This window comes from Lactuca saligna, chromosome 2 (genome assembly GCF_052625555.1).
Source record: "Lactuca saligna cultivar CGN05327 chromosome 2, ASM5262555v1, whole genome shotgun sequence".
Classification (NCBI taxonomy): domain Eukaryota; kingdom Viridiplantae; phylum Streptophyta; class Magnoliopsida; order Asterales; family Asteraceae; genus Lactuca; species Lactuca saligna.
The window spans coordinates 152,610,689-152,671,636 of NC_136418.1; the positions used below are offsets into that span (position 1 = coordinate 152,610,689).

The following is a 60,948-nucleotide window of genomic DNA, read 5'->3' on the forward strand; positions in this document are numbered from 1 at the left end:
GCTGTCAAGAATATCTTTCGTTATCTCAAAGCAACTTCTTCATTAGGATTATCGTATCCTTCGAATACAGGGTTCTTCATTCAATCATATTCGGATGCAGATTTGGGAGGTTGTAATCTTGATAGGAAAAGCACAAGTGGAGGATGTCAATTACTCAATGGTAAGTTGGTGGGCTGGCAATCTAAAAAGCAGACATGTGTTTCAATCTCCACGGATGAAGCTGAATATGTTGCTGTTGCAGCATGCACTTCAAAGATAATATGGATTCAAAGTCAATTACGTGATTATGCAATTAACATGAAAAAGATTCCTTTATATTGTGATTCACAAATTGCAATAAGAATTTGTCCTAATCTTGTGCAGTATTCAAAGACAAAACATATAGCTCTCTGTTATCACTTCATTAAAAATCATGTGGAGGAAGGAAATATTGAAGTACATTTTGTGAAAACAACGAATCAGTTGGCTGATATTTTCACAAAAGCTTTGGATGAAAAATCGTTTGTACGAATTTTGGAAGCGATGGTAATGATTGATGGAAATTCAATTCCATGCGAAAAAGACAATCAGTGATTACAAGAAAACGACAAAGAAAAATCATTAAGTGTTCAACAGTTACTATTCACAGTCAACTCTTCGCATGCTTCGAATTCGTACGATTGATATTTTTAAAACTTTGAATGTTTGCAATGAGTACTTTTTATGGTTTTGTTTTTAACTTTTGAAAAATCAAAAACATCAAAAAGATTTTCTTATTATTTTGTTCTTAATTTTTGAAAAATTAAAAACATCAAAAAGATTTTCTTATTATTTTGTTCTTAATTTTTGAAAAATCAAAAACAACAAAAAGATTTTGTTTTGTCTTTTTTTTCAAGTATGATGTTGCAGATTTTCATGAAGATACCAAGTAGACAAGGCTTACAGTTCTAGGGAGAGGTAAATTTTTCATTTTATTCTTTGAATTTCAAAATTTTTAACTAGTTAGGATGTTCCTAGAAGCATGCTGTTGCATTTTGTCTGAAGCCTCAAAATGACTCAATGTTTGAAAGCCATAATGAAATTTTCATACGAAGATTTCTTCCCAATTAGGCTTACATTCGCATTAGTCCAAATAGCTACCTTACTTTGCTCACATGAGTTAAGAGTTTTCTGTTTGGTCCAATATAACAGAGGTACATGTTTCTTCGCATACCAATCTTTTTCATCTCAAAGTTCTTACACCATCACACACATAGACATATGTCCAAGAGGTTTCTGATCAAACCAATCCAAACTTAGATATATCACAAATTTGTGTTTATGATCAGACATCATGAGACCGTCATGGAAGTGAAACCCAAAGTAATCAACCTTTAAGGAATTGATGGGGAACTATGCTCCAGGATTTAACGAAACATTTGTTTCTGTACCTTCGTTCGAAACTCCAAATCATATTCATTTCTTAAGAGTGGTCTTGATCAAACATTCGAAACCCACGATGTTTGTTACCCAACAAGATCCAACAAATAATTGTTCTTCTTGAATATGATTTCAGTGTGAGTTTTATCCGAAATTCCATGTTACTTAAAAGTTTTCAAAGCAAACTTGTCACTGACTACACTGGTCAAACAAGTAATTTCTGTTACAATTACTCACCTTATGTTTAGGTTAATATGTAACGAAATTCATTAAACCACCTCAAAAGCCTTTTAAAAGAATCCCTTCGATACTTCTCTACAAGTATTCGATTTTAATTTACGGGAACATACACAAGCTGTTGATTATCTCTCTTGATAATTAACGAAGCAATTTTTTCCTGGGGTTTAACTGCCTTCGTGTCAAATTGAATTTTTGACATCACTGAATATCCAAATTTTTTTTAATTGCTTCTTATCTTTATTCTTTGACACACTTTACACACACGAAATCCTTGAGGTTCTGAGTAATACCAACTCAGGCTGATGATTTCAAAAATCTAGCAAATGACTTTGCTTTGAAACCATAAAGTAAAAGAGACTTGGCTCCATCCGAAGGGTTCTGACGGTTACTATTCTATTGGGGCAAACAATCCAGGCTGTTGGAAGAGACTGTTTGAATTCCGTGCAGGTTTTGAGGAGATGTGACAGTTACTTTATCATGCATGGTTACTTTTCATCATCATGATACGGGTTTCACGGTGACACGTCACAGATCATTAAATGCTTATCTCGCTTTGATTTTAAAATTCAGCGTTACATATAAAAGGGGATTCAAGGGTTCATTATCAGTTTACGCTTTCATATTCCCAAATTTTCTCTAATAAACATCCAACTCTCAAACCCTAACAATGGCTAATGCTAATCCTGATGCAACTTTGTCTCATACCACTGATGATGTAACTGTTGGATTAGTGTCTAAGTCCATAACTATTTTGGTATGTACTTGACCCAATGGTGCATGGTCCTTTTGGGTTGCCTTCACCAAAGCAACTTGATTGGAGAAATAAATAAAGAGAGAGAGATTATTATGATTTATTAATATGTTATAAGAATAATATATTAAAGGAGAAATCATATTTTCTTAATTAATATTGGTCAATAATTAATTAGGAGTTAATTTTGTGATCAAGTGTAATTAGTTAAACTAGAGGGGCTGAATTGTAATTATGTGATAGTTAGCAAATATGGTAATGGTTATCCTAAATATGGGTTGAACGAATTCAAGGAGATAAGGATCCTTGAAATCGTCCAAAGGATAAAGGATAACGGTTTTCAAGGCTTATCTTATGGTTGCTTTGTGGATAAGCAACTACATAAGGATAATGATTGAAACCCTATCTCTACACCTATATAAAGACCCTAAGGCCTTAGAATTCGTGTACTTGTTCCCAAGGATTCCTAAGGAAGAATTCTAACCTCTCTCCTCTCTCTTTATACCTTCTCCATTTGCTCTTGGTGTTTGTAAGCCATTAGAGGAGTGACACTTGTGACTCTAAGCATTCCAAAGTCAAATCAAGGAGATTTGGGATTGTTATTGCTACATAACAATCAAGGTAACATTATAAAATCATTCTTATGTTAATATGATTATTTATATGCTAGAATTAGGGTTTACAGTCTTGGATTCAAAGCATGTACAATAGAGAAACCTAGATCCAAGCATTAGGGTTTGTATGAGCACATAGGATGTCTTATGACCAAAACCCATCAGTGGTATCAGAGCCATTGGTTTGGTTTCAATTGTATGAACTTGATATATTAGGGTTTATTGCCAATAAACCCTAGGAGGCTAGGGTTTTTTGAGATCAGGGTATGCAAACCCTAATTTGCAAGAGTTTGAATAAGATCTTCAAATCCTTTCCTTAAACCCTTAAATTTCGAAATCTAGGGTTTGTTATAATCCCTTGTTTTTCGAAATTTGCCTCCTCCCCAAGATAAGGTCCTAATTTTTAGGGATTTGGATTATCCCATATCTTGTAATTATCCTCTAATTGTTATATATGGTAATTCAAGATCTTGCATTATCCATCCATATTTTCGAAATCTATATAGATATTTAAGGGATTAGGATAACTTAAATGTCTAAATGGTAATTATCCTCATTATTTAGATAATCCCTTATGATTTAATAATTAAATTAATAGTCTAATTCAAGATAATTATTAAATCAAGAATTTTAATATTTAAAATAATAATTTAAATATCATATATTCGAAATTTTAAGATAGATTAAAACTAAATTGTTTTGAAATGTTTCAAAACTTGCCCTCAAGTTTTGGAATTTAAAAGTTGATTAAAAAGGTTTAATTAGGAGTGTTAAATTCTAAAACCCTAGTATTGTTTTGAAAAGTTTAAATACACCCTTATGGTTTTATTAATTAATTAAGGAGTATAATTAAAAGAGATTTAATAAATCCATAAAAGTTTAGGTTAACAATTTAATTGAATTAATAGTATAATTGTTAAATTTGATCACCTAATATTTTAAAAGTGTAAAATGCACCCTATACTATATATAACATTAAAAGTCTAACATTATATATATATGTATGAGTAAAAGTCAGTCTTACCGTTAGTAGGCCTCATTCACGAAGCTGGTCTATAATGGGTGTTTAAGGAAATTGCCTATAATATGGCGATTGAATGGGTATCCACTCTTACCCACCGCACTCTTGACTAGTGGAGGGTCGTTAGCCGAACGGGTAGGATAGGATGAAACCTTCCATTATAAGTATAATGAAATACAAAGTAACTAAATTTTTTTCTAATTCCCAATCTTAGTTACATAGGCAAAAGTGAATTGATGCAATTCCATGAAATTACACTTTGTGCCCTTGCGAAGACGTTAGTGGAGCGTGTGTGGTTTACCGGCACACTAAATGGTTCTAAGCAAAGGTAGCAAAGGGTGACTCAATGTTTGTCATAGTTTGGTGGAGCGTGTGTGGTTTACCGGCACATCGAATAGGTGATTGTAACATGTGAGGGCACCGTGTAAGTTTGCATGGTTATTCACACCCGCTTTGTGATCCTCGGCATCCCAGTCACAAACAAGAGGGGCATATCGAGATTTAAATATGCCATTGAAAGTTCAATGAATCTCAAAGGATCTAGGAATTTTCATAGATTTAAAACTTAAATTTCTTTTTCGTTTTTCGTGGTGGAAATTAGTGAATCGTCATTCACTTACCTTCAAATATTCTGCAATTAGGGTTACGATATCCCTCTCCTGAGTTGTAGACTAGTGTGTTGGGTCCTAGCCTTAGTATTTCATTTGGGTGATTTACTAAGGACCCAATCTATCAACTAACTTGAATTTGTTTTTCTCCCGTTCTGTAGATATCAAAGTTCGACAACTATGGTCTTCTCAAATCCCGTGGAACAAGCATTCCACATGAAGATGATATTCCACGATTCGATCGAGGAACAAGAAATCATGCTTCACTTCCTCCTCCTCCTCCAATTATTCTCCCTAACCCACAAGATTGTAAAATTGAAAGGTTCAATATTACTCAAGCCCTGTTGGCAAGTAAACATAAAGAAGGAAAGTCGGTGTGTGCACACGTCTTAGGGATGAAGCCACACATTGATAGGTTAAGGATGATAGGATCCGTTGTTGGTGAAGAGATGGCTGTTGATTGGGTTCTTCAGTCACTTCCTAACTCGTATAGTGAGTTCGTAAGAGAGTACTATATGATGAACCACGACGTAACCCTTATTGATCTCACCTATATGCTTATTGCTGCTGAATCAGCAATGGTTTGGCGCAATAGAAAAGCAAAGTTGATTAGTGAATCTGCCTTAAGGACCTCTATGAATATAGACAGTGGCAATGAAAGACATGCAATGATCGAAAAGTTTGATCATAAGAGAAAGGCGATGTCTGAAGTAGTTTCATGTGTTGTTCCAAAAGAGTCAATTTGCTTTTATTGCCAAGAGAAGGGGAATTGGAGACGAAGTTGCCCTATTTACCTAAGAGATCTAAGAGATGGGAGAGTCAAAAGTATGACTACGCTTCAGGTAAAATCCACTATCTAACTCCGTTAAGTTCCTGTTCATTGATTCTTAATACATGATGTGATAAGATTGCATTTGAATGTTTTGCAGGATCGATGAAAAGAAAGGAAGCTTGATAAGAGAGCAAGATGAATCTAATCACAAGAGATGGATCTCGATCGCATGGACTTGAAGATTGGATGTTGAGCCTAGATAGTTATGATAGAGTTGTTAGAAATTTTCCTTTTACATAGTTTTCAATAGATTTTGCATTGTAAAGACAAATGTTTTTCCGCTGCTTTTAATAAATAAAATAAATTTTGTTTGACTTATTTATTTATTTGTTTACTTCCTTGCAATGAAATCGTTATGAAAATTGATGTTTGTATATTTCTACAACGAATGGATATGATTCTTAGTTATGTTATTTATGGAAATGTCAAGAATTTACCAAATAGGGAGAGTTTCTCATCGCCCAAAATTCAATTGGACTGAAATTTGGAATCACGCAACTTGGTTGCATGTTGAATGAGAAATTTCATATTTGGAAATTAGACAAATTTGTTGACAAAGTGTCAAGTGAAGGACTAGGAGATCGAGTACACAAAGTTGTGTGTTGATCAAGTTCACCATAAGAGTAACAAAGATATTCGTCATGATTTACTAAAGGCTTAATAAATATGATTACACTTACAAGATTAAGTGTAATTCTGAATTGATTAAAGGGTTTAGATCAATAGTAGAACAAATAAGAAGAATCAAGTAGGCAGAAAGATAAAAGTTTCTCCATTCTAAGAAGAAGGGAGAGTACCTTTTATGCTTTATGATAGGTCTTTATGATTAAGAACCATATCTCAATTGATCCTCTAAGTGAGTCTTAGTACAATTGTATGTTTAAGAAGAGGAATCAAGAATTGAAGAAATGGTTAAATCAAAAGGTCAATCATACTTCGTTCCAATAACAAGTCTTAAAGTTAAGATTGTGAAAATGAGTAAAAAAGTATTAAAGGTTTATAACATTCATCAAATGTGGAGAGTTGTGATGTCTTGGATAAGACAAAGACCAACTAGGACCAATTTATGAAGTGTTTTGATAAAAGCTACACCAACTCTTGAATATTTGGTTCTCAACAAATGTTTATTGACAAGAGAATCTTATATGTCAAGGAGTCAGTGGGAGTCTTAATGGTCTTGAAAGGTTTCAAGAACAAATCAAATAAACCTTATTGATCATCACTAGCACACGAGTTGAGGTTTACAACCTATCGTGTTAACATTATTTTGTTTCTGTGCTGTTTCCAATTGAGTTAATTATGCATGCGAGTTCTTTGAGTTCTCATTTTGAACGCGTAAAAGGCAAGACAGCTTGATCAATGAAAGGTACATTGATAGGAAAATGTGAGTTGCTTAACTACTTGGAAGATGTGGTGCGCAGCTGTGCTACCATAAGGCAAGAAATCAAGATTAAGAAAGTTCGGTCCATATGAGTTTGAATTTGTCGTAAACTTTGGTTTTAACAAATTCACATGGATAGGAACAAATACATCATTTAAATCTAAGTGTCATAAGATTTCCTCCTTCATGAAAATGATTGTGAGGAAATGCTTTCACTAAGAAAGATTTTAAGAAGATAGTGATTGTAAAATTGCATTCTCGAATTCGATCATGGTTACGGTATCCTTTTCCATAATTTGAATTGTGAGGTTTGGCAATTAGTCTTAATTGTTAAGACACACATATGAACTATCTAAGGCAAAGGTGTATAAGTTCAAGAAGCCTTGATAAAAGATTATCAAAGCATTAAGTATTAGAAACATGGACTTAAGAAATTCAATAGGTATTGTCTTTCTGAAAGTTAAGATGTTTATGAATACATGTCGAAGCTAGTGGGAGCATAAGTGTTATGTTTTATAGTAATCATCATGATAGTGGGAGCATAAAAGTTATGATTGTATGATTATTATGGAAAGTTTTGCAAGTTGGCAATATTAATTATAGAAAACAAGAGTTATACCTTGCAAAGTCGTAAGGGTTGTATAATTGTTTTGCTATAATTAAGGGAGAGAATATTATGCTTCATTTCAAATCTAAAGGATTAGGTTGTGAAACATTAATAGATTTAGTCAAAGGTACATAGTGTGTTCTTAAAATTTTGATTATGATTACGGCATTCCTCTTCACAATTCGAATTTTGAGAACATAGCAAATAAAACATTATGCGTCGTGTCCCTTACGCTTCGGGTATAGGATCGATTGCAAATGCTTTAATGTTTGACCATTCTTAAATTTTCCAAATGTCTAGTTCATTTAGAGGGAAAAGGGACTAGAATCGGTTTTGACTAAAATAATTAAACAACTATCAAAGGACAATCCAAAGTTCGACGATGATTGGTCGCTTGTGAGTAGTTGGAAGTATAGTATTGGAAAATATGGAAATGTTTCCATATTGGATGGACCATATCGACATCATTACAAATAGAAAAGATTCTATTAAGAATGAGTTGTCATATGGAAAATATGGAAGCGTGTCCATATTAGGAATTGAATATTGTAAATCTATGTCTAGATTAGAAACTTTTATGCAAAAGGATGTTCAAAGAATGTACTTTGAGTGAGAGACATCATATCTAAGGAATTGTATTGTAACAATCTCCGGTAAAAGACTTTGTAATTTCATTGGCAATAGTCTTTGTGACTTTGGTTAGTGATATTACGAAAGAATCATTGCATAGAATGTTAGAATCTAGCATATTCTCTAAGTAGCAAGAATTTGATATTCTTACACTTATGAAAAAGGATTTGGAGTTGTAAAATGAGAATGATTGGAAATGTGTTCAATTTGTCTATTTCACAAAAGTAAGAACCATAGGTAAACATTGTGTTCATGCTAGGAGCATGGGACAAGTGTTGGAATTCAAGTAAGAAGTTGATTACCCGAAACGACAAATAATGAGTAATCGATATGGTGATAAATAAAAGGTGTTTTATTTATGCTCAAAGGGTTGAAGACATATGGGATTAGTATTATTCTTGTGTTTCACCTTGCATGTTTTGACTTCCAGAATAATTGAATTTATTAAGAATAATAGAATTATTCGAACGGGCCATAGTCGTTCATATGTTGGAAGTAGATATGAATGAAGACTGTCGTGAATTGGTGTGTGGATTGTCTAAGAAGAGTATTAGACATTAGCAAATGTTTGCTGCAACGTTCATGAGTGCTTATGAATATGATTTGAGCATTGGATTAAACCCACGCTCACTTGGATCACTCCATGAATTGTATCACTAGTGATTGGTGAGACGATAACATCTTATATTCTTGAAACCGAGATGCGTGAGTAGTATCTTGCTAATCGGTTACACATTGATAATATGAAAACGCACAAGTAACTTGGTGTTATAAAACATATTGTTGTGTGTGATTTGGTTAGTGAGTGCAAGCAAGCATTGTATCAAAGTTTATCCGTTCCTTTTATCCAAAGAAGGATAAAAGCGATATCTTTTGGGCCCCTCGATGGTTTAGTGATGACAAACGTAAATGCTCGGTCGGGCTAGGGCTAATTTGATTTGTTCAATTAGTCTATCGTCATAAATCGGAAATCGAGAAGTAGTACAAAGAGAATGATTTGAAATCATATCTCATACGATATCTAGAATGGAGGAATATATGATCTCTTATCTAAGGACACGCGTATCTGATAGGATCAGAGTTGACAGCGGCTTTGGAAAGCTACGATTGCAGATCAGGATCTGAAGTCATACGCATAATAGTTATTAGACTTATCCAAGTGGGAGACTGTTGGATTAGTGTCTAAGTCCATAACTATTTTGGTATGTACTTGACCCAATGGTGCATGGTCCTTTTGGGTTGCCTTCACCAAAGCAACTTGATTGGAGAAATAAATAAAGAGAGAGAGGTTATTATGATTTATTAATATGTTATAAGAATAATATATTAAAGGAGAAATCATATTTTCTTAATTAATATTGGTCAATAATTAATTAGGAGTTAATTTTGTGATCAAGTGTAATTAGTTAAACTAGAGGGGCTGAATTGTAGTTATGTGATAGTTACAAAATATGGTAATGGTTATCCTAAATATGGGTTGAACGAATTCAAGGAGATAAGGATCCTTGAAATCGTCCAAAGGATAAAGGATAAGGGTTTTCAAGGCTTATCTTATGGTTGCTTTGTGGATAAGCAACTACATAAGGATAATGATTGAAACCCTATCTCTACACCTATATAAAGACCCTAAGGCCTTAGAATTCGTGTACTTGTTCCCAAGGATTCCTAAGGAAGAATTCTAACCTCTCTCTCTCTCTCTTTATACCTTCTCCATTTGCTCTTGGTGTTTGTAAGCCATTAGAGGAGTGACACTTGTGACTCTAAGCATTCCAAAGTCAAATCAAGGAGATTTGGGATTGTTATTGCTACATAACAATCAAGGTAACATTATAAACTCATTCTTATGTTAATATGATTATTTATATGCTAGAATTAGGGTTTACAATCTTGGATTCAAAGCATGTACAATATAGAAACCTAGATCCAAGCATTAGGGTTTGTATGAGCACATAGGATGTCTTATGACCAAAACCCATCAGTAACTTCATTGCCGATCATAAAGATTCAAGGAACAAATTATCAAGTTGAAGCTAATGTGTCTCACTATCCCGAAGAATTGAAAATGCTTATCGTTGCCCTGAAAAGTTCCGTGTTATCAAAAGTTATGTTCAACTCATTCTCTGTTCCTCTCTCATGGTTGTCTCAAGCAGGATCGACTGCAACTTACTCAAAAGTCTTGGATTCAATGTTGTTTAATCTGGTAACTGACAAGAAGGTTAGACTTTCCAAGTAGCTTTTCTGCCAAATTCTTGAGATACCTAATTCTCCACCATATATCGCTTTTACATTCCCACAAATCGTCCATATGTTCAATGAAATGGGTCATCAACCCCAGTTGACGAAGATTAGTGATTTCAAGAAATCACGACTTCCAAGTGTATGGAATTTCTAGTTCGGAATTTTTCTAAGATGCTTGACCGGAAGAACTGTTGGGTTGGATAAAGGGCAAATGGAAGTTTATGCTATGGTTGCAGGTCTATACTATGATCTTCAGGTTGATTATTCTACTCAGTTGTGGAAGGAGTTCTTGAAAAGTATAGAGAACACGAATGCAATTCATGGCATTTCGTGTGCACGTTATTGGAGCTTGATTTTACTGTATTTTTATGAGAAGGTGGTGTTTCATATATATATATATATATATATATATATATATATATATATATATATATATATATATATATATATAATAATTGTCCGAAGGATGAAGCTGACGATACAGATGAATTTCCTTTTGTTGCTCGCATTCCGGATGCTATGCTGAAGAGAGTTGATCCCACCAATAACGTTCTTCTTACTTATTTGCAAAACATTGATACTTCTACTCAAACCGGGGTTCTATTGGCTAGAGAAGACGAGAAGAAGTCAAAACGTTCAAAGAAGGTTGTTGTTGAATCTTCTAAGAAATCTATCAAAGAGTCTACAACACAAAAGAGTCCGAAGAAAGTACCAATCCCAGAGCCTGAGCCAATTCAACAAGACGTTGTTATTGTTGATACCCCTTCGATTCAAAAAGAAATTATTCCTTCGAAGACGGGAGTTTTTCGAAGAATCAAGATGAATTCTAAGCACAAGATTCGCTCACCTTTGACCAATGTTGTTCGTAAACCGCAGGTTTCGCATCAAGGAGTCATTTTTCTTGAGATTCCTGCTCCTGCATCACCGTATTCTAAAAAGCGAAGGACAACAGACATGGCCAAACATATTTCGAAGAAGAAGAAGAAGGTAAGAGTGTTATTTCATCCGAACCTACAGCTGATGAAACAGAAACCATTCCAAAGAAACCAGAAGCTGGCCTTCAAAAAGATACTGCAATACCACCCGAAGTTTCAGTTGCCAAGACAATTTCTGTGGAGGCACAAACTTCCGACATTATTGTAAACATATCTAATATGGATACAAGTGTCACAATGGGTGAGGATGCTTCACATGTTGAACACAAAGGTAAATCTTCCGATGTTACCCCAGTCACAACTGTTTCTTTCTCTTTACAAGTTACACCTACAATTCCAACAACATCCACCACAGTTTCTCCTACTTTTGCAACTATTATTCGACAACCATTCACATCTTTGTAGTCTTCACAATCAACTGATCCACCTACCACTACTTCACCAATCAAATATTCTTCATTCATGGAAACTGCACACGAGTCCGACGGTTTTGGCAGAACCTTTGAAAATTTGGAGTTTGATGACGAAGAGACAGACTTTCCAGATCATATGCTAATGACAATGAAATAGTTCAAGATATTGAATACCAAAATCAATTCAAATCTTTAGTCTCAGGAAGATCTTGAGGGAGGTAATTCAGTAACAAGTCTGAAAGTAGATGGTATGATGAAGATGCTTGAAGGAAGGCTTTCTTCGAAGGTTTCTGGAATGATTAAGGATTCTGAGTCTCATCTTCTTGAGAAAATTAACCTTTGTGATCAGAATAATGAGATGAGGGTCAATGCTTAGAAATCTACGTTTAATGGTGATCTGAGGGACATAAAGTCAGTTGCGAAGGAGAGACACATTTTGTTCATTTAGGATGTGAAGAAGGTGCGAGAAGATGTCAATTACAAACTCCAAGAACTGCGCCAAGATATGGAGAAAGAGATTGCAAATGTTCATACTGAATTTTCATCTCTGAATCAAAAGGTGGATATCATCTGCGATGTTGTTACAAAATTCTCAATGTTGTACGAAAGTTTGTGTCCTCAAATTACTCAACTTTCTACAACTAAGAATAAAAATTTCATGGAGGTCTTTTTAATGCTAAAGGAGATTAAATCATTATCTTCTGCTCCTGCTTCATCTTCCTTACTATCTTCTGAAGATCTTATCCATAAATATTCCAAATTCAAATCCTTACATATTCAGCAGTTGGCTCCTGTTTCTTGTATATCAAGCCTTCTTCCTACTATGGATGCCCCACCTGCTAGCACAGGGGTGCAAGGGGGAGAAAAGAAAGGTGAAGGTATGAAGGCTAGTACTGAAGATGCGAAGGTTGTGGGTAAGGTGTTTCCTTCCAAAGTCCGTACATCAAAACCAGCGATAGCAACTACTAGTCCTATCACTTCGACAATTGTTACAACTGTGCCAATTACAAGATCCTATTACAAAAGGTATTGTCATTGGTAAATCTATTGATTCTGGTAGAAGAGAAGTGATAGAGGAATCAAGTTCGAAGGCAAGGGGAAAGTCAATTTTAATCGAAAAATCTAAAGAAGAGAAAGAGGCAGAGGCTGAGGCAGAAGTAGAGAAGATGGGGATGATTCAAAGCATTATGACTTAGAGGGCCAGTGATTCTCCTGACATGAACAAGGGTGATCCATCAAAGAACTACAACTATGAAACAATTGAAGTCAAGGTTGCATTCAATCACATGTATTCGTTTAAGAAGAAGCCTAAACAGAGTTATATTGTCACAATACGGATGCAAGCCAATTGGACTTTCCAATTAACAAAATGATGTTCATCATGCCTCAGTTCAAAGCAGAAAGTAAATTCAAGGAGAAGGATGAAGGAACACATATGAAGATAAGATGTCATGCGGTTCTTGCCAAGCCTGCAGAACAAGTGTGGTCCATAATCAAGATCAAAAAGGTCATCAGTATAAAGAAGGATGTGGTCTTTGAAAACACAATCCAAAACATGAAGTATATTGTGACCAGGGCAAATGGAGATGTGTGTGAGTTTACTATAGCAGACTTTCCTTTGATGAACTTGTATGATCTTATACAAGTTGCATTATTGTTGAAGGAAATATCATTTTCATATCTTCAAAACACTGAGCCTGGCGAATACAAGTTGGGAGTTACTCACATCAAAAAATTTATCGAGAATTATTATGAATGTCTGGCAATGACAGATGTGGAGTTGGCTACAGCAAAAGGGTTGGAAATTACATCACCAATGGCACCTTCGAAGACTCAAGCAGAATTGAAGAAATATGCAGATGGTGAAATATGCTTGAAGCCTTTTGGCTTAGTCTTCTCTGGGAAGGATAAGTCTGGGAAGTCGAAGAGATTTTGTTCCAGGCAAGTGAAGTTGAAAGCTATTCTACTTCGCAATATACGAACTTAAATGTTCGTATGAATCATTGCAAGAAGCATACTGAAGGTGACAAGAAGGAGCTGAAGAAGATAATCTCATCGTATATTGAAATACGAAGAGTAATGCTATACACTATTCAACTGCTTACAAAATGAAGTCTTCAACTTTGTTTATAAAGGGGGAGAATGTAAGGGTTATTAGGTTGTAAAGAGTCGAAGCCTTATTTGTACTCTTCGTATATTTTGATATCTATTTTACTAAGGCATTTTATACGAAGCTTTAATGTCTAGTCCTTAGTATATTTTTTGTATGCTTTTACTCTCCTATAAATAGGAGTCTTTACTAGAGTTAGATAAGGGCTTTTACAGTCTTGTCTAGTTTTGCACTCTGTAAAACCAAAGCGTAATATTAAGCAAAAACGAGATCTTATTTACATCGGTGTTCACTCTTTCATCAAAATCTTGATTACTTACTCTTATTAATATTCAAACTTGATTCATAGATTCTACAAGGCGTGATGAGCAGCGTGCACTCTATCTCTCTTTTTCACTAATATGTTTTGGGACACTCTGATGATTTAAACATATTTGTAATGAATGTGGACTTGAAAACAATTACGTTGGAATTTCATGGTTTATGCAAGCGTGTTTACTAATTAAAAATGAAAATTTTCTTTGTAAAATTGGGTCGTTATAAGTTGGTATCAGAGCCTTTGTTTGAGGGATTTGGGCACACCCTCGAGTGTGTGAGGACTCAAACTGGGGAAATGGTAATATTGTTTTCCAAAAAGTAACTTAAAAGGGGTTTTCAAAAGAAATGAAAAAAATGAGAATTCAACACGCGTGATCAGCCGAGCTAAGTAAGTAGTTCCTCAATATGTTAGCCATGTTATACTGATATTTGAGCTTGTTAAGTATATGGAACTTGCTATGTGTATGCTTTTAAATTGTATACGGTTAGGAGCTTATAGCCTCATAATGATCGATCTTGCCTTATTTCCTGTTCCTTGTTTGGCTGTGGTCCTAGGTTAGAATCTTTTATTCGAAAGTCTATTTGATCCTTTTTCTATGTACAATTTGCACGCATAAAGGCAACCTGTCATGATTGGTTAGATTTATATGAGTAGAGTAAATCTTAGGATGGCCTGAGATTTGATGTATGCGGTAGTTGTGGAATATGGTTTAATCCTAGAACAAACTGGGTTGTCAGGTAGGGCATTAAGGAAAGGTACAGGTAGGTATGGAAGGTAGTATTGGGCCTGTACTACTGGAAGCACATGACTTGTACCCAAACCAATGTTAGATCTAATGATCTCAAGGAGCACCGGTATGGGAACATCCCTTATATGGAAATCCTTATCATTGTAATTTATAATATTTCAGTCCAGCAAGGTCGTGACACGATTTGGAGCAGTAGGATCACGATCGAGGTCTGGATCCGGGGGTAGGATCGGGAGACACTACTGATGTCATTGATGAGAGGTTATGTGAGCTCATTACAGCTCAGGTTACCAGGGGTATCCTTATCGCAACCCCGTTCATTATCTGGACGGTCAAGGAAGGCATTATGGAGATTATCGAGGAGAGACTCGGATCCTTCAAGGATGAGTTGGCGGCAGGTCAGATTGGGGACCAAACTACCTCGTTTTCGGAGTTCAAGGCGTGTGAGGTGCCGGAGTTTTTCGAGATCATGGACCCCATTGTCAGCCGACGCTGGGTAGCGGATATCAAGAACACTCATCACACAAGTTCCTACCCGGATGCAGCAAATGTTGGGTTTGCTTTGTGTATGCTGGGGTATAGGGTCCGAGATTGGTGGGGCGAGGTTACTAGTCAGGTGGGGACAGCCGGGGTGGCATAGATGACAAGGGTCAAGTTTGTTTGGCAATTTGATTCGGAATTTGCACCATCTATTGAGGTGCAATGAATGGTGAGGGAGTTTTATGACTTACAGCAGACCACCGAGACTGTGGCGGAGAAAACCGCCAAGTTTCAGGAATGAGCCTTGTTGATTCCGCAGTATGCTACCGATGAGGAGTTGAGGCGTACCCGATATCATTCCATGCTGAACGATGATATACGGGAGTTTGTGAGCTTTATGGGGTGCAAAACCCTGAATGAGATGGTGGTGAAGGCCCATGAGTGGGTGATGGAGTTGGACTTCCTCACAAAGCGGAAGCCTGAACAGGCCCAGACAGCAATAGGTCAGGCTAAAAAGCCAAAGACCTCGGATTCATCTAGTCGAGGCCAGTAGGGTCGGGGCTGGTGGGCCAAGTGTAGGAGATCACATGGGGGAGCTTATAGGGGACATGGCATGGTGTGTTATACATGTGGTCAGCCGGGCCACGTGAGCAGGGACTACCCCAAGAAGGTCTATATGTTTTCACTGCAACCAGACCGGCTACAAGCGAGCTGATTATCCGAAGTTGCAAGAAGGGGGAGGAGCAGTGGTGGCGCCCGTGCCCACCACACTGAGGATTACCGATGGCTGCCCTGCCAAGGCGGATGTTCCGACGGTGAAGAGTCGTGCATTCCAGTTGACCACCAAGGAGGCACGGGCAGTACCAAACGTTGTGGCTGGTACGTATCTATTATTCTCTGCTCATTATGATTTATGTGACTTATGTGTATTCTATGATTACATAGGGACCTTTTTGGTCAATAGTATGCTTGCTCATGTCTTGTTTGAATCGGGTGCTACCCGATCATTTGTGTCAATTGCACATAGCAAGAAGTTCAGGGACGCGTCGGGGATCTTGGATTCCCCGCCCGAGGTAGAGATTGCAGATGACCGCACCGTTATTGCTGCGAGGGTGTATCAGGTTTGTGTCCTGAATGTGTTGGGCGAAAGGTTCTGTGTTGATCTAGTTTCAATACCATTGCGAGGGTCGAAAGTGATTGTCGGGATGTACTGGTTGGGGGCTAACGGGGCCATGATTGACTGCGAACACCAGTTGGTCAGGGTTCGAACCCCAAGTGGGGGAGAACTAGTTATTCATGATGAGAGGGCCTCGCAGGGACTGACCCTCTGTTCGGCAGTGAAGGCTAGGAGGTTTTTACAGTAGGGTTACACAGGATTTCTGGCTTACATCTCGGATACGAGGGTAGAGACCACGACGGATGTGGGAAGTGTGCTAGTTGGCCAAGATTTTTGGGATGTTTTTCCCAAAGAGTTACCAAGAGTACCTCCAGAGAGGCAGGTTGAGTTTCGCATTGACTTGGTGTCGGGTGTCGCTCCAGCAGCAAAGGCGCCATAATGGCTGGCACCACCGGAGATGCAGGAGTTATCCACGCAACTTCAAGAGCTGCTAAACCGAGGCTTCGTCTGTCCGATCAGTTCCCCGTGGGGGGCACCAATTCTTTTCATGAAAAAGAAGGATGGATCACACAGAATGTGAATCGATTATAGGGAGCTGAACAAACTAACAGTGAAGAACCGTTACCCGTTGCCGAGGATCGATGATTTGTTTGATCAGCTTCAGGGTGCATCTTGGTTTTCCAAGATTAATCTTCGGTCTGGGTATCATCAGATGAGGATTCGGGATGAGGATATACTGAAGACAACTTTCAGAACTCGGTATGGGAACTATGAGTTTGTGGTGATGCCGTTCGGGCTCACCAACGCCCCAACAGCATTCAAGGACCTCATTAACAGAGTGTGTAGGTCGATGTTGGATCGGTCAGTGATTGTTTTTATCGATGATATCCTGGTCTACTCTAAGACCATGGAGCAGCACGAGCAGCATTTGAGGGAGGTATTAGAGACCCTGAGGGTGGAGAAACTTTATGCGAAGTTCTCAAAGTTTGATTTTTGGCTGCGAGAAGTACAATTTTTAGGGCACGTCGTCAATCAGGAGGGTATTTCGGTTGACCCAACCAAGGTTGAGGCTGTAATACGGTGGGAAGTACCAAAGAATGCATCATAGATTCGTAGCTTCTTGGGCTTAGCGACTACTATCAGAGCTTTATTCAGGATTTCTCCAAGATTGATGTGCCATTGACCTGCTTGACCAAGAAAAATGTGACTTTTCGGTGGGGTGCAGATCAGCAGATGGATTTTGAGACACTGAGGAGGAGGTTATGCGAGTCTCCAATTCTAGTACTACCTGAGGGCTTGGATGATTTGGTGGTGTACTGCGACACGTCGATCTCAGGGTTAGGTGCAGTACTGATCAGAGGGGCATGTGATAGCTTATGCCTCGAGACAGTTGAAGCCCCATGAGGTGAATCACCCCACTCCTGACCTAGAATTGGGGGAAGTGGTGTTCACCCTCAAGATTTGGAGGCATTATTTATATGGAGTGCAATTCACTATATATACTGATACCAAGAGTCTGAAGTATTTGATGGATCAACAGAACCTCAACACGCGACAGAGGAGGTGGTTGGATGTGTTGAAGGGTTATGATTGTGAGATTCTATACAACCCAGGGAAGGCCAACGTGGTGGTTGATGCATTGAGCCGCAAGATGATAGGGTCCCCGATTAAGGACATTTTTATGAGGATGACGGTGATTTCACCTCTGTTGCATATGATCAGGGAGGCCCAGGTCGAGAGGGCGAAGAAGGAGAACTGGAAGATAGAGAAAATTTGGGGACAATATCATTTGTTCGTCAAGGATAGTCGCAACCTTTTGATTCAGTGTGGCCGAGTATGGGTACCAGTGACAGAGAGACTAAGGTAAAGGTTATTAGAGGAAGTGAGTAAGTCCAAGTTCTGTATACACCCAGGAGCTACAAAAATGTATAGGGACTTGAGGTTAAGTTATTGGTGGCCCTGCATGAAGCAGGAAATCGCCTGGTTCGTGGATCGGTGCTTGACCTGCAGGAAGGTCAAGCACCGAGCATCAGCAGCCTCATGCCAAGGTTCAGCCACTACCCATTCCCATGTGGAAGTAGGAATAGATCAACATGGACTTCATCACAAAGTTTCCTAGGACGGCGAGGGGAGTAGAAGCCATATGGGTGATCGTGGACAAGTTGACGAAGAGTGCCCACTTTATTCCGATTTCCGAGAGTATATTTGCGGAGAAGTAGTCAGACATTTATGTTCATGAGGTGGTGGCTAGACACGAGGTGCCCGTGTCCGTAGTCTCCGTCAGGGATGTCCTGTTCGCTTCCAAGTTCTGGAAGAAGTTTCACTAGGAACTGGGCACTCAGCTGCATTTCTGTACGGCGTACCACCCTTAGAATGACGGTCAGAGTGAGAGGACGATCCAGACGTTGGAGTACATGCTTCGAGCATGCGTGTTAGATTTTGGAGGGAGTTGGGATACATACCTCCCACTGGCAGAGTTTTCATACAATAACAGCTATCATGCCAGTGTCGATCGGGATCCATTCGAGATGTTATAGGGACAGAGGTGCAGGACCCCGATGTGTTGGGACGAGGTTGGGCATCAGGTCATAGGAAGCACTAAGGTTGTGTTCAAGACCACTAGACTGATTCAACAGGTGTGTAACCGGTTGCAAGACGCGCAGATCCATCAGAAAAGTTATGCTGACCGGCGGCGTTCGGACCTCAAGTTTCAGATAAGGGATTTTGTACTGCTAAAGGTGTCGCCCTGGAAAGGGATTATCAGGTTTCAGAAGAGGGGTAAGTTGGGGCCCCAGTTTATAGGCACATTCAGGATCATGGCCCGAGTGGGCAAAATGGCATATCGTTTAGAGCTTCCATAGGAGCTTAGTCAGATTCACAACACCTTCCATGTGTCTCAGCTTCGAAAGTGTGTTGCTGATGAGTACGCAGTTGTTTCCATGGATGACATTTAGGTGGATGGGTGCCTGAATTATGTCGAGAAGTCGGTCGAAATCTTAGATAGGAAGACGATTGGTCTTTACAATAAAGAAGTGAAGTTGGTAAGGTACAATGGCAGCACCGTAAGGGCTCCGAATGGATGTGGGAGCCGGAGGAGGAGATGCGGGAGCATTATCCAGATTTGTTTACAGCTACGGACTTCGAGGACGAAGTCTAGTTCAAGCGGGGGACAGTTGTAACACCCTAAACCTGGTACGTCCTGAAACCCTCAAGAATTTACGTTTTAGCATAATTGGTCCCCTGAGTATGTTGGGCATACCTATGAGCATGCTTCACGTACTCTACATGAATGATCACGGAGGAGCCTCACATATGTTGGGTGTACGTGAGGGTACACCGGGCATACGCATCATAGGGTCAAAACCCTAAATCCCGTACTTATCCCCTATTTAATCATCTTTTAGCCTCTTGGACCAAACCCTATCAGCCTCTTGAGCCTCTTTTCGTCTACCTTCGGTTGTGTTATTGTGTGTGAGAGTTTTTAGCTTAAGGAGAGGGTTCTTGGTGGCCATTTTAGAGTTCTTTCAAGAAGAAGAGGTGGTTATACAAGATTGGAACGAGTTGGTGCTTCAAGATCCTATATAATAGTCATCTTGCAAAGCTTCTAGAGGTATAAAGCTTGCACCTTTCCATCTTAATCACTAGATCTAGTTAGGGTTACTAGTTTGGTCCCTTTTGTTGATTTTGGACTTTTTCTTGGGAGTTAAGCAACTCCAGAGAATCGAAATGATAGATCTAAGGTCCCTTAGTCCTGTTTCAACACAAAAATGGAGTCTTGGTGGAAGTATTGGCCTCATGCATGGGTTAAGGACCTTGGAAAGGTCTTAATGGGGCTGTTGGGTGTTTATGAAGCATGCAAAGGCATAAAGTTGCCAAATTTATGCCTTAGGACGTATTAAACAACTCAGATATGGCTTTTGGACGTAAAGAAATCGGGTATTAAGAACTTAATGGAGAAGGTGCTTAATCTGGAGCAACGTTGGGCGGACTCAGTATATGTTGCACGTAGTCCTTAAGACCCCAGTACGCTGCGCGTACCAGAACGGTACCCCAAGCGTGCGTGTTACGGATTGGGTCGAATCTGTTTTGGGCCTTTGAGCTTTTGGACCTCATTTTGGTTATTGAATTGGTTGCATTATGTGAGTTATGGGCTATTAGATATATTGGTTGGGCCTTATTGGGCCAAGAGGCCCATTAATAATATTTGGACTTGGATTTTGGGCCCATTAACAATGGAAGGATAATTGGGCCTCATGGATGGGTTTGGATTTTGGGTTTTTCCTTTGGCTAATCTAAGGTCCTAACATTGATTAATATTATTATTCAGCACGGGAGATTTGGACTGTTAGGAGAGCAACTTTGGTATTCAGCAGACATGGGTGAGTCTTCTCACCATACCAATGGGTCGAAGGCACCAAGGCCGGCCCATTAACTATTATGTATATGAAATTTGTACTATTTGATATATAATGTGCTAGTTGTTTTTGTGTACTGTGTATGAAAGACCTTAGGGGTTCCCGAGGCACTTAGTTGTAAGACCTTGGAGGGTTTCCTTGGCATCCTAGGTCAAAGACCTCGGGGGGTTCCCGAGGCACTTAGGTGTAAGACCTTGGAGGGTTTCCTTGGCATCCTAAGTCAAAGACCTCAGGGGGTTCCCAAGGCATTGGGCTAAGACCATGTGGGGGTTCCCATGGCACGCTGAGTAAGACCCTGGAGGGTTTCCAGGGCTTCTTTATGTGTTGTTTGTATGGCTTATGTGTTCTGTATAGTTGTTAGCTAGCATGATATGTTGTACGTGTTTGTGTGTGGGTATGCTCTGCGGAACTCTCTAAGCTTTCAATCTTACCGTTTTTGTATTTGTTTCAGGTACATTTGAGCCTAAGGTAATGGCAAGGTGTGATGGCGCGACGTGCACTCTATCTCTCTTTTTCACTAATATGTTTTGGGACACTCTGATGATTTAAACAAAGCTATAATGAATGTGGACTTGAAAACAATTATGTTGGAATTTCATGGTTTATGCAAGCGTGTTGACTAATTAAAAATGAAAAAAAATTCTTTGTAAAATTTGGGTCGTTACAACATTGTTGTAGGCGGGAGCGGGCTCTCTCGCTTCTCCTTTTGCTCGTTCCACTTCCTTTTGTATACTTGTACCTTCCGTATGTATGCCTTTTTCGAGTTTTCCTTCTTCTTTTGATTGGTGCATGCTTTTTTCAACTTTTCGTTTCAACCCCTTTGTCTTTGATTTGTACCATTCCTTATCCTTGTATCCATTCCTTAGTTTCCACTTTCATCTTATCAAAAGTTAGCTTGTTTTCTCTTGTTAAATCTCTACTTCACTCATCTACTAATTGTCATCCGAATCAAAATTTTCTTATTCAACTTCTTCCTCCACTTGAACCTTAGGTGTAGTGAAAGCGAACACTTCAAAGGTCATAGGAATCGAAGCTCTAGGCTTGGTAAGTTTTTGTTACGCCCCTAATTTTCAAGGAAAATTTTTCATTTTTATTTATTCGAATATGACTCTTACATGCGTTATATTACATATTTAATTATAAAAGAGAATATTAGCAGAAGTCTTAAGTATTATTTATTTCCCTTTATGCAAATACAGTTATGCTGGAGCCTTTCCTTGATCCATAGAACAACCTATAAAGCAGTTATTCAACAACTGTAAGTCGGGGCTTAGTGAATTCCCTCAAAATATTTCATACTACAATATATATATCATATTGATGTTTTCTACATAATGAATAGGATTATTTGGGCATAAAAGTAATGTATTTCTACTTTTTATTTCATAATAACTTGTTATTACCAGGGCCGGTCCAATGTTTTTTACTACCCGGAGCGAGATAAAAAAATTATGCCCTTTTATGTGTACCGTACAATAACAAAAACATTTATATAAAAATATAATAAAAAAATGCAATAATTTTTATAATCAAACAAATAATACAAACAAAACATACAAATTAAAATCACCTAAAACGATGTCTTCGTGCATTTTTTGAAGCAAAAACATCTCTTATTTTACAATAATCAATATTTTGTAAAAAATCACCTTCAATACTTAAAATTGCTAATCCATTCAATCTTTCTTGACTCATGGTACTTCGGAGATACGATTTCAAAAGCTTCAATTTTGAAAAACTTCTTTCCGCGGAAGCAACCGTAACCGGCACCGTCAACAATATCCTATAAGCAACTAACACATTAGGGAACATATCCATTCTTCTTGCATACTCCATTATTTGAATAGATGCCCAAGGACTTTCACTTTTGTAAGCTTCACCCGGCAACATTTTCTGAAAAATTTGTAACTCAATGAATAAACCATCTCCATCAATATCATAATCTTCACCAGTTTTCAAATTGGATTCAAGATTTAAACAATATTTTTTTAATTCATCATCATCTAAAGAAACTAATTCGGAACCATCAAACAAAAAACCAAATATAGATTCAAAATATTGCATTTGTTCAAATCTACTTTTCAATTGAACAAGAGCCATATCTATAAGAATAATAAAACAATCTCTTTTAAATGCTTCTTGAGAAGATTGATGTTCTCTTTCGGTATTTGGAATTTCATCAAATTGTTTTTTTCTTTTAGAATTGCGTTTTTGAGTAAATCCGGGTTTAAGTTTAACACTATTTGCTATTTCTTTTGCTTCACTAATAGCAAAGTCAAACCCATTTTCCCTATATCCTTCAAAATAATTAATTAATCCCTCTAAATTTTTTTACAGCAACATCAAGAAGCATTTCTTTAGATTGTAACTTTTTACTTACCAAATTAATTTTGTACAAAATTTCATACCATATAACTAAACTTAAAATAAATTCAAAACTAGAAAATTCACCATTTACTAGTGAATCAGCATCTCTACACACTTGTCCATTATCACTTATTATAGATAATTTTTTTAAAGCTTTTCTTATTTGAGAAAATTGTGTTTTTATTGCTTTAACACATCCAATATGACTTTCCTAACGAGTAGCTGATAATGATTTAAGTGTTACATCATCTATAAACTCAAGTAAGACACTCCATTTTTTTGTTGAATTAGAAAAAACATTATAAATTGTTTGACATGTACCAAAAAAAGTTTTTGCTTTTTGGCAAGAATTTGCCATATCACACAAAACTAAATTTAAACTATGATATCCACAAGGCATATAAAAAGCTCTATTATTTATATCAAGCAACCGTTTTTGAACACCTTGGTGTTTACCTTTCATATTCGCCCCATTATCATATCCTTGACCACGAACATAGTTAATATCCAAATCAAGAGATTTTAGGAGAATCTTGTAAAACATTAAAAAGACTTAAACCGGATGTATCTTCTACAACTAAAAACTCTAAAAAAAACTCTTCTACTTTTAACAGAACACTTTCCAAATCTACACATCTTATAATCAAAGTCATTTGTTCTTGGTGACTTGCATCCGGAGTGCAATCAAGAATAACAGAAAAATATTTTGCATTTTTGATTTTTTTAATAATTGCACTTTTAACCTCGGATGCTAACATTTCAATTAATTCATTTTGAATTTTATGACTAAGATAATGATTATGTGTTTCTTTGTCTTTAATCATTCGAAAATTTTCTTTCATTACCGGATCCCACTCCGCAATCAATTCAATTACACTTAAAAAATTGTCATTTGAGTTTTCATATATTTTTTCATTTGTACCATGAAAAGCCAAGTTATTTTTTGCTAAACATTTTACAACAGAAATAATTCTAACCATAACTTCTTTCCAATGTTCGGTATCTTTTTTTATCATTTCTTGAATTTCTTTGTCAATTGTTTCATTTTTATTTAACCTAATTCGTGTTTCAGTCCATGTTCTTAAATTAATCATATGGTCAGAACTATTTTCATGTTGTTTTAATGTTTCACTAAGATGCTTCCAATCTTTAATTCCTTCGGTTGCCAAATTACTTTTAGTTTGAATTGTTTTAAAAAGCTTACAACAAAAACAAAAAACCTTATCAAGCTCTTTTGAATACACTAACCATTTTCTATCATAAAAATCACCAATTTTTAATTTACGAATAAAAAAATCAGATGAAAAATGTCTACCAAATGAATCTTTTGGAAAAACTGTATTGGCATCAATTTCTCTCTTAGGTCCTTTTTCTATTAGTAAATTTTTCATTTTAGAATCTAAATCACCCCATACTCTAGGATCAAAGATATTAAAGTCACTTGGTTTATCTTTATCAACAAAATCATTGTTTTCAAAATCATTAGGAATTTCAACTGAATCATTGTTTTCAAAATCATTAGGAATTTCAACTGAATCATTGGAAGCACTAGGTGTGTTATTAATTGGATCATTAGAATTATTTTTATTACCATTTTGATTCGTAACTAAAAATTTATTCAAAGACCCTCTTAATTGATTAGCCTTTTCTTGTTCTTTTTTCTTTCGTTTTCTATTTTGGGCACCTGATGGCTGTTTTCGGGGAAGCATATTAAAAACGCAACAAATATAGTTATAAAAGCTAAGCAAAGAAAGATACAACCTGACCAAATTGTATGAAATAAGGCTTCTGCAGTTCTGCTACTTCTAGTCAACAATGTCAAAAATATAGCTCCTGCTTCACATTACATAAATAATAACAAAAGTAGTTTAGACAACAATTATTGAATAATGAACACAAAACAGATTGCAAAATTAAACTCACCAAATCTTATTGTTGAATGTTGAAACAATGGAGAAATCTGAATTGTATCAGATTCAATTTTTGAAAACCTGAAACTGAAATATAAAATAGAAACTCTTAGAGAAGCAATTAACCAATTTTTTTCTAAACCATAAACAAACTTAAATAAACAAAGATTTCAAGTTTTAACTTACCCAAATATAATTTGATGATTTCTAAAACAGCAAAATCAAATATAAACACAAACAAAAGACAAATCTGATTACCTGTAATGAAACAGAGACGAAATTAGGTGAGCATATTTTTAAATAACCAACAAACAAATCAGATGAATAAGAAATTGAGCAGATTTTAGAAACAAACTTAAAAAAAATATGAACTCTTGGAGAATAAATCAGATATATGCAACATAAATCACTAAATTAGATTTCTAAATAAACACAAATTTCAAGTTAAAACTTACCAAATATGATTTGATGATTCCTGAAACAACAATATCACGCAGCAATATCACGTACAAATACAAGAGATCGGAAATTTGACTTCCTGTAATGAAATAGATAAGAAATTAGGTCACCCGATTCTAAAATAGACAACTAGAAAACGAAGCAGATGACTAAGAAATCAAACAGATTGAATAAATTAACCCAAATCGCTGCCCTAACTTTTAAAATAACCAAATCGATGATAAGTCGGACTAAATCACAGCTTTGCGTTTGAAGACTAAACTGAATCGGAGAATCAAGTATGTAAAAAGAGTAAAATCAATTCGACTGGAAGGAAACGAAAGCAAAACCTGAAAACCTGTTCTTCCTTTTTATACGGGAGAGTGGAGACGTATTGATTTCTCCCATCAAACCCGACGCCAACGGGATTCTAGGCATTAGACACGAAACGTTTGGTTTTTCCAGGAGCACTAAACGTTTGGCAATTGGCGCGCCTTCTTTCTTTCTTTCTGTCACCGTCCTCTCGCTTTCTTTCTCTCATCGTCGTATGCAGACTTTTGGGGTAAGTTTTTGGGCCGATTTTATATATATTATACATATGTAGCTGGACTTCTTTGATGTCCCCAATTATTTGCTGCCCTGGGCCTAAGCCCAAGTCGCCCATGTATTGGGTCGGGACTAGTTATTACTATCTATGCGAGTAATAAAAATAAGGCGTTACAACTCTCTCTCACTTACAAGGATTTAGTTCCCGAAATCTAACTAAATAACTCTGGGTCGTTGCTCCTCATCTCTTCTTCTATTTCTCAAGTCCGTTCCGACCTTTTACGGTGTTGTCACTGGACTTTCACTAAACTGATTACCTTATTACGTAAGGTCTTTGTTTTCTTATCCATGATTGCTAAGGGTCTTTCTACGTAGTTCATAAGCTACTTTTCTTTTTTATGGGTTTAATTTACAAGTTCTTGGAAAATCTCAACAACCATACTTTTGATGAAATACTTGCATGTTAGAAATGAAGATAGTTAAAGGAAAATTAAATATCGTTGACATGGATAAAATAACATCATTAGAATCTTAAATTATGGATTATCACATGATAAAATACTCATGAAATGGATTATGTAAACATGTTATTTATCAATAATATGTATTGAGCAAATTCCAAGAACCGGTAATTTTGAATTTGAATCGGAAGCAAGGAAGCTTAGATAAATGAATTAAAGGATAAATTGAAGGACATAATTACATAAACATGTTATTGAATATCATTAACATGTTTTAGTTCATAAATTGTATACAACTTCTTATATGGGTCAATAGTTATAAAAGTTGTATAAACTGATTACAATAACAAAAAAATGATATTACTTGAGCCTATTGACTTATATGTTTATTACAAAAGTGCATAGTGACATTATAAGAATGTCATCGAAAGGCAATGGAAGATATAATAGGTGTCTTGTTTATGTAGGATTGATTTACATAGGTGGGTTATATTATTGATTTTGAAAATTGTATTGGAACAATTCAATATGATTTTAGCAAGGTATTCAACAAGATCAAAAACGAAGAAAAGGATTAGGACAAGAATAAGGTCAAAACAAGTAGTTAAATAACATAACTACCAAGGTGTGTACATATGAATTTTTCCCTTTCCAAGATACATGACATAAGTATAATAGACCATTTTAAACTTCATTATAATGTTATAAAGTATTTTGATCTTTTGAAATAGTTTAAATATATGTAAAGCATTTTTAATACTCTTGAATGTTATTAATCTTCATTTTTATGATTAGTTAATATAATTTAATGTATTTAATATATAACATGATAGTACAAATATTGGTCATTACATTTAAGTTATAATTAGTAAATTAAATTATACTAAAAATGTATAAATATTAAATTGAGAGGGATTAAAATTTACAACCAAAATCCCACTCTATTTTGATACAAATAAAAAGCATTACTCTATATTTGGAATAATATTATTCATAAGTGGGGTTGAAGAGGCATTGAAAGGGAAATGAAATAAGAAATAGGATCAAAAGGTAGGTTGTAGATGCTCTAATAGATCTAGTGAGAAATATATAGAAAAGTTATATAGAAGTCATTATATTTTGGTCACATTTGTATTTTCACCATTGAGAATCAAAATATTCCACTAAAACCACCTAACTTTGACAATTTTTTTCCATATCCGAACACTGTCCGCTATAGCAAAGTTAAAGTTGTCACAATAGAAAAAAATTGTCAAATTTGCATAGATTTAGTGCAATATTTTGATTCACAACAGTTAAACCACAAAAATAGAAAAATATAATGGCTTTTATTATATTGCCCTAAATTAATTAAGCTCTTTTATTAAATAATTGGACTAAAGCTAATAAAGTCGTTTAATGGGCCAAAAGAAATAAAATTAATAGTTTGACTAAAATGCAAAGTGTGGGGAGGAAGAAGGGTATTTTGGTCAACGGGCTAAATGAGGAGGTTAGGGATGAATTCAATTCACAAAACATGGTAAACAAATCAATAACATATCACTAAAAAGCCATAGGAAGTCATCAAACAAGGATCAAAACAAGCAAGCAAATTAATTCACATGAAACAATAAATGATGAAAGCAAGAACTTATCTATAACAGTAGAATGAATACCAACTTCTCTAAGATGTTCTTGTGATGAACAAAAGATATAACAGGACATAGGATTTAAACATTTCATGTATAACAAGAAATAACAGAAGCAATTGCAAAAATGTACATGATGAATATACATACAACAAGATCAGTGAAGTCAGTTTCCAAAAGCACTCATTATCTCCCCCATTTTATTAACTTGTATTACTAAAACACATCTGGGAAATAACCAACTTTCTTCATATGATCACTCAATCCATCAACCATTTGATATATCTTATCAGATGCAGGATGCAAAGTATTCTTTACAGTAAATTCATGAACCCCATCTTCTAATTCAAGTAAACTAGCCCCTGATTGCTTTTCATTCCCAATGTTCTTCATCTTCAACCTTACATCCGCCACACTACCCCATTGACCAGTTGCAGCATATATGTTAGACAGCATGGAATAGTTTCCAGCATTTTCAGGTTCTAATTTAACCAAATGTTCCAACACTTCTTGAGCAAGTTCCACTGCATTATAAAGTCTACAAGCCCCTAAAAGGGCACCCCATATGATCACATTAGGTTCAACTGGCATAGTGCATACTAACCTGTATGCTTCTTGAAGACGCCCTCCACGCCCTAAAAGATCAATCACACATCCATAATGTTCAATTTCAGGAGGAACCCCGTAGTCTCTTTCCATTGTGTAGAAATATTGAATCCCTTCATCAATATAGCCTCCATGAGTACATGCACATAGAACACCAACAAATGTAACTTTATCTGGGGTGAACCCTTCTTGTTTCATTTTGGAGAAAAGCTCAAGTGCTTCGTTTCCATGTCCATGCATTGCTAAACCATGAATCATGGCATTCCAAGATACTAAATCTTTCTTAGACATCCTATTAAAGATGCTTAATGCCCTGTTTAAGCTGCCACATTTGGCGTACATATCAACTAATGCGTTTTCAATAAGGGTGCTACAATGATGCTTGTTTCTTTTAATAGATTGGTGCACTCGTTTACCTAACCAAATTAAACCAGACTCTGCACATGCAGCTAGAATACTGATTATAGCCCCATCATCAGGGCGATATCCTGCTTCCTCCATTTGCACATATAAATCGGCTGCTTCCTTTGCAAGCCCCTTTTGTGCATAGCCAGATATTATTATGGTCCAAGAAACCATATTTTTGACAGGCATTTTGTCGAACAACATTCTTGTCATATCCATATCTCCAGCTTTGCTATAACCTGTGAGCATAGTAGACCAAGAGACAACATTTCTCTCAGGCATTTTCTCAAACAGTTCAAACGCATCGTTTAACTGTCCTGCTTTGGCATAACCATCCAATATGGTGTTCCAACTAACCATATCACGCTCAGGCATTTCGTCGAACAGCTGGCGTGCTTCGCTTAATCGATTCAATTTCACCAAGCCACCTATCATTGTGTTCCAAGAAACAGTATCTTTATCTTCCATCACACTGAACACCTTTTTAGCTGCACCTACACCCACCAAACCGCACCTCGAATATGAATCAATCAAAGCATTAGGGACGTAAATATCCGAAGAAAAACCGAATTTTTGGATATGGCTATGAATCATTTTGACCAAGTGAAAATCATTCTGACCGGCACAGGCCTTCAAAAGGAAAGGATAAGTGAAATTATCGGGACAAACACCGGAATTTTGCATCAAGAAGAAAATCCCAAAGGCTTGGGCAGGCTGAGAATTGTGAACGTGAGCTCTAATCATAGTGTTGTATAAATGGACGTTGGGTTCGTGGACTTGGTTAAAGGCTTTGATGGCGCAAGGGATTTGGCGGCAGAGAGAGAAGGCAGTGATTAGTTTGGGGATGACGAATGGGTCCTGGTCAAGACTGGATTTGTATATGAGTGCATGAACTTGTTTCAGTTGTCTTAGATCGTTGCATTTATGGAGGTCTGATAGTTTCTGTTCGAGGAGGCGGCGCGTGGATACCCAAGCCGGTGCACGAAACGGGGCGGGCACTTGCATTCTGCGGTATTACAGAGACGGAAGAGAAGCAGAGGGCTGAGATCTCGTCCATGTACAATAACCATGATATTATCCAAATAATTGGAGAAATATGTAATAGAATAGGATATAATTAAAAATTAAATAAATAAATTAAAAAAAATGCAAATTGAATAAAAAAAATACTCGAATGGTCCTTAAGCTTTTGTTTTTTGATTTTTTCCCTAAAGTAGTTCATATGAAACTTTTTTCCCTCAAATGATACCTACGGAACAAACATTGCACACAAAAAACCCTTATGACTAACTTTGCTAACAAATTATGTTAAGTTTTGTTAAATGACAAAAATACTCTTTTGTTTAATGCACACATATGGTCCTCTCTCTCTCTCTCTCTCTCTCTCTCTCTCTCTCCACCAGGTAATGATTTAGGGGTTTTCACAATTGCTTCAAAAAATTAAAAGCCAAATTTAGAAATTTGTGGGCAAACCGTGTTTTAGGCGTAGCTAAGAACATTGCACCATGGAAAGATCATTCAGACAAAAGATCAAACACTTGGTGGGCAATAAGATCAAACATGTTCCCCTGTAGCATTTTACAAACTTGAAAGAACACCTGAAAGCATAAACATCATTTCTACACCCATTTCCATTCTCATGCTCTTCACTTGCTCATAACCCATTAACCACTATACAAAAAAAAAAAAAAAAAAAAAAAAAAAAAAAAAAAAAAAAACACACACATAATTTTGAATGGAAGATTCAATCACAATGAACAACATGAAGCAGTTTCATAAATAATCAAATGCAAATCAAAGGAGAGATGAAGAAATGCCGACTAGTCAAACCCCACCTTGCTCACCTAAATCCCTAACCGATATCTCACAAGATTCATCAATTACATCCTCAAAGAACAACATCTCCTCTTCACCCTAATCAGAATCTTGATCGGTTCCGCCTTCGTCATCCTTAGACCATCGTTTACCACCATCTGATACTAGTAGAGGATATGAAATCCCACATGTGTAACGAAAGAGAAAGTTCAAGAAGAAGAAGTCATCTATCGGATCAGTGCTTTCCGGCAAAACCAGAAGGAGATGAGAGGGGAAAAAGAGTGGTAATTGCTTCCTCCGGTGAGCTTCTCATCTCGTCAATTGATAGCATCACGAACAGTAGCAGCGGGCACGAGGGTGCTGGCGGAGATGTGGTTGCCGGTGTTCCTAAGTGTCGCCGATGCTGAATGAATGAAACAACAGAGGAATGAAGTTGAAGATGTAAAAGACCCATATGATGAGAGAGAGAGAGAGAGAGGGGGTACCATTTATGTGCATAAAACAAAGGGTATTTTTGTCATTTCATAAAACTTAACAGAATCTGTTAGCAAAGTTAGTCACAGGGGGCTTTTGTGTGCAAGGTTTGCTCCATAGGTATCATCTAAGGGAAAAAGGTTCCGTAAGGACTACTTTAGGGAAAAAGACAAAACCTTAAGGACCATTCGTGTAATTTGTTCAAAAAAATATTAGATACGGTTCTTAAAATTAAGATCTTATCAATTTAAGATTCTACAAATATAAACCGATCTCGATTTCATCTCTTAGCTCTTAAGTTCAACTATATAACCGAGTATCAAAATTTTGTTCAAGTGATCGTACATTGAAAAATATCTTGTAAAACGTCACAATTTAATCAATTTATCTTGAATTAGGCAGAACACACTCATAATAATTCATTTGTGATCTTATGTCTTTAATTGTACATGATCAAAATTATCGCTTTTTTTTAAAATTAAGTTGTTTTCTTTTAAAGTTGATCCATTATTAAAATGTTAATCAACATCAAATTATAATATATATATATATATATATATATATATATATATATATATATATATATATATATATATATATATAAGTCACACCGATTATCTTGTGCGTGAATTTGAGTATGATTTTATTTTGATAGGATCTTTTGATCTCGGTCCGATCTTACGATCATGATCTAACAAAACGTAAAATGATCTTAAGTCAAATCTCGATCTTGACAACCTTTATTAAATGTCTATAAATTTTGATTTTTGACATTGTATTTTTTTCAGTTAAATCATTAACTTTATATTTTTGCTGCAAATTTAACCAACCGATCTGTTTGTTTTATGTGTTTCATGTTTCTTACTTGTTGATTAGGGGAAAAAATATAAGGGGTTGTTTGGCAGGATCTGAATTTTTAAGAACTGAATTTTTTAGAGGTTTGAATTTTTAAAAGGATCTAAATTTTTAAGATATGAAATTTCAAATGTTGTGTAACGCATGGTTCCTAGTATGTATATAAATTATAATTATTCACTTTTATATAGAAACTCGACGAGTTGGAGGCCCCAAACTCGTCGAGTGGAGATGAATTGAAAGTGGATTTGGAAACCTACTTGACGAGTTGAGAGGCCTCAACTCGACGAGTCGGCTAGCTGAAATGAAACCCTAATTTTGGGGTTTTGCACCATATTTAAACACCTTAACCCCAAGGTGTTGGCCTCATCTCCAACCTCTAGTTCCCAAAACCCTAATCTCGAAACCCTAAGCTTTTTGTGGTAATTATGAGCTAACCTTGTGCATTCTTAGTGAGTTTGAAGAAGAAGAAGCTTGAAAGAGGAGCAAGAACGTGTGGGAAGAGAGTATATCCAAAAGTTGGGCTTCATTTCTAGTTCATCGGAGGTATAAAGCTTCAACCTTGTCTATGGCATGCTTATATATAGTCTTAGGATGTTTTGCTTCATGTTTTGGTCCAAGTATGTTGATGGTTGGGATTTGGACGTCCCATTTGGGCAAACTCTCCATATCAAGGGTCTTGAAGGGGCTTCATGGCATAAAGGTGCCAACTTTATAGCCATGGAAGTCACATGCAACCTTTAGACCATTATTTTGGTCTTTTAAACCCTAATAGGTCATGCATGTAAGTAAAGATGGGAACTTTATGTGACCAAATTGTCCCCTAAGTCCAGATTTATGACCTTAGGGTCCATCTTGAAGTTTTGATGGCTTTTAGAGTTGAACCTAAGCCATTTTGGGTTAGGGTTTGAGTTTATGCCTTGGGAAGAGGTTCTTAATGGGTAAAGTTTCCCTTCTAGACATATTTCCAGCTTGGGTCCAGAAGATAGGTCCTTGATTTGATGAATAGGGACTTAATGCATCAAGAAAGTTGACAGGATGAAGAACTCGACGAGTTCATAGAGAAACTCAACGAGTTAGGTCGAAATGTCTCGACAAGTTGGATCGTGATTTCAAGATTCTATGAGTTAAGGGGGAACTTGGCGAGTTAGAGGAAAACTCGACGAGTTGGATCGGAATTTCTTGATTTATGATTCTTAAGAACTCGACGAGTCGAGTCAACTCGGAGCGTTGACTTTGACTTTGACTTTGACAAAAGTTGACCCGTAAGGGGTTATGATTATGAAAGGGTACTTGAAGGAAATCTTTTATGTTTAGGAGCTTGAGTTGGGTTGATATCCGGAGCCGATGATTTTTCAGCTACTTGCCAGTATTCGAGGTGAGTTACCTTCCCAGTATGAATGGGTCGAAGGCACCAATGTCGACCCATTAGTAGTTGTTTACAGTAGATACGATTGTCTTTGTGATAATTTTCTGGAAAGCCAATATCTATTTAAATTTATGTGCTTGTATGCTATGTTATTATGTGGTAGTGGTAGGGGTGAAATAGACCACGTATCTAGTCGAAAGGACCGAAGGTGTAGGCCAACACTCAGATATGCTAATTAGTATGTGATTTATGTGTTTATATGATATGATACTATGTAGTGGCGGTAGGGGTGAAATAGTCCTCGTGACCGATTGAAAGAGACCGAAGGGGTAGGCCAGCACCTAGATATTTGTTAGGCAATTACCGGTTGAAAGAGGCTAAAGGGGTAGGCTAGCACCCATATATTCTAGGAGGTTACCAGTTGAAAGAGACCGAAGGGGTAGGCCAGCACCTAGATATGCTAGGTGGTTACCGGTTGAAAGAGACCGAATGGGTAGGCCAGCACCTAAATATGCTTGGCAATATGTTTAATGTATGGTATGTGGTATGATGGGGGAACTTACTAAGCTTCGTGTTTACGGTTTCAGTTTTGGTTTCAAGTACCTCTTCTTCAAAAGGAAATGAGCCGACATGATCGCAGCACGTCACACCGTGATTTCCGCACATGAGATATTTGGGAGTTATACTCTGATGCTATTTTACTATGACATGTTTTGATTATTGACATATTGGTGTTGATATAGGATGACACTATGGATGTTTTTAGACTATTGGTTTTATAGCCACTTAATTAAAAATGAAATGTTCGGTCTTAAACTTTGGGATGTTACATGTTGTTTGGTTGGAACCTCTAAATTGCATTGCTGAATTATAAAAATGATAATTTTACCCTCCTATTTTATTTTTGGCTTAATTTAATGATTTTTTTTATAAAATAACCAAAACAACTTTTTTTATAAACACTATATAAAATCCATATTAAACATATTAATACTAATCCAAATCAAACATAACACTATCAACAATAAATTTCAACATATCAGCACATATTAACAAGATCAACAACATATTTTAGCAAATGAAAAAAATCAGCAACTTATATTAGCAATTAGGAACACATTTCCAATAAAAATTCTATCTGGAGAATAAGTTGAACTTGTATAATTTTTTTTTGGAGAATCAGTTCTCTCATGTATATTCTTCATTACCTAACCATGAGGTGCACCACAAATCAATGGAAATATGAGGAAGGAAGGACCAATCAAGTATGAATCAAAATAATCATACCTAATTACAACTACCGTTCATTAATTTCCTATACGAAAAATAGAATTAATCCCTATGAAAAGAAAAAAAAATCAGAAAAACATAAAACTGGGAATGAATTTCAAAACTTGATTTTTAGACATAATTTTCTGCATAGATTCTTCAAAATCTCAATTTCAGACAATTTTCAAGTTTCAATTTCGATTTCAATAACTCGATTATGAGAAAATCAACTTCAAAGCTCGATTATGAGAAAAACGATTTCAAAATTGAAGAATGAAAAACACACCAACGAGGAAAGACCGGAGGAAGGCGTTGACCGGTGGTGGCTGTTGGGGAAATCAATTTCATAAATTCAATTTCAGAAAATCGATTTCAGAAAATTTGGGAGTGATAAAATTTCAGCTATTGGAGAAGAATGAAAGCCAAAAGTAATGCCTTGCTGTCGGATGGGGGTCTGGAACAGTTGCGCTGGAGGTCTTATGTCGGCAGTGTACGACGAGTTCGACCGAGTCGAAGATGGTAGAGGAAAGAAGAGGGAGGAGTTCTTGAGTAGCACTAAGAGAATGAACAGAGGCAGTATGGTAGGGTTGGGGCATAAAGTGAAGCATGTCTTTTTTTTCTTTAGATGTGGCCAAGAGTCTAACCGAATAAGAGGTTATTTTAAGATTACTGTAACACCCTGTTCTGAAAATGGTTGTTTATGGATTTCAGAGGCCCAGACTAGGGGCGTTTTGGTCTTTTATGGGTTTTGAAGTTTTTATTCGATAGGTTTGGAGCTGGGGTGTGTTGCTAGAAGCATAGGGCTTCTCGCCACCTTTTCGTGGATATAAAGTTTGTCAGAAACGGACTCAGAACGAATGAGTTATAGCACTTTAAGGTTATTGACATTAATGGTCCCTTAATGGAAATAGATGTCAAGAAGGGCCATGCATGCAAAGTGGTGAACACGTGAGTACGCCCAACGTAAGGCTGGGTTACACCCAGCATATAAAGGCATAAGATCGCGGGTGCTTTTAGCGTACGCACATCGTATGTCCAATGTCCAGAAACCCTAACTTTTAGGGCGTGCCACTATAAAAAAAATGATAAGCCTTAAAGGTCAGCCTCCATTTCACCCTTGGACAGCCACCACAAAACCCTAATCCTCCATTGAGTGTTCTTGAAGCTTTAGTGGCCATTATTGAGCATTTTGGTGTTATAAAACCATTTTTCAAGCAAGGAAGGAGCAAAGCAAGGTGATAAATCAGAGGAGGAGTTGTAGATCTGGGAGTTTTGCCTCTTTCTAGACTCTTTCAAGGCATAAAGTTCTGAGCTTGATGATTTTTCTCTTAGATCTCTTTTAGGAAGATTTTATGGAATCTTTTAGTCCAAAGAATGGACCTTTATGATGAAAACTCGTGTTTAAGCTTAGGGTTGCCACCCTTAGAGCTAAAAGGGTCCTATAAGCAGTAAAGTTTCCATCTTGAATGTATTAATGGGTTCATGCATAAGACCTAGCCATTTCTATGGAAGTATGTTGTTACATTTCAAGTTTGGGCTCTTTTGGTGGGTTGCAAGCCACCAAGTAGTCGACTTTATGGATTAAGATGTGGAAAAGGACTTGGATCTGGGTTAGTAGCTTCTGGAGTAGAGTATTAAGCATTTAATTGGAAAATGACTTAACAGGGGGAGTACGTTGAGTGTACATGCAGGTACGCCCAACGTACACACCAATGGCTAAGTACGCTTAGCGTACGGGAATGTACACCCCGCGTAATCTATCAGTTTGGGCTTTGCACCATTGGGCCTCGGTTTGGGCCATGCCTTGGGTTTTTGGGACTTAGTAGGCCATCAGAAATCAGATAATATGGGCCAAGGAAATTTTTGGGCTTAGGATAAGGCCCATTAGAGGAATTGGGCCCGATTTAGAAAATTAGGCCACTAGTAGGCTTGGGAAGCTTACCTAGTATTGGGCCTTAGTTATGGATAAGGTTGGCTTAGGGGTAGAATGTTCATTCTACCCTATGAAGAGTTATTGATTTGGACTAAGTGATATTTTGGTATTAATAGCTCGGGGAGTCGAAGGATCATCAGTTCGGGGATCGGCCAGTTAGCAGCGAGGGGTATTTACAAGATTCTACAGTCAGCTTTGCGAGGTGATTTTTCTCCAGTAGGAACGGGTCTAAGGCACCAATGTTGGCCCGTTTATGTGTGTTAGTGAATACCGAATTTAGATTCGATGTCGGGCGAGGCCCGAGGAAGTTTTATATGTATGTTTCCGAGCTACGGTTCGATGTCGGTTGGTACCCGAGGCAGTAGTGTATGTGTAGTTATACTCGTTGTCTTTGTGATACTTGTATATGCCTGGTAGGGGGATGAGTGTGGGCGGGGGCTCGTATCTCATCACTAGCTGAGTATGGACGGGGTTCCATATCTCATTAGTAGCAGAACAGAGGCGAGGCCCAAGATATGCGGGGCCTTGAGACTAGCAGTTATACTGTAGTAGTTTGTGTTAGCATGTTTATATGTTATTGTTGTGTGTGAGTAGCGGGCAGGGCCCGGAGACAGGCGGGACCTGCTAGAAACAAATATGTATACTGAGCGGGGCTCGATGCCAGGCGGGGCCTAATGTCGAATTCGTCTGATGTCGGGCTGGGCCCGATGTAGTGGGCTAAGCCCAGTGTTTGCAGTATGTGATTATGTATGGTATGTGGTAGGTTGGGGAACTCACTAAACTCCGTGCTTACCGTTTTCAGTTTTGGTTTCAGGTACTTCCGGTAGCGGAGGAAAGAGCTCAGGATGATCGCATGACACACATCAAGTAGTTTTAGCCTGGGAGGGTTGTACTCTGATAAAAGATCATGTTTTGAGATGATACTATGATTTGATATAACAACCTTTCTTTATGAATGATATGATCTGTTATTATGGTTTTTACTAATTAATTAAAAAAGAAATTTCCGGGATCGTGTTTTGGGATGTTACAATTACGATGCAAAAATAAGAGATAAACAAACACACTCAATTGGACAGATTCATACATACTTCTTTTCAAGAGATATTAAGTGGTAAACAAACAGCCCTTAGATGATTTCCACATATAATATGAGTTGGCAAAACTTTAGGTTAAATTGAACATTTACATGGATATGTACTCACTTTTCCGTATCTGTTCTTCCTTTTTTTTTCCCCTCTTAGAGCATTATAATTTTGAGTAATAGTTTCATAATGTTGTTTAAGTGCTTCATCATCTCAAAATAGTGTAAGCAAGACAACGAAGGTTTCCTTTAAGAGATAATATTATGAACAAGCCTTCTTGCCTTGCTTACACCATTTTATGATGATGAACCATTTGACTGACCATGGAAAGCCATTATACAACATTATGACTATTGAGAAATGAAAAGAAAAAGAAATAAATGAAAATGATTACAAATCTACATAAGGGTTTAATTTAACATAAATGTTTGTCAACTCATATCATACATGGAAGTAACATCAACATTTTGTGTAGTTGACAAGTGAGTAATATAAAACACCTAAAACAAACCAGACAATTTGTTAAATTTGCAACAAAAATATAAACTTTGTGATTTAATTAAAAAATAATAATAATAAAACATAATGTTAAAATCGAAATTTTATGTAAACCTAATGTCTTTTACACAATTTACCTTAAAAAAAGATAATATTTTTTCAAAATATAGTTAAAATTTAGCAACTATTAAAAATAATTATTTGTTTTAGAGAAAAAAAAGGAAAATATAGTTAAGGTATAATAAAATAAAGAAGAAAAAAAAAATTATGCTTATTTTTTTGGTAAGATATCAAGAAAAATAGCTATATTTTCCTTTTTCTCTAAACTAATAAAAAAAATTAAAAACACCTAATAATAAAAATATTAAGGAAATTAGCTATATTTACTCTACATACCGCCAAATTTTCTCATGTGAATTTTATAGTTATTTTTTGGCAAATTATAAAGAAATTAGCTATATTTTTCCTTTTCTTTAAAATAAAATTAAAAAAAAATCAAAACACCTTATATTAAATTAAGAAGATATAATAAAATGAAGTTTCAGTATATAGAAAGAAATTTTTATTTGACTCTTGCATCTAAATATTTGATAAAATAAAACTGCAATTATGTATTTTTCCATTAAGATCGTTATTTCGTTCATTGACGACATATAAAAATAATACAGCAAACTTTGGGCCAATGATAATACCATGAGTCGATAATTACATAACATGTACAATAATAAATATATATTAACAGTCTTTGTAATTTGAATGGGAGGTGATTGTCTAATGTTCAGTGTGGACCTAAATTCCATAAATAAAAGAGAAGCAAGTCATTTAGTGAAGATCTTAACATACTCGGAAGTAGGTTTTGCCCCCAAAATACACAATATGCTAAATTGGAATGATGAGTGTTGAGGAAACCATCCCTATCAACAGAATATGTTATATGCCCCTAAGAGCATGAAGCAAAAAAGTGTAATCTAAAATTTGTCCTACTGCAAACATATTGAATAATTCTTTTTAGAGTTGCTGAGTGTGTTCCTCAAGGACACACATGCACAAACAAATCTGTTTGACCAGATAATTAATGTTTGGACGAGTAAATATGAGGTACCAAAGGGTCCATACTAAACTATGACATAGAGATGGGTAAAGAGAACGTTTGAGCGAGCACACAAGATTTAGAAATATATTATTCTAGAACCTTGGAGGTTGCTACATGTAGACGATCTCTTAGAGATAATCACGGATGAAAGTGTTCTTTAAGTCAAGTTGTCGAATGGGCCAATTATGGGATGCATCTAGATTGAGAACCATGCGAATGTTGGTTGGTTTGATAATTAGAATAAATATTTCATCATAATATATGCCAGGTTGTTGGCTTACAACTATTAGCAGCAATCCGTGTCTTGTATCTCGAGAATGATCCACCAACATTGTTTTTTTAAACAACCATATTCATTTAATTATATTTGCACATGTAGGTCTTGGCATAATATATCAAGTCTGGTTTTTCCATGGCATTGTATTCCTCTTTAATATCATTAAGCAAATAAGGCTCTTTTAATGATCGTGAGTGCATATTTGAAAGATGAGAGGACTCGACTAAAAGATTTGAGTTTTTGAATTGGTTTAACTATGTTGTGCCTAGTTGATGAGTATGGAACAACTAAGGATGCTTGACCAAAGAGAGCATATAGAAAGAGATTATTGATGGATTGAAGCGGTGGTGGAGAGGTCAATGATGTGGCAACGAGGGTAGGGTTGTTGGCTGCTGACGTAGCATTGCGTATTGTTAGAGATGAGGCGGCAGCCGACATGGTTGTCATGGTGGCTTAAGGCGGAGCTGTAGCTACCGATGGAAGAAGGCGGCTGGTCTCGTGGCCACACAAATAGATGGAGAGGATAAGTGGGCTACTAATATGGCGATGTGTGAGGTGTCTTGAGGGTTAGGTGGTGGAGTTGAAGTGACAGTATGGTGTTCGATTGTAGGTAAATGTAGGGAGTGATAGATATGTTGTTTGCATCGTCGGATGTATCAACGAAATTATATAAATAAGGAAGTTATGTGTCATATAGCATTGTTTCATCAAAAGTGATATGATGAGATATGACATTTTTCTTGGTAGTTAGTTTTAGGCACTGATATCCTTTATGATTCAAAGGATACCAGAGGAAAACGCATGGTGTTGTTCATGGCACAAGTTATGATCGGTTGTTAAGTGGGGGTAGAATTACATTCAAAGACACGAAGGTATGTGTGTAGGTATATTGTAGTTGACATTAAGAGCTTGTGGTATGTCGTATCGTTTTGTAGGGTGATGGACAATAGGATGTTGAGAATGTAAGTGAGAATGTGGAGAGCTTCTACCCATTGTATGGGTGGTATATGTGCTCGGTAGAGAAGCGTATTTTTTCTCATGAAGATATTCCTCCTATTCATTTGGATCGGAAATAAACCCATGAACGGAGAATTACATAACATGTACAATGATCAATGTATACTAACAAAAAGTATATACTATAAGATAAAATCACGCTATAATCAAACTAATTATTTTACTTGTTAGTATTTTAGAAACATAGTATTCATAGTTTTGTATGTCGTTTTAATCCACAATCTTCATTCAAAATGCAATTTCAATGAAATGGCAGAAGTTTCCCTTTTCTAAGACTAATCAGTGGGTAATGCCCACTCCAGTTATGATGACGTGGCCTAAAAAACATCGTGGTAACGGCTGCACACCGCCCAACCTAGTCGTTTTTGCGCGTTATGTGGCCATCCATAATGCTGGTAACGAAGGACAACAGGGGTTTTTGGATGAATGTGACCGTTGCAGGTCCGTAAATTGTGAGACTTACCCTCCCCTTTTGTACGTATCGGTAACAACCAAGAAAACAAGAACTTTTCGGTTTGGGCAGTTTTGGCCCCCTAAGTTCCAGGTTCTTATGAGTTAAACCCTAGCCAACTTAGTCTTACAAATATGATTTCCCCCCCCCCCCCCCAAAAAAAAAATTCGACCCAAACTTTTTTTTGAACGGTGTGTTAGTTGTTAGATGTTAAATTTACCAAGTTAGTAATTCTTCTATGTCTAAAAAGAAAGTTACCATGACATGAAAATTAGAGGGTGTTAGCCTATCGAGTATGGGGATGTTTCTAACACGTAGGGGTTGAGCTGGAGGCGATGTTCACACGACCGCCCCCAAGGTGTGTAGACGTGGTGTAGATTGGACCAACTCACAGAGCTTCACGACGAATTTGATTGGCTGATTGAAATTTTGACCGTTTATTCCTTCTTTCTTGTGGATTTAGAGGATTAAAACAAAACTTATTAAGAAAATGGTAGATGGAGATGAATATTGTAGGCTACAAATGGCGGAAAAGAGCTCCACAGGAGCTGCGACAATACTAGAAAGAAGAGCATAACAAAATAAAAAATTGACAGTTTTGGTTGTTGGAGTCTTGGATGATTACACCTACGATCCTAAATAAATTTTCTTATACATAAATGATTTTCGAAGATTATAGATTAGATCCCTGACTTATATATTTCAATTATATTTTTTCAATTTCTAACATAGCTTTAAATATTTATTGAATTTTAAAATTATGTTTTTTATTTAATTTAACTTACTTTTTTTATTACTAAAATATTTATTTATGTTTAATAATTGTGTTTTGTTATTTAATATAATGTCAAAATAATAATAACAAAAAGATAAGTAATATGTAGTGAATATATAATAGAAGTGATGTGGCACATATGTAGAACATTTTGCGACCATACCATACCCTATGATCTTATAATATGTTATAATGTATTGCCCATTTCTTCTAATTGGTGATGACAACTTTTAGAAGTAATAACATATGATAACATGTTGCTTTTATCCACCACCCTAAACAATAGGCAATTATGATCGATCATTTCACAACAATGTTCCGGTTGATATCATGGATCTTTTATGTGCGAGTGTGTTGAATCTTTGTTAATTTGCTAACTTATATTTTGTGGGTTTATTAGATTTAACTATTTAAGATGTAAATATTAGTAAAATCAAATAGGCAATGCGTTTGTTTGCTTTTGTAATAGATAAGAACTTTTAAGTAGGACTTTATGTGTGTATGTCAATACTGATAAGAATTACAAGATATAAACAAGGCATTCAAAGCATTTGGTAAGAGATTTATTTTTTTCTAAACAAATGGTTGGTTGAAGGTTAAATGATGGTTTACTTGAAATGTCTATGAAAGAAGCTATCTTTTTGTAGTACGTTTTTGCAAGTTAATTACTCTGCTATACACCTTATACTTTGTGGAATTACTAATATTTTTGAGAGACCAGTTAAACTGTTTTAAGTGTCCAGGAGAAGTACGTAACTTTAATTATTCTTATGGGTTGTCTATCTATATAAGAGTCGTTTATATTATGGAATTAATCTCCTTTCATCTCGATAATAATTACAAGAATATATATACAAGACTAAAGCCATGGGCCGATGACTAAAAGATACAACATTGGGCTAGAAATTTTAGCTAATATACATATAATAGAGGGGAAAAAAAAAACTAGATACCGTCAATATGGTATTTTATAAAATTAAAAGAAAAAAAAAAGTGAAGCCAGTGATGATACAAAATGGGATAAGTTGAGTCATAATTTCATCTAGTTTAACTTTTTGCGTTCAAATGTTTCTTAGTAATATATAAAGGGTATTGGTCATGTATTTTAGTAATATCAACTAAATTTATGTAATCAAGTGCTTTTTTTTTTAATTTAAAATATGTTTGGACCGGTTTTGGTTAGAGGTGATTAGCCCAAGCCACATGGTATGGATAAGAATTTGTTAATAAACAAGTCCCCATTGAGGAAATTCTTTGTAGATAGACTTACAAAAAAAATTCATAGAGAGTTCAGATACTATTTAGTGCAAATTTGATAAAAAGTCTTTATATGTTCAACTTTTTACTTGAAAGGTCATCATATTAAAAATAAAAAATAAAAATAAAAAATAAAAAAATAAAAAGAAAAACTACTCACAGTTTGTAAATTTTTTATGAAAACTTATTTACCTAGGATATCATGTTATAGATACTTAAATTACAATAACACAATTCATTTTTATCACAGTCGAGAACAACCTAATTTTTTATGTCTTATAATGATCAATAAATATTTTTAAATAATGATTTACATAAAAAAAATTCGAATTATCGTTAGTTTTTTTGTTAAAAAAAATCATAATGAGTTTTCAAATAAAAACAGATTTTTTTTTTCTGATATCTACCTTAACATTTATAAGAGAGATTCTAAGGAATAATACTATTTTTATCTATGCTATCAATATAATATTATATAATATGTATTTTTAGTTTAAATAATAATAATAATAATAATATATTTATAGATTTTTTTCCATGAAGCACAATGTATAATTGTATTTGTTAACATATACATTTGGAGAAAAAAAATAGAACCACCACCTTGCCAGCTTTACCTACACTCTTCCTTACCTAACCCCCAAACCCCACCAACCCCTGAGACTTTCTTATTCTTGATTGGGTGGGTTTTAATCTATATTTTTCTTTCTCCATCCTCGCCACCTATTCTCAGTTCTCTTCTCTTCTCTTTCAACTCAAAAATGGAGGCCACCAAGCTATTGGGATCCCAATTGTTTCCTGCCATGTCCGCCATTTCATCGTCAAAATCTCCCAAGTTTGCCTTTCCAATATGGAAAAATTGCAACTTTCAGGTTTCCATTTCAGGGTTTCCAAACAATGGCTTCCAATTCCAATCAATTCAGCCCTCTGCATCCCTCGGGTACCCTTCCAATCCAAGACCCAATTTTTTTTATATTTTGTAATTTGTTTCATATAAATCACCTTTTACTCGTGTTACGAGATCCTTTATTGCCTTATACCCTTCTATGGTTTGTTTCAAGACTTGATCACCGTTGTGTCAAAGAGCAGTTGTGATTTATGCCTCGATTTTAAGCTAGCGAAATCCGTTTTAGACGAGTTGACACTTTGTAGCGAAAATCATGGATTATGCGATGAATCTTCCCTTCAAGTTTTAGTTTTATATGATTTTGTTTTCGTGTAGAATGAAGAATCCGACTAGAATAGACGAAAGTGAGATCTATACTCTTGACGGAATAAGAAGCTCTCTAATTCGACAAGAGGATAGCATTATATTTAGCATTGTGGAAAGAGCTCAATATTGTTACAATGAGGATACATACGACCCCAAAGCTTTCTTCATGGATGGTTTCCAGGGCTCATTGGTCGAGTTCATGGTCCAAGAAACCGAAAAGGTTCACGCCAAGGTAAGTCTATGGAAAATCCAATGATTATATATAAGAATTAAGATAAAATTTCTGACTGATTCTGAAACAGGTTGGGAGATACAAGAACCCCGACGAGCATCCCTTTTTCCCTAACGACTTGCCTGAACCTCTGTTGCCACCATTGCAGTACCCACAGGTAAAAATTTCATCTTTATTCGTGTTTTAGGATGTAAACAACGACAGTTTCTTGATATGTATCTATAGGTGTTGCATCCTAGTGCAGATGCAATCAATATCAATCGCAAGATATGGGATATGTATTTTAAAGATCTTCTTCCTAGACTCGTCAAGAAAGGAAACGATGGTAATTGTGGATCAACTGCAACCTGCGACACCATTTGCTTGCAGGTAATAACCAGTGCAACTTCTCATCTTTTTCATCACAAATGAGACTCTAAACCTTCTAATTTCCTGAAATTGTATACGCAGGCCCTCTCTAAACGGATCCACTACGGTAAATTTGTAGCAGAAGCAAAGTTTCGAGCTTCACCAGATGATTATGAAGCTGCCATTAAAGCACAAGTAAGGATTCTCTCATCTGTGAACAAATCATTCGCGTCAATTGCTTTCCGTTCTATGAAAATGGTTTCAAATTTATGGGATTTATTGATTATGTGTGCAGGATCGCGGGAAACTGATGGATTTGTTGACATATCCGATTGTGGAGGAGGCGATTAAGAAAAGGGTAGAAACAAAAGCGAAGACTTATGGGCAAGTGGTTGACGTGAAAGATTCACCGGAGCCGGTGTACAAAATAAACCCAAGCTTAGTTGCAGATCTTTATGGGGATTGGATTATGCCCTTGACTAAACAAGTTCAGGTTGAGTATTTGTTGAGAAGACTTGATTGAACCATGAAATTTATGGTATTTTACACGATCGATGTCATGGTGCTTCTGGAAGTTTCAATCCACATGATATCTGTTGTCTATTGACTATTATGTGTTATAGGGATCAAAGTTATGGATATACGATGGTGAGATAATAATAAAGAGATTGTAATTTAGTAACGTCATTGTCTAGAAAACCACTATACAAATGTTTAAACTGAAGCATGTGTTGGATACCGGGTCTAAAGGTTGTAAATCATTTATGTTGATTAGGTCGATTAAGAATGATAATTTACGATTTCATTAATGTAATTCTTATTGTTATGAAGTGGTTGGTTTTCTTTGTTTATTAGCACCACGTTTGACTCTTGATTCATGTAATGTAATCCTAGTAATTGTTTGAACATACACATATTGCTATGTCACATAGATATCATATTTGAAATAAAGAGAAATTATCGACATAATGTTTTTTATTTAGACGTGACATTTTACTAAACCCAATAAAAGACTTATCAATTATCAAATAAGACTTAAGTCTTAAGATATTAGTTTGATCCGCGAACCTATTTATTTGCCACTAGCAATGGATGTTTTAGTCAATTTTCAAATATTAGACAAAATAAATTATAATATATTATAACAAAATATATTTTATAATATACATCAACGTCTATTATAAGTATTTTATTATGTGTCCTTTAAATCATGTGACATGTGGTGGTTCAAAAACCTACCAAAATTGTTTACACATATTTATTCCGTTGTAAATATCAACCACATAAAAGGATGCATATTTTTAGTACTTCCTTCGATACTGTACTATTATTTTTAATACATTTATTACAAGCATTTTCAGACTTTATTATAAATATTTATCTTAGTTCTAAATCAATTTTGAAGTAGTATTTTTTTTTTTCGATAGACACAATATAATATTATTTATTTATTTTGAGTTTTTGTCAAATTGACTTTTTAAGGCCAATTTTACCAATTTACACCTACTTGATATTGATAATGTTTGAGTTTGATACTTTGCCACTAGTTTTCCATTTGCTGTTTTGACTTTAAATTTCCTTTTTGGGCTACATTGGCCCATGACCCGAAAGACAACCCGAAAAGTATTCTTTCTATTCCTGACACTCAATTTGTGGCATAAATAGAAACGAGAGGTCTGGAAGAAACTAGAATTTGTCAGTCTCAGTACTTTCGCATACGGCATACGGAAGCAGAATGAGAATCAGCCGCAGTAGCAGGTGGTCGACGGCGGTCGGAGTGCTGGTTTGCGCCGTGGTTATGATGATGTTGCCGGATGTTTCTGCCAAACGATTCAACGTCGGAGGAAATATGGGCTGGACTTCCAACGTCAACTACACTCTTTGGGCAGGAAACCAAACTTTCTACCTCGGCGATTGGCTCTGTAAGTAACACATGTGCATATAATACACTCAGATCTACTCTCATATGCTTCTCGATATATCTTAATTACAATCTGTTCCCCTTCATTATGCATATATTTATCATTTATCAGTAATTTTGAAGCTAATTAAGCTGGATATTCAGCAGAATTCGTATTATTCTCTTGGCTTAATTGTATATAATTTGAAATAAACGAATACGTAATGTTTGTGATCATGATTATTTCAGTGCATTAATGCTTGATTTACTGTGTTTGTTAGGTAATTGATATGTTAACAGCATTCTGTCGGCTGTCGTCATATTTGTGCTCATTTCCTAATTATAGAATGTTGATTTGGAACTTGATAACTCTTTTAATCCTTTAGAAAATTCATTAAAATATTAACATTAGTATAATATTTATTATCTAATTAACAAAATAATAGAATGTTTAATTTATTTCAAAAACAACGTTTAAATAGATTTGCATTTTTTCTCTTCTAAATCGGCTCTAACTCTCTTCTTTTCCTAATATAGTAATATGTATGCACAAATTTATGTTTCAGACATTTTTACAATAAGGAGACTTATTATACAAGGGTATCATATTTTAGAAATCAAAGATAAATGTACAACTTAATAATGAAAATATTGTTATTAAATTATTATATAAAACTTAAATTTAAATTCAATTTACTCATAAGCTATTTATTCTTCTAATATACAAATCTATCTATAAATTAAGATAATAAACCAATTTAATAAATTATATAATAAAGGAATCATGTTAAAGGATAATATTTTTTATTTGTAGTAAAGACCCACAATGGTCATATGGCTTTGCAAAGAGGCTTTCATACTTGAAAAGAAAAGGTGTTGACCTTTATTTGGAAAAGGGTGTTTCAGAATTATTTAAAATAAGTAACAACCTTTTTATTCTTAATTCCTAATTTATATAAAAAAGATTGTTAATAGATACATCGTTTTGGTTCCTGTTAAGATTTTGTGTATGACAGGAACCAAAACGATGTATTGGAAGTCAATAAAACAAACTACGAATCATGCAATGCGGAGCACCCGCTTCACAATTACACCACGGGAGCAGGAAGGAAGAGATGTGGTGCCACTCAATGTGACACGTGATTATTACTTCATTAGCAGCAAAGGGTTTTGCTATGGGGGCATGAAGCTACATGTACACGTCATCAATTTGCCACCACCACAAGCAGCAACTGTAAAAAGCCATTCCTCAAGATTTACTGATGTTAAAAACCAGCTTTTTATATCCTTGGTGGTCGCTGTTGCTGCCATTTGGGATACTTAAATGAAATCCTACAGAATGGGTAAATGGTAATTTTGGTTTTCTTTAAAATTTATTGTTCAGTAATGTACTAAAGTGAAAGAAGAAATTAACTTTTATTGTAAACTATATCATGCTTGAATTTCACTTCTGTGGAATATGTGGTTATATTCTAAGTATTATATTGATTTGTAAATGGTTTGTGTTGTAAACTAATGTAATTTCCTGTGTGTGATCTTCTATTATTCCAAAGTATACATACAAGGATATCAAACATAAGGGCCAATGGGCCGGACAAATAACAATACAATCTAAAGTATAAATAAAATAATAAACCCGCTAACAGCCCCCCGCAGTGAGAACGGAAGGAGAATCTCGAACGTTCAAACTGGATCGAAAATCAAGAAATAAAGTAGAAGAGAGATTTTTCGTAAAAATATCAGCATATTGAGACAAAGATTGAACATGAACAACGCGAACATGTCCAGTAGCAACCTTGTCTCTCACAAAATGAAGATCAATTGCGATGTCGTATTCTGACGTTTGGAAGACCACGATAGAAGATTGTGCCCAAGGAAGACACAATAACCAGAAGTGGAGCGTCTAGTGACCGGGCAACCACCCCATTCGGCGTCAGAATAGGAAATCAGATCGCGATTGGGCAAGGAAAATATTTGAAGACCATGAGCCGCAGTGCCACAAATGTAACGCATGATGCGCTTAAGTGCATTAAAATGAGGTTCTCGGGGATCATGCATGTATAGACAAATTTGTTGAACTGCATATGTAATATCTAGTCTCGTAAATGTAAGGTATTGAAGAGCTCCTGTTAGGCTACGACACAAAGAGGGTCATCAACAGGAGGCCCAGACCCATCAAGTTTAGTGGACATATCTACAGGAGTACGGGCATGTTTGCAGTTGAACATAGAAGCACGTTCAAGAATTTCAGTGGCATATTTTTGTTGAGATAGAAAGAGACCAGTGGTGAACCGAACAACTGAGATACCTAAAAAATAATGTAGATCACCAAGATTTGTCATGGAGAACTTGGCATTCAACAAGGAAATAACGTGAGTGAGAAGCCGAGAAGAAGAGCCAGTGAGAAGAATGTCATCCACGTATAGTAAAAGATATGCCATAGAATCGCGTTGTCTATATATAAATAAGGATGAGTCACACCCGCTATGAACAAAACTAATCCGTGAGAGAAACTTAGCAAATCGCTGAAACCAAGCTCGTGGAACTTGTTTAAGACCATACAATGATTTCTGTAAGAGATAGACATGATTAGGTCTGGAAGGATCCCGAAAGCCTGGAGGCTGTTGCATATAAACGGTTTCCTGTAAGTGACCATGAAGAAACGCATTCTTCACATCAAGTTAACAAATGGGCCACTTGTGTGTGACGACAATGCTAAGAACTATACGTATAGTGGCCGACTTAAGCACAGGGTTAAAAGTCTCGTCACAGTCTATACTGGGTCTTTGGCTTCGTCCATTAGCAACAAGACGAGCTTTATAACGAGACAAGGATCCATCTGCATTTAATTTCTTCTTAAACATGTAACACCCGTAAAGTTCAAGCCAATTTAAAACTTTTCAAACATCAAAAAACCATTAGTTATTACAAATGTTTTCAACAATAGTTTAATATTAGAGTATCCAAGAACCCATAAGTCCAAAACACGAGGATGTGTACGGTCACGCCTTCGCCTTGCCAAGACATCTGGAGCACCTGAAACAATAAACTGAAACCGTAAGCACAAAGCTTAATGAGTTCCCTCAAAACACCCATACCCACAACAATACACATATAATCATAAACAACATACTATGGGTCAAGTCAACCACCGGTTGAAATACCCTAGGCCCACAACCAACAGGTTGGAATGCCCACATACTATGAGTTCGATCATCAACGGGATGGAATACTCACGGCCCACAACCAATAGGTTGGAATACCCAGGTCTATTGGCTTTTGCAGAAAATAGATGAGCCTCAACCGCCAAACAAATATGTGCACACACACACACACACATATATATATATATACATATATATATATATATATATATATATATATATATATATATATATATATATATCAACCACCGGTTGGAATACCCCAGGCCCACAAACAGATAATCACATAATAGTCTATAGACAACAACTGATCTAACGGATCATACCATATACTACATAATACTATCCTACCCTCAAAGATACCGATCTAACATATCATACTAGCATAACATAAATAGATTGCAATTTATAGGGTCGGCCTTGGTGCCTTAGAACCTTGAGTATAGTGAGGATAACTCACCTGGTACTGCTGAAGTCCTGCAGACAAAACTCCAGCTGCTGGTTGACAGAATCCCAAGCTGTCACCATCAAACACTACCCAATTAATAATTGGGTTTCAAGCCCAAGGTCCAATTCACACTCCAAAGACCCAAAAGTCAAGTAATAGGCACAAGCCCAACATATGGCCCAATTTTCCAATTTGGACCCAAACCTTTATAAGGTCTTACCATAAGGCCCAACCAATTAGTCCGGTCCAACATTCGACATTCTGATGGCCCAATGTTACATAATCATAAAGGCCCAAAATATGGCCCATCTATGGCCCAATTTTCCAAATTGGGCCCAAGTCTCTCACATTGGCCTTATCCTAAAGCCCATCTAATTATTTCGATCCATTAACTTGTTCTTGGATAGCTCATCCATAGTCTAATCACCAAGGCCTAATAGAAAGGCCCAACAAAAAGTCCAAGTGAAATTAGGGTTTCACATAAAATGACAATTAGGGTTAAGTAAGTCCTTTACTTTACTAAATAAGTTATATGGTGTGATTGGGCTTAATACACAATTCAATTCCAATGACCCAAATGTGGGTCCCGATAAGTCCAAGCCCATAATCCTAAAATTAGGGTTTTCACATGAAATGATGTTAGGTGCATTTCATGTACCCATTTTGTAGCTTTATTTTATAAAAGTACATTGCATATAGGCTTAAACTCATGTATTTTGCATGTTTTTCGGGATTTTTCGTGAGGCAATTTCATTCAAATACTTTTGTGATATTTTAGGGACTTTTGGAGGAAGGATATTGTTGGAGGAGGTAAATAAAAGTTGCAGACAAAATTTCAGGACTTGCGGAGCACCGAGGAGCAAGATATCAAAGAAATGAGGATTTTGGCTTTACAGACGTTTACACGGCCGTGTAAATGGAAGCCTTGCATTTACGCAGGCCGTGTAAACGTAGATTTCTGCGCAGTATATTTTTGCGTTTACGCGGGCCGTGTAAATGACAGTGCTAATTTACGCGGGCCGTGTAAACGTAAACGTGAGTTTTAAAGCAGTTTTTCACCATTCTTAAAAGGGGGAACCGACTTTTTACAGAGGGGGTCGACTTTTGGAGTAGAGAAGGCGAATTTCTTGAGGATTTTGAAGTTGATTAACACTTGGGAACATTTGATTTCATTTTGTAAGAACTTTAATTTCATTTTCTAGATTTGTGATCTTGTTCTAGCCATGAGTGGCTAAAACCCTAAATTCTCCAACTTTATGTCTTGACATTTGGATGTGATTTCAATCATATGACTTGATGTTTGCTTTCAATTTTCTATCTAGTGAATTTGATTTTGTCTCAATTGAATGTTTGATTCTAATTGTGATTCTTATTGGCCATTTGGATTTGGGTTAGATCATTCAAGTTATCTAATTGCAAAATCCATAATTGTTTTGTAAATTGGACTAGGTAACAAGCACTAATCTGATTTCTATTGAATGAAATTAGTGTAAATCTATTCACACATTTTTATGCTCCCGAGCTTATGAGGAGTATTGATTATTGTTGGGAACATTCACATAAAGTTTAATGCAATCTTTCAACCTAACTCTAAGAGCTTGTTTAGATTAGATTGGTAAGGTTAGGATTAATCAAAAAGCTTGTTTTGGTTAATTATTGTGGTGAATGGGAAGTGTTAGAGCTTGTTAACACTTTCAAGTACCAACTTAGATAGAATTAAACAAATATCTTGTCATCCACGGAATCACATTGCTAATTTGTCTTGCATAGAATTGGAGTTCTCACAAATCCTGAATTTGTTTCATTTAATTGATCATTTACTTATTGCTTTATTCTTTTGTTTAAATCATTGCATACCAACCCCCCATTTATGTGACCATTATTGTACCTTCCGTAAAAAGGTATAAACATTTGTTCCGTGTCTCTGTAGATCGACCCTACTTACCTTGTATTACATTTCTAGTACAAAGTAGTAGTGTTTAAGGAGTTATTTTACCTCTTTATTTGTTGGGTTTGACACGCTTAACAAATGATGATTAGGGTTAAGTATTTCTTACTTAACACATTAAGGACTTAATCCATTAGGGATTTAATCCATTAAGCCCTTTACTGACTTAAATTAGTTTGCCAATGATTATTATTTAATATTTCAAGTTTATTAAATAATTCTCACGATTTCCCACAAATTAGGGTTTTATGCCATTAGGATTTTCCAAACGCTAATTACGTTTTTCCAACACAGTACTAACCCATTAATCCATTGGTTAGGCTTTTAGGTCACTTTAGGCCTTATTGGGCCCATTAGGGTCTCTTTGGGTTAATTAGGGTTTCCATGGGCCTATTAGGGTTTTCTTTTCCATTATCCTTTATCGATTACACCATACATCACAAAACCCAATTAAGACACACACACTAAGCTAAGTACACACACAGCCACTAAGACACACACACGTTGGTGTATGGTGGCAGCCACCACCTCACGGTGGTGGTGGTGGCTGTCCTTGATCTTCCAGCCACACAAACCCAAGCCTACATCAACAATCAACACATACGCACTCTCTATGCTCTGAACAGCAACACAACCACCCACCTGGTGGCATTTTGGCGGTGGTAGCACCATAGGAAGGCGGCAGCAGCGGTGGCCACCATGGCTGGCGGCCATGTCTTCCTTGTCTTCTGGCAGCAAAACTCGTTTACAACAACCCGTGATCAATCAACAACCTATATCCATACTTGATGCAAGGCCACTGCTCCAATCCATCAACTAGGCAGTAGGTGGCGCTGGAATAAGTTGTGGTGGCGACCAAATGCCGTTGTCGGCAACACCAGAGATCCTGACGTCAAACCCGTATGGGAGGGCGAAGAAATGAGGTGCGGTTGGCACACCGAGACCTTCCTGATCGTTCCTGGCCCGCACGACAACGTCCTCCGCTTCAAACTTCAATTTATGTCGGCTCCTCCGGTTGCGCACAGCGTCATCGACAACAGGGGTGGTTGTCAGTGGCTCCAATGGCTGGCTTCGGTGGCCTTCCGGCTTCACAAGTGAGGATACGGGGGCATAAGCGAAGGGAGGCATAAGGAGGGTGGCGGCTGCTTCAACGTTTAGGGTTAGGGTAATGTAACAAGAAGAAGAAGCCATCGGGTTTAAATCCCACTTCAATCAAACCATTGCCCATTTTTACAAGTTCGACCCCTCCCCATTGGGATCTTTTCAAATCAGCTCCAATAATTACCATTCTGTCCCTCCTCTACAAATTGTTATCAATGAAGTCCCCAAAAGTTACCATATAGCCCCTGCCTTTATAAATATATACAAAACTAATCTGGAACTTACATTTTTAACCCCCGAATTCTAAAATTGTGACAATTAGTTCTCCGAGACCAACCTTTGATATATAATTATTTATTTTAGGGCTTTTATTCACTCATAAATTTTATCTATTTAATTATTTAACAAACAGGGTGTTACAACTCTCCCCATTTAAATTAGATTTCGTCATCGAAATCATTCCTTACCATTCCTTACACGTCTGACAACTTGGACGACATGGTCACAACCATAAGCATACCAGAGCCTCTCCAAGGCAACCCAAACCGACTCTGCAGCGTTCTAAAACCCGAAGATGAATGAATTCCTTGCAACATGGTCGCTTCTACTTCGTCTGAGATCTGTAGTCTCGAGGTGGTCTGATTCCTTGACAAACCACTCATACTGATTCATTATCGATGGAGCCAGCCTGTTTATCCCTCAACTGACTACTCAACTTCTGATAACTCAAGGTCCCCACTAGAAAACAGAATCACAAATCCCACACTGCTAACTATGATCCTTTTCGTGACAAGAGATTAAGTACTCCTTCACGAGAAACTCGTTCTGGTAATCAATTCCCAGGGGTATAATGAACAACGGGATGTAAACTAGGAGATAAACCCTTATAGGCTTGTCAAGACAATGCTTCCTTTATCCGTAGGATCAATATAATGACCGGAACATAAGCACAAACACTCATACATTGCCCAATCAGCCTCGGTCTGGAATACCAGGCATGCCCACGAGGGGTCCAGTCATCCCTAGGATGGAATACCCTCGTATCACACACATGTTTGGTCCAATCAACCCTCGGGTTGGAATATCAAACACGTCAGGTCCACTCAATCGTAGGGTCCGGTAAACCTCATGATGGAATACCCTATATTGGAATACCACCATATACATAACTCGGTTCTAACCCATAACTTGAAATCCAAGGACCCATCATTGCATCTCATCCAAAAATCCTCTGATTCGCCACAACCGAGTAACACTCGTCTGAAATACCGGGTTCCGGCCCGGTCGCGGAGCCAAAGGACTATGCCACTGCGACTCTAACAACCTCCTGATCCAACCGATTGGACCCATGCGTCAAATCCTGATGTTACCAACTCCACAGCTAAAAGCGATTGCTACATGACCAATGGTGGCCTTACATCACAAGCAACCTTAAGCAATCCATTGCTTCTTTGATCCCATAACTGTAGTGGTGTTCCTATAGTCTTATCACTGGCTTAACTAGGTCTAATCCCTCTAAGGAAACCCATAAACCAATCCATGGATTTTCATATCCTCACTGCTACACCCGAACTGGTGGTTACTACTATCCCTTTCACGTCCTAACAACGCGTTCATGCTATCTACCGACCTAGTGAATGTTGAGACTACACTCACATACTTACATCACTCTAGCACTATCTGTTGCTAGTGAATGCTATGGCTACCCCCGCAGTCTTACAACACTTTCCATACCGTTCAAACACGCGCTCGACCTAACACACCACTGAACTTAATTCATGGCTAGAATCCCAAGATGATTTCCCAAGTTCTGCTATCAAGCACTGAGAAGACGCGGTTCATATGCTAGGGAGTTTTACCGAACTCCCAACTCACACAACCCTCAAACCTAACAACCACTTGGGTTGTCTTCCTTCCTGACAACGATGCAAAACTTATCCCATTTTCAAACGCTCCTACTTCTGAATCCCGGAATAAATCTCCCCCACTTAGATTCGACTAAGTCTTCACAATACATTAGAGTTAAAGAATTCCCGATCCTTCTTACTTTCCATCGATCAATCTGATGACAATCAGACCTTTCCAACTAGTACTCCTTTACTAGCCAATCCTGAATGATCACACACTTCTAATAACTAGATGAACACTTCCTGAATCCTAGGGAAACCAACCATCCCTAAAGCTCGAATCATCCCGCACCCAAATCTTGAAGTTTAAAGATAGATGCTCCAACTAGTGTCTCAACACGAGCTACTTCCCTTAGTGCTTTCCTCCGCCAATCAATAACGGTTACTAGAACCACTGAATCCTGACAATGCTGAATAACCATCCTGTGGGACCCTATCTGCAGACCTCCCACATAATACCCTTTTTCCCAAAGCGTTCCTACAATCCTCCTACCCTCGGCTCTAGAAATCATATCATCCAGGGCCTCGCACCCTGTCTCACTCACCAGCTCAATCATCCACAGCTAAACTGCGAACAACCTTTACCCTAAATTGAGCTACAACTACTCCCAAGATATAGTCTACAATACAAAAGTACAACAGGTCGCACAATCAATCCTTACCGCCCGATACAAGAGATCCAAGGCGAACCAGACCTCACAACACTCTTATGCCACATCGGCACACCTGCGCTCGCCGGCGTTGAAATATTGTTGTCTATCCCTGCAACCAACTAACTGACCCGAGCTGGAACACAACCTGATCCTGGGGTCACAAGCCTACTCAATCCTTTGAGCTCGTAAACTGAAAGGGTACAATCCTTGCCCTAGAAAACGACATCCTAATCTTATCAAATAACCATTTAATTCCAGCTGCATAACTCCTGCTGAACATCATCATTAATCCTTTCCAGAGTCCCCACGACTCACATTCCAGCCTCAAGCAAAAACCCCGAAGCCTCAATCTAGAAACGCATGTGCTAGACTCTCCCGCTTAACCCGCGGAATGTAACAAGTACAGAACATCTCCCTGATCCCAGATAACTGCAGCCCTCTGCTCATCAGAATGTGTACCAATAACAAGTTCCCACCAATTCTTTGCCCCGAACCTCAACAGGTTCAGAACATATCTAACCTTCTGGTCAGTAGGATATGAACATGATTATAATTTTACATAACTAATTTACAAATAAAAAGTGTCTAATATATATTAAAAATTAAATTTACATATTTATTTGAACCGATGATTATAATTTTACATAAGTAATAAAAATATGTCTTAAATTATTAATTTATTTAAAATAACTGATTAATAATTTTGAGTTTTTATTATAAAAGTTTAGGTTAATTTTATAACTGTGGTTCTCACGGATTATAAACTAATATACAAATAAAAAAAATACTTTAGTTTTAATAAAACAATTGTTTGTTACCTAATTAATATTCTTAAATGCAGTGATTAATTAGAAACTGAATGATTTATATTATTTTATTCATTTAACCATAAAAAAATCGTTTCAAAGATTTTAAAAGGTTTTTATGATGACAAAACCTTGTCTTCCACCTCCGACTACAATGCAAATCAAATAAGTTGCAGAAAGGTGAGATGGACCAATAGACGAAAACGATGGTAATGGCAGGTAATATCGAACACAGAGAAAATCAAGAGGAATTGTTTGGCGAATGTTTGCTGCATTTCCAACTTCTTCTCACCCACCTCCGATTATCTCGCCACACATAAATCCCAAAACCAGTCGTCCACGAAATTAAATTATTGGAATTAGACGAGGATCGTTTTTTAGGGATTGTATCGATTTTTAGCAAATTTCTTCCTCTGGTCCCTCTTATTGAAGGGACCATTCTCCGACTTTCACCAGTTTGAGGCCCGATTCTCCCTTCGTCGGGTCCATCTGGGTCTCCCCAAAATCTGTCAATTCGTTGATGGGTTTTGGGGGTGAATCTAAATGGGTTGTATCAGTTCAAAACATGTTGCCATCGCTACTCTTTCCCCTATTCATGATTCTTCCCTGACCCTTGCTGATGATGATAAACCCGCCAGGCGTTTTCCGGATGCTAATCAGAATCAGGATTATGGATGGAGGAAGTTCAAACATGAGACAGAAGACAACGATGATGATGATAAGATCAGTAACGACGATGATCCCGCCGGTGATGTTGTCGTACAGCATTCTCCCAAAAAGCCTGCATTTTCAATTAGCAAGAGATTTGGAAGATCGACTGTAGCAGAACAAGTCGCCGCCGGTTGGCCAGCCTGGCTCAGTGCCGTCGCTGGTGAAGCCATTGATGGTTGGGTTCCACAAAAATCCGATAACTTTGAGAGATTTGAAAAGGTAATAATATACCATTTCAGTTTCTTATGTTCGCAAACATTTATACACTCATCTTCTTCTTTCTTCACATCTAGATTGGACAAGGAACATACAGCAGTGTCTATCGTGCACGCGATCTCAGAAGTGGTAAAATGATGGCGCTGAAGAAGGTCCGATTCGACAATTTCCAACCTGAAAGCGTGAGATTCATGGCTCGTGAAATCTCAATCCTTCGAAGGCTTGATCATCCAAACGTCATGAAATTGGAGGGAATAATCACGTCACGTTTGTCGTGTAACATTTACCTTGTCTTTGAGTATATGGAACATGATCTTGCAGGACTTCTATCATCCCCCGACATCAGATTCACCGAATCCCAGATCAAATGTTACATGCGGCAATTGTTGAAAGGAATCGAGCACTGTCACTCACGAGGAATCCTCCATCGTGACATTAAAACATCAAACATTTTGGTGGATAACAATGGAAGATTGAAGATTGCAGATTTCGGTCTTGCTAATTTTGCAGCAAGCAGGCAACCATTAACGAGTCGTGTAGTGACATTGTGGTATCGTCCTCCTGAGCTTCTTTTAGGGTCATCAAATTATGGAACCAATGTCGATATGTGGAGCGTGGGATGTGTTTTTGCTGAACTTTTTATCGGTCGACCCATCTTAAAAGGGAGAACAGAGGTAATAAGGATTCAAAATCTTGACTTTATACTTGCGATTTGTTTGTTTGATTGGGTAGTCAAACCACATTTGCAGGTTGAACAATTGCATAAAATATTCATGCTTTGTGGCAATCCACCAGATGAGTTCTGGAAAAATTCGTCACTTACTCTTGCAACAATGTTTAAACCCCGACATGCTTATGAAAGCTCTCTTAGGGAAAGGTGTAAAGAACTCCCGAAATCTGCCGTCAACCTAATCGCGTCTTTCCTTTCTGTTGAACCAGAAAAACGTATGACTGCTACTTCCGCTCTTCAATCTGAGGTAACAGTTATGAATTCGTCTTCTTGGCTTAATTTTATACCTATAATCTCATATCTTGCTTTAATGTTTTGTTCATCTTCAGTACTTTCATTCGAGACCTTACGCCTGTGATCCAGCAAGCTTGCCAACGTACCCACCCAGCAAGGAGATCGATGCGAAGTTTCGAGAGGAAGCAAACAGGTGAGTCTCCTCCTTTATCTGTTAGCTTCGATCTTATAAAATTTAGATAAATTTTAACTTGAAGAACCCTAAATTTCAGAAAGAAGGCTGGTGGCAGAATTAGGGCGTCTGGGGGATCGAGAAATGTAAGAAGAGGCCGACAAAGTACTTTGTCTAAAGTTGTTCAATCAGAGGTTTCTTTCTTTCTCCCACACCATTGTTATTCCTCTGAGTTTTTGAACATTTCTGATTTGATTTATGGAATTCCAGGCTCGACGAACTGGTTATTTGAATGGATCTAGAGCATCAGCTGATAATCTTGACACGGTATCGGACGTTTCACAAACCGCCGATGTATCTGAATCTGACACCATTTGTTCGCTGCCTCCACGAGCGACCTCATCACATGGAAGCCTTGGTGGGTGGTCAACAAAAAGGCGAAAGCATGTCAGTTTTGTGACCCCAACGAGTCAAGATGTTCGTTCATTTGAGCCCATCTATGAGCAAGATCTATCATCAACATCATCTGTAAGTCTAATTTCAAATCGAAGAATCGATTTGGAATCCTTGATGTTGAATGTTGGTGTATATACAGGATCATCAAGAACAAGAAGAAGAAACGAATCGATACTCGGGTCCTATGCTACGTCACGCACATACAACCAATGGGAGACAAGAAGGTAACACTCGCAATGGTGTTCATAAATCGCGATTTTCAAGAGGTAAACGAAATCCCATTCGGATCCGGTTTTACCCGGTTTGCATATTTTCATGTTGTTGTGTTTTTGGGTGTTGTAGACGCAGAGTTATTATGATGTGAAAGGGGGGAAGATGAAGGTCAAACAAAACCTGTTGATCCTTTCTGATGCAGTGCTATTGTACCATGTGCTTGGATCATTGTGCTGAAGAATGAAGGGAGAAATGGAATTATTTTTTCATTGATTTATTAAATTTGTTATCCTTTATTCCATTCTCTGTACCCTTTTCTTTGTTGTAACTTTCTTCTCGTTGTTGCTAACGATATATTCCAATTCTTCTTTTAACATGAATATCAATGCAAATACAGAAAAGAAATGATTTTAGTTAAGGGTTTAGGTTTTTTTAGTCATTGAATTTTTCTAAATGTTTTATTTTTGTCATTATATTTTGTTATCAATGAATTTGCTTTTTGTCATCTTAGTCAATTGATCATTTAACTGTTTATTTTTTTTATCATTTTAGTCGATTGATAGTTATAACATTATCAATGTTATAATTAGTTATTGGTGATTTATTTTAGTTATTATATTTTGTTTAAGCTATCATTGATCATTGAATTTTTTTTTTATCATTCTATTTTTTATTACCATTTATAAAAAATTAGAAAAACTACATGACCATGCGTGTTTAATGCTTTCAATTGTCTCATACAAAACATAGTCTTTATGTCTTGAAGGATGATCGAGTACTAGAAGAAGTAGAATTGTTAGTGTTTTCAATTAATTCATATGTACCAAATTATTTTCTATTTCGGACCACCACATACTGAAACTTTCCACGAGGTCACCTAACGTAAAACTGATTATCAGTGATGATTTAGTACGTTTCTACCAATGACAAGAGTTATGGGATGGATAATGGCAAAACAATTTTTTTATTAAAAAAAATAAATACTAAATGTGCACTATACCTTAAGATTATTTATATAATTTGCTCTAAATATATGATGTAACAAGTTTAGTTGTGGAAAAAAAAGGGAAAAATAGTTTTTTTTGTAAATGATAATAAAAAAAAATAGAG

General features: G+C 36.6%; 3 protein-coding genes and 1 pseudogene across 4 annotated transcripts; 3 read left to right on the plus strand and 1 right to left on the minus strand.

Annotated features, from left to right (window-relative positions):
• Nucleotides 1-28,238: 28,238 nt before the first annotated feature.
• On the minus strand, nt 28,239-30,287 carry LOC145032161 (Tetratricopeptide repeat (TPR)-like superfamily protein). The gene has a single exon (XM_078980873.1). The coding sequence runs from the start codon at nt 30,221-30,223 to the stop codon at nt 28,424-28,426; it is 1,800 nt and encodes a 599-aa protein (XP_078836999.1). The 5' UTR covers nt 30,224-30,287; the 3' UTR covers nt 28,239-28,423.
• Nucleotides 30,288-44,048: 13,761 nt separating this feature from the next.
• Nucleotides 44,049-45,838, plus strand: LOC145032162 (chorismate mutase 1, chloroplastic-like). The gene is made up of 6 exons (XM_078980875.1): nt 44,049-44,326; nt 44,609-44,831; nt 44,902-44,988; nt 45,057-45,200; nt 45,282-45,374; nt 45,475-45,838. The coding sequence occupies exons 1-6, from the start codon at nt 44,148-44,150 to the stop codon at nt 45,700-45,702; spliced, it is 954 nt and encodes a 317-aa protein (XP_078837001.1). The 5' UTR covers nt 44,049-44,147; the 3' UTR covers nt 45,703-45,838.
• A 910-nt stretch (nt 45,839-46,748) lies between these two features.
• LOC145032163 (early nodulin-like protein 17) lies at nt 46,749-48,575 on the plus strand (annotated as a pseudogene). The gene is made up of 2 exons (XR_013677078.1): nt 46,749-47,101; nt 48,080-48,575. The product of XR_013677078.1 is annotated as an early nodulin-like protein 17 (transcript).
• An 8,685-nt stretch (nt 48,576-57,260) lies between these two features.
• Nucleotides 57,261-60,256, plus strand: LOC145032164 (cyclin-dependent kinase C-2 C-like). The gene is made up of 8 exons (XM_078980876.1): nt 57,261-58,036; nt 58,111-58,707; nt 58,783-59,010; nt 59,093-59,190; nt 59,270-59,363; nt 59,440-59,697; nt 59,765-59,891; nt 59,968-60,256. Exons 1-8 carry the CDS (start codon nt 57,650-57,652, stop codon nt 59,982-59,984), a joined length of 1,806 nt encoding a protein of 601 aa, XP_078837002.1. The 5' UTR covers nt 57,261-57,649; the 3' UTR covers nt 59,985-60,256.
• Nucleotides 60,257-60,948: the final 692 nt, after the last annotated feature.

Excerpts from the sequence above, each read along its gene's own strand:
- LOC145032164 (XM_078980876.1), top strand. The coding sequence starts at position 57,650 with ATGGGTTGTATCAGTTCAAAACATGTTGCCATCGCTACTCTTTCCCCT. Across the intron at positions 59,191-59,269 it reads TTTCGAGAGGAAGCAAACAG|AAAGAAGGCTGGTGGCAGAA; the intron begins GTGAGTCTCCTC and ends CCTAAATTTCAG. Across the intron at positions 59,364-59,439 it reads CTAAAGTTGTTCAATCAGAG|GCTCGACGAACTGGTTATTT; the intron begins GTTTCTTTCTTT and ends ATGGAATTCCAG.
- LOC145032162 (XM_078980875.1), top strand. The coding sequence starts at position 44,148 with ATGGAGGCCACCAAGCTATTGGGATCCCAATTGTTTCCTGCCATGTCC. Across the intron at positions 44,832-44,901 it reads CCGAAAAGGTTCACGCCAAG|GTTGGGAGATACAAGAACCC; the intron begins GTAAGTCTATGG and ends ATTCTGAAACAG. Across the intron at positions 45,375-45,474 it reads AAGCTGCCATTAAAGCACAA|GATCGCGGGAAACTGATGGA; the intron begins GTAAGGATTCTC and ends TTATGTGTGCAG.
- LOC145032161 (XM_078980873.1), bottom strand. The coding sequence starts at position 30,223 with ATGCAAGTGCCCGCCCCGTTTCGTGCACCGGCTTGGGTATCCACGCGC.